Source organism: Sorex araneus, chromosome 2, assembly GCF_027595985.1.
Source record: "Sorex araneus isolate mSorAra2 chromosome 2, mSorAra2.pri, whole genome shotgun sequence".
NCBI lineage: Eukaryota > Metazoa > Chordata > Mammalia > Eulipotyphla > Soricidae > Sorex > Sorex araneus.
In genome coordinates this window covers 133553288-133625376 of record NC_073303.1, presented here as the reverse complement: position 1 = coordinate 133625376, position 72089 = coordinate 133553288, and the positions used below count along the sequence as shown (strand labels likewise).

Below are 72089 nucleotides of genomic sequence, written 5' to 3'. Positions count from 1 at the left end.
GGGTGGAGCAGATCTCTGCCCACAGGAGGCTCGGAGGAACAGGCCGAGACAACTCTTTCTGCAACAGCAAGGGGATTTATTCAGACCAGCATGCTGGGGCTCTCACTCAGCTCTCCCTCCTACGCAGAGGAGGGTTAGAGAGAGAGAAAGAGAGCCCCATATACAGAGTTCAGGCTCTTTTCATACACCTTAGTAAATAAGATTACTTTGATCATTATTCTCATTTTTCTCATTTTTCCAAGGTTACTTTGATCAACATCTTCATTTTTCCCAGGTCACTTAGATCAACATCCTCATTTTTCATGACCAAGGGGGGTCATCAGTGACATTCTGCTTTGCTAGAGTAAATTTCGCCATATGTCCGTGCCTTTCCTGGACATTACCAGGCGTCTGGACAGTTTTATTTCCTGAAACAGGTCCTTATTTTGTGTAGCTTAGATCATACTGCAAGGTATTGTTTTACAGAGATTGATCAAGCAAGTTAGCAAGTTACAGAAAGCAATCAAGCAAGTTAGCAAAACATTAACCCTATCCTTTGCTGCTACATGGCCCAAACCATTCACCAGGAGTTAAGACCTGGGCACTCCTGGGTGAGGTCCCCCAAAACAAACAAACAAAAATCACAAAGGTGAAATGAAGTAATAAAGTACACTTTGGGGCAGCCCAGGGCACTGAAAGGGCCAGGTTGGAGGTAGAGTTCCACCCACTGCACACGTGGTCCACTGAGCACTGCCAAGAACAACCCCAGCAAGGAACTTTTCCCACAGGATACAATCCACCCAGCTCCCCTACAGGAGAAAAACCACTTTATTTTCCTTCTCATGAAAATCTCATTTTCCAATGAGAAGTTTTACAAGCTGAAAACATGGAGTGGAGTAAAGATAGCCCTTCAACATATGGTGCTGGGAAAACTGGATAACTGCATGTAAGAAATTAAAGTTGGATGCTGTTGGGGCTGACTAGACTGTCAGTATGAGCCCATGTAGACTGATCCACAAATGGGCAGGTACAAGGGCCCTATGAAAATGGGCTAGATTACTCATGTGCCCTGACTTGTTTGGATGAGGTTGAGTATCTTTTTCTTTAGGCTGCTTTCAGTAAATAACACTAAGTGTCAGTATACCTAGAGTCAGTTTTCCTTTTCTCACAGAAGCTTGGACTCAGCTTGTCTTTGACATGCAAATTTCAGGTGCCAGCCCAGTCTGGTCTTTGACATGCAGATCCCAGATACTGTCTTTGATATGCAAAACTTGGTGCTTTCTGGTTTGTTTCTCTTTCCTGAGGCCTAAACCCACTGACTTGCAGACACAAGGAAACAATACATGCCCATTGCTGCCTCAATATTCTTCCTTTAACTTCTTTGGGTGACATCACTGTATTGAGCTCTTTAGAGGTATGTATGGTTGGATGATAATAAAAAGGAGATCACAGGACACTCTACCTTTTGTCACAGGATCTGAGCGAGTCCAGTGATCCTCCACGAAATATAATTTCTCTCGTGTTTTTTGTCTCAGTGCCACTGACTGAATGAATATTCACACAACAGGATCCATAGCTCACATCTTACACAAAAGCCAATTCGAAGTGGATCAAAGACCATGAGATTCAGTCAGAAACTATAAAGTGCACTGAGAAAAATATTGGCAGAATATTCCAATATTTGGACCTCAATGTCATCTTCAATGATCTGATACCACTGGCAAATGCAACAGAATCAAAAACAAACAAATGTGACTACTTCAAATTAAAATTTTTTTTCACAGCAAAAGAAAATGACCTAAAACTAAAAGACATCTATCTGAATGGGAAAAATTTTCACATTCAACACATCAGGTAAAAGAATGATATCCAGAATATATAAAACTTCACAAGGATCAACCAAAAAATTTCTAAAGCCCTATCAAAAAGAGGAAAAGATAGTGAAGACACCACTCTAAGAAAGACAGGTGATTGTCCAACAGGTACACAAAATCGGCTATTCATCTGCCTAAATAGGTTCATCATCACTTACCTTTAGGGAAACCCATACAGGACAATGAAACATCCTCTCACACCAGTGAGAGTGGAACAAACCAAAAAATAGTGGAAACAACTTCTGTTTGCAAAAATGTGGTGAAAAAAGAACTATCATCCATTGCTGGTGGGGATGTTTTCTGGTTAAGGTCCCATGGATAGCAGTCTGGAGAGTCCTCAGCAAACTTGGAATTGAGCTGCCATATGACTCAGAAATTCCACTTTGGGCATCTGCCCCCCAGGAAGAAGTATCATTCATTCACAAGGACATATGCATACCATTATTCATTGCTGCTCTCGGTAAAATAGTTAAGAAATGGAATCAGCCTAGGTGTTCAATAACAGATGAATAGATCAAAAACGTGTTGTATGTACAAACAACAGAATATTACACAGCTGCAAGGAACAATGAAATCATGAGATTTGCTGCAACATGGTTGAAACTGAAAAATATCCTGTTGAGTGAAGTAAGCCAGAATAAGAAACACAAACAAGGATGAACTCAGTTATCTGTCATATGTAGAATAACTGGATTAGGAAATGCAGGAAAAGTGGGGAGACCAGGATCACCCCTGACCCCAGAGCTTAGGAAGCAGAAAGTCAGAGAAGGAAAGAAATCAAGGGTGAAGTAAGATGAGAAAGGGAAGCAATGGGGGAACAGTGGTGGGGCTCCCAACACACAGTGATGTGGGAGAGTGGTCTCACTATACATGCAAAGTACAGACTCAGTAACACTGAGAGCATGAGATCTAAGCTGCAACCACTGGACTTTGGAATGGGCCTGTCAAGATGGCAGGTGGGGCAGAGATCAAAGGTGCATTGGGAGACAATAGAGACAAATTTCAAATGACAAATTATTTTGTTTAAGCAAAATAATTTGTTTTTTTCTGAGAGAGGGGAGGAGTCACACTTATCTGTACCCAGAGTATACTCCTGACTCTACACTCAGGAATTACCCTGGGTAGGTCTTATGGACGACTGAACAAGGTAGGGGAGGGCAAGAAAAATATTTGCCTTGCAAGAGCCTGTGTTCGATCCCTAGTGCTGAAAATTAGAAGAGAAGGTGTGGGTGGGGTTTGGGGTGCCACTTATTCTTAGACAATGTAGGTTTCATACTAAAAAAAATTAAGACTGGAAAATGAATATAATATAATAATGAAAAGATTAGTAGATCTTTTAGTAGACTTTTCAGAGTACTAAAACTCCTGAAAAGTCATGCACAAAAGTAAGGGGCATAAAACATATAAAACAAATACTAACAGACTTGAAAATAGACATAAAGAACAACTCAACAGTATTAGGAAATTTTAATACCCCACTCTTGCCATTAGATAGATCAACCAGACAGAAAATCAAAAATAAGTAGAGCGCTATAGAGATTTCTGGGACTTTCCAGACCCCAGAAGCCAAATTCACATTATTCTCCTGTGCATTTTCTGTGATAGATCAATCCTATGCTGGGACACAAAACAAAGGTCAATTAATTCAAGAAGATTAAATTTTTATCCATATTTTCAGATCAGAATGATAAATGAAGTTTCCACCAAATGAATGCTATGGAAAGGTCAAGCATCTGGAGTCTAACCAATATGCTATTGGTAAACCATGAGGTTAATGAGGAAATTCAAGAAAAAAATAAAGAATTCCAGGAAATAGATGATAATGAAGACATGAGCTCTCAGTCTACCTGGAATATAAACCATGATAGCGGCAAAGTTCATAGGCATATAATACCAGATTAAGCAATCATTCCTGGAAACAAATGAGAATGAGACATAAGCTATCAGAATATATAGGAAACAGGAAGCATAGTAGTACTAAAAGGGAATTTCATGGCAGTAGAAGTTTATATCAGGAACTGAGAAAGGTTCAAATAAAGAGTCCAACCTGATATGGTAAGGATCTATGAAAAGAAAATAATGAAACCTATTCAGTAGAAAGAAGTAAGTGAAAAATTAGAGTGAAATAAAATGTGAATTTTAAAAATACAAAAGATCGATGAAACCAAAAGTTGTTTCTTGAAAAAAATAATAACCAAGGACTAGAGACCTGTTAGATGCGTTAAGCACTTGCCTTGCACGTTGCCAGCCCAATTCAATCAGTAGCACCAAGCTTCTCTAGGACTGACACCTGAGCCCTGAGACCCAGAAATAGCCTGTGAGCACCACTGTGTGTGGTCTAAACACCTCTCCCAAATAAATAAATTAAAATCAGATTAATAAAAATAAGCTAGACTCACAAAATAAAAAGACAAAATTATCAAATCTGAAGAAGCTGGAGAAATAGCCATAGAGTCCCTTGCATGTTCAAGGCACTGAGTTTTATTGTTGTACCACGCAGTCCCCCAGTCATCACCGAACATAGCCACAGCAGCCCTGGGTCACAGCAGGGGTGGCTGTGATGACTCCCAGCACAGCTGGGTCTTGAACAGTGACACATCACTGGTCTGAGTGATGTTGCCCATACTACTGGGCTGAGCATCACTAGCAGTGGCCCCAGAACTGCTGAGATAGCCAGGGAAATGCCCTCCCAATGCAGAGCAGTAAAAATAGGAAACCAACGGGATGGGTCGGGCATTTGGCAGCAGCTGACTGACTTGGGTTCAGTCCGGTATCCCAGATATTACCCAAGAACTATCAGAAGTGATTGCTGAGTAAAGGTCCAGGAGTAACCCCTGACCACTGCCAGATGTTCCCCCTTCCCCCCAAAACTCATTATGATCAGAAATGAAAAGGAAGTGATTAAATATATGACACAGAAAGTCATGGTATCATAGAAGACTAGATTTTATACTAATAAACCAGAGAAATTTAGTCACATAGGAGCATCAAAGAGGACATTAGTATTAATGAAGGAGTAAAATCATTGACCGAGCTCATCCAGAATTCTTCTTGCAGCAAGAGGAGGGCATTGATAGCGAACTGTAAAAATGTCCGGATCCACCTCCGGACTTTTTCAGCAACATGAGGAAGCAGCGCAGATCCACAACACGAGGACTGGTTGAAGGAAAGAGCCCAAAAGCCTCAATTGGGAATACCCACATAACAATACCTTCAAAAAAGATTTCAGAGATTAAATGTTGAGGGTGTTCAATGAGCTCCAAGAAACAGTGGAACAGACATCCAGTATATTAAAGAAGGGTATGAAGAGAGAGTTGAATGCGTAGCCAACAAAATACAGGAAGAAATGAGAGCATAAATAAAAAAGCTATAAACAGAAGTGTCACCAATAATGCATTTGGTAGAGGAGATTAAAAACTTAGTGGATGCCCTCAACAGAATGACAACAGCTAAAGTAAGAATCAGTGGGCTTGAAGATGAGCTACAGAAAACATATAGGCAACAACAGACAATGGAAAAGGACCTTAAAATAGGTCCAGAGTAAATGAGAGACTTAGGATATGAATTCAAAAGAGACAGCATAAAAATAATTGTAGCACAAAGAAGGACAGGAGGTAACCTCAGTAAAGTAATAACAGTTAAAGATATGCTGAGAAGTTCCTGGAGCTGTAGAACACAGGCATCCAGATTCCAGTAGCTAAAAGGGAACCAGCTAAAAGAGACCCTAATAAAAAGACTCCAAGACATATCATAATCAAAATGACAAATACTCCAATACTAAAGGCAGCAAAGTCAAAGAGGAATTTATATACAAAGGAGCATCCCTTATATTTACAGCATTCTTAGCCAGAAGACAATGGTGGGATATAGTGAAAAAACTTAAGGAAATGAATGCCTCACCAGGTATACTCCTTTTCTGGTTAGACTCTCACTCAAATTCTAAGGAACCATACACCATTTCATGGATAAACAGCAGCTCAGAAACTTCATAGACTCAAAACCAACATTAAAAGAAGGACTGAAGAGGCAACTTTAAGGCAAGACAAACCCCACAAACACAACAAACCTCTACTGAAAGATGTCACCACCTTGTCACCTCTGGATAGATCAACAAAACTAAAACTGAACTAAAACTGAACTAAAACTGAACACAGACACTGAGAGGTCATATTGTTTGTCCCATTATCTACTTTTGGCATGCATCTCCCATCTTAACTGGTTCCTCCAGCCATTATTTTCTTAGTGATCCCTTCTCTATTCCATCTGCCTTCTCTCCTTCACTCATGAAGCAGTCTTCCAGCTATGGAGCAATCCCCCTGGCCGTCTTTGGGACAAACACTCTCTCTCTCTCTCTCTCTCTCTCTCTCTCTCTCTCTGTGTCTCTTCCATTTCTTCCTTCAAAATAAATATTTCCTTACTGAGTTTAATCTGACAGATTTATTTCCTTATTTCCATTTCTTCCTTCAAAATAAATATTTCCTTACTGAGTTTAATCTGACAAATCTCCAGTGTTGAAGTGCTGTTTGCTATCAATGTCTTCCTTTAAGTCTATTAGATGCTGGTTTAAGTATTTTGCTCATCTCTTATTAGATACATACATGTTTAGGAATGTGAGTTAATTTTTATGTACATATCCCTTAATCATGCATAAATAACTCTCTTTGTCTTTAATAATAGTTTTGAACCTGTAGTCTATATCACCTGATATTAGTATGGCGATCCTGGGGTTGTTTGCTTGAAGAATTGCCTTCCAATCTTTGACTTTGAGTCTATATCTGCTCTAACTTTTCAAATACTTTTCCAGCATGCACCAGAATATTTGGTTTAATTTTCTAATCCATCCCAGCACTCTGTATCTCTTAGTTAGTGCATTTAGATCATTAACATTGACAGAGATTATTGTCATGGAGTTTTGTGCCATTTTTCTATGAACGTCTGCTACCTATAGAAGTTTGGCTTGCTTGTGGCATTTGTCTTATCTTAAAGTAGACACTTTATTTCTTTATGTAAAGATGGTTTTGAGTCTATAACATTCCTGAGCTGCTGGTTATCTGTGAAGTTTTATATATATATATATATATATATATATATATATATATATATATAATTCCTTCAAATCTGAGAGTTGCTGTGTAAAGTATTCTTGGTGAGGCATTCATTTCATTGATGTAGTTTTGTTTGTTTGTTTGCTTGTTTGTTTTGGTTGTTTTTGTTTATGAAGACATAAGCCATTTTCTTCAGGCTTGCATGGTCTCCTGTGGCAAATCTATTAAATCTTAAAGATGATTCTTTATATGCGATTTCCTCCTTTGATCTTGCTACTTTCAATATTCTATCTCTACCTTTGGTTTTCTTCATTCTGATTAGGATGTGTCTTGGAGTATTTTTATTTGGATCCCTTTTAAGTGGCACCCTTAGGCCTCTCGGATCTGGGTGTGTGCACTCTCCAGCTCTGGGAGCTTCTCAGCGATGATGGCTTTAACTGTTGCTGCTTTATAAGGTGTCTTCCTGGCCCTCTGGGACCCTGACGATTCCTATGTTGTTCTGCTGGAACTCATTCTAAAGTTTTTTGGTTCATTGTTCATTTATTTTGAGACTTTATTCCATTTTCTGATTTTGTATGGTGATTTCCTGCAACCATCTTCAAGCTCACTGTTTCTCCTGTCCTCCGCTGCTCTGCTGCTGAGGCCTTTTAAGTGAGTTTTTAATTTTGTCTATCAAGTTGAGACCAGGATCAGACCACCATTGCATACATACGGAATTCTACTTCACAGAGTATAGAGAAAGGGCTGCAAAGTTTAAGAAGAGAAATCCCAGAATGACCACCAAGTGAGAGCTCTTTGGCACTATTGTGGCAATATGGGAAGATGCCGTCATTGACAACATCAACAGGAATGATTGACTGGTTCAGCACCTGCATGATTGTGCGAGGAATGCTCAGAATAAGAAAGTCACAAAAAGATGACTGCCTTTGGAAACTCTCAAGCTCATTCGCCAATATGGTCTGGAATGAGCTTCATGCAATCTTACAAGCTAAAGTCGGAGCACACAAAGCTGTGCAGAGAAGCAATAAAGGAGGACCTCAAAGAGAGAAGAGCAGCACTGTTGCCCGATGTGGCAAAAGCCGGGAACAAGTTTTCGCAACGCTTGCCCGTCCTTCACAACTATAAGACGAAGATGACTGCCCTCTGACGTCCTGATGGATCTATCACATCTTCCAGAAGGGCAATGGAAAAGGTTATCCACGACTTCTACTCGGATCTCTTCGATAACCACATCCACCTGCCCACCTACCATATTCCGTAGGATGGATATGTCGTCCCCAGCGTCCCCTCCTGCGAAATCTGACACGTCAGTTTGGTGGTAAAGAAGTGTACAGCACTTGGTTCATGCCAATCTGGCTCTGTAGTCAGCACTGGTGAAGCAGGACATGCTTGTCTCTTGGCATTGGGCTCTGGCTGGCATGACCTGTTCTACCAACTAACAAGTGTCCTTCACAGAGCCCTCTATGGAGCACATGGACCGGTGTGAACACGGTCTCTTAGGGGAAGACAGTGAGGATGTGTGGAGGTGCACCCTGAGAATGATCACCTCTCCCTTTATTTGTGTATGTGGGGCAGACCTGGAGGTTCTCAAGGACTACTCCCAGCTTGGAGCTTGGCTTTGGTACAGAGTTGGGACCATTGCATGCAGTATGATTTAGGCAGGTAGACAGGGAAAGGCCGTCCTCAATGAAACTTAGGTCAACAAAACTTCTGGGAGAAAAATTCTAAGACTAATTCACTCTGTGGATATAAAAAACAGATACTTGATAAGAACTTCATCAGCAGACCCTGAGGAGATTGGACCCCTCTTCACGAAGTTCCTCAAACCTTCGGACCTGTCCCTTAATCTGATTAACTTTAGTGATTCAGCCCTGAGAAGAGTCCAGAATTTAGGGATCAAGACAACCCAAAAGGGGCCTATAAAAGCCACCTTGAGCAAAGGAAGGGCACGCATATGCTGCCTGAGCCTGTGTTCTGCTTGTGCCCGTGTATCTGAGTACATATGGTGTCTGAGCACATGTCTAGCCCACATACCCCCTCCTGAGATGTGTAGGTTCATGCTTTTGTGTCTAATACTGGGATGTATGTAGGGACTTACTCTCTGTCCTTGGAGAAGCCCGCATTCTCTCTTGAGCATGTTTCTCTCTCTCTCTCTCTCTCTCTCTCTGTGTGTGTGTGTGTGTGTGTCTTCTCTCTCTCTCTCCCATTCTCTCCCTCACCACCCTTTCAATAACCCTCCAAATAAAATCTGTTTTACTTCACGGCTTGTCTACTGCTGAAATTCTTTTCTGCGAGCGAGACAAGAACCCAGTAATCCGGACACCCATGAGGCCATCTACATCAAGAACAGGTGCTCAGTCCACTGGCTTCTCTCTCCATCCTGATGGAGTCTTCCAATGTCATTCCCAGCTCCCTCACCTATCTACTCTTCTTATTTAATCATGGGAAACAGTAGAATCTTTGCTCTTTGGGCTCCAACCTCCTTCCTTCTTTGATAGTTTCCTCCTCCCCCATTTTCAGGGAACTCGTGAGACCTCTTCCACACTTTCAGACTCAAGAAGTAAAAGAGGATGTGGCAGTGCCCACCAGAACTTCCTCCTAGGCCCAATTAACCAGACCCAGCAGCCTTCGGAGACTACAGTAACCTTTAGCCAACTCAGAGGTGGGCCCAACAGCCTTGGCTCACCTGAGAGCTCAGGCCTCAGCCTCTGCCCAATAGCTTAGCTGCTGGAGTGCAGTACTGACAATTCCCAGGATGGTAGTCAATTTTTTATACTCGCTCCATAGAACTAGTTTCTCAGTCTCCACAGAGACAAGCACAGGTTTTTGTTTGGGGGTCACAGCTGGCTGTGCCCAGAGCTTACTTCTGACTCTGTGCTCAGGCATCTCTCCTGCCAGGCTCTGAGGTGTCTATGCAATGCTGGGAGATAGAACCTGGGTTGGTCTCTTGCAAGGTAAGTGCACTTTTTGCTATTTCTATTGCCTGATAAGCACAGTTTGATAAGGACAGTTCTAAAGATTAAACCTTAGCGATGCAGGGGCCGGAGCGATAGCACAGCAGGTAAGGCGTTTGCCTTGCACGCGGCCGACCCAGGTTCATTCCCCGGCATCCCATATGGTCCCCCAAGCACTGCCAGGAGTAATTTCTGAGTGCAAAGCCATGAGTAACCCCTGAGCATTGCTGGATGTGACCCAAAAAAGAAAAAAAAAACAAAAACCTTAGCGATGCAAAGATGCTTCCACTATTCGCAGATGATATGATACTATACCTAGAGAACCCTAAAACCTCTACCAAGAAACTCCTAGAAACAATAGACTCATATAGTAAAGTTGCAGGCTATAGAATCAATACCCAGAAGTCCATGGCTTTCCTATATGCAAATAATGAGAGAGAAGAAAGTGACCTGAGAAAAGCAATCCCGTTCACAATTGCGCCTCAAAAAATCAAGTACCTCGGAATCAGCTTAACAAAGGAGGTAAAGGACTTGTACAGTGAAAACTCTAAAACACTACTTCAGGAAATAAAAGAGGAAGCGAGGAAATGGAAAGACATCCCCTGCTCATGGATTGGAAGAATTAATATTGTCAAAATGGCAATTCTCCCCAAAGCATTGTAAAAGTTCAATGCGATCCCTATAGGTATACCCTTGACATTCTTCAAAGAAATGGAGCAAGCGCTCCTGAAATTCATATGGAACAATAAGCCCCCACGAATAGCTAAAGCAAACCTTGGGAAAAAGAAAATGGGAGGAATCAACCTCCCCAACTTCCAACTCTACTACAAAGCGGTAGTCATTAAAACAGCATGGTACTGGAACAAAGGCAGAGCTTCAGACAAATGGAACAGGGTTGAATACTCTGACATACACCCCCAAATATATGATCATCTAATCTTTGATAAGGGAGCAAGAAATGTGAAGTGGAGCAAGGAAAGCATGTTTAACAAATTGTGCTGGCAAAACTGGACGGCTACATGCAAAAAAATGGGCTTAGACCTCCATCTATCACCATGTACAAAAATCAGATCAAAATGGATTAAAGACCTCAACATCAGACCAGAATCCCTAAGGTACATTGAATATAAGGTCTGCAAAACCCTCCACAACATTGCAGCCAAAGGTATCTTCAAAGCTGACACGCCACTGGCCAAGCAAGTGAAAACAAAGATAAATAAATGGGACTATCTCAAACTAAGAAGCTTCTGCAACTCAAAAGAAACAGTGACCAAAATACAAAGACAATCCACAGAATAGGAAAAGATATTTATGCAGTACCCATCCGATAAAGGGTTGATAACAAGGATATACAATGCACTGGTTGAACTCCACAAGAAGAAAACTGCCAACCCGATCAAAAAATGGGGTGATTAAATGAACAGAAAGTTTTCCAAAGAAGAAATCCGAATGGCTGAGAGGCACATGAGAAAATGTTCAACATTACTAATCATCAGGGAGATGCAGATTAAAACAACAATGAGATATCATCTCACACCACAGAGATTGGCCCACATCCCAAAAAACAAAAGCAACCAGTGTTGGCGTGGATGTGGGGAGAAAGGGGCTCTCCTTCACTGCTGGTGGGAATGCCGACTGGTTCAGCCCTTTTGGAAAACAATATGGACGATTCTCAAAAAGCTAGAAATTGAGCTCCCATTTGACCCAGCAATACCACTCCTGGGAATATTTCCCGGAGAGGCAAAAAGGTATAGTAGAGATGACATCTGCATTTCCATGTTCATTGCCGCTCTGTTTACAATAGCCACAATATGGAAAAAACCAGAGTGCCCGAAAACAGATGATTGGCTAAAGAAACCCTGGTATATTTACACAATGGAATACTACGTAGCTGTCAGAAAACATGAAGTCATGAAATTTGCATATAAGTGGATCAACATGGAAAGTATCATGCTGAGTGAAATGAGTCAGAAAGAAAGAGACAGACATAGGAAGATCGCACTCATATGTGGAATATAAAGTAGCTGAGAGGTACAAGCTTACAATGTTGTGATTCCTGGCAGACATTTCTCTGGACTTAGTTACTAAAATACTAAAATACAGAAATCCAAAACTATGCTGCTGGTAGTGCGGCCTCCTGACCTCATATCTCTTCATTCTCAGCAATGGAAAACAAATTACCAAATGCTTTCTTTTCAGCAGATCGACTTTAGGGGGGAGAAACTCCAAATCAATAATAGTGAATTTTTTTGTTGAAATATTGAATGTAATCAAATTAAAGTGAAAGTAAAGTGAAATTTACCAGTTACACATGCGGGGTGGGGGGCTGGGAAGGTGGGGGGAAGGGGGGAGGTATATCGTGATTCTTGGTGGTGGAATATGTGCGCTGGTGAAGGGATGGGTGTTTGAGCATTGTATAACTGAGACTTAAACCTGAAAGCTTTGTAACTTTCCACATGGTAAATCAATAAAAGAATTAAAAAAATAAAAAAAAATAAAAACCCTAAAAAAAAAACAACAAAGATGCTTCCACCAAGGGTTCTTGTGGTTCATCCAAATCAACATCATCACTCACTCACACCCCACATGGACTCCAGATTTTGAAGCAGTAAGTGATGAATCCAAGAGCTCCTCACTGCTATACCCCCTGTTCTATTAGCACTCTGCTACCTCATCAGTGGTGTGGTTAATTTGGGGGGTTGGGTCAGACTCAGCTGTGTTCAAGGGCTACTGCCTATTCTATGCTCAGTGGTCACTAATGACACTGCTTTGTGGACCATACATGGTGGTGGGGAGAGAGCGAGGATGAGCCTGTTCAGCACCTTCACCTCTGCATTATCTCTCTGGCTCGACTCAGTACTGTCTCTCAGCTGCCTGTCTTGGGTAAAATTTCTGATCTTCACCATGTCTGCAACATAATCTTAACATAACCTGAGTAGATTTTAAAGCAATATAACACCTGTATATTTTCTAAAATGTAGTATCATCTTATGAAAATGGGAGATTTCACAAAAATAAGAATATTTTGGACTCAACAGTGACTCTTAATTAGTTTCTTCTTGTCGTTGTTTTGTTGTTATGGACTTCTTGCTAGTGCCTGATTTGTAAGTAGAGCATGTTAAAAAGTGTGTGTTAGGGCTAGAGCTATAATACAGCAGTTAGGGAATTTGCCTTGCACGCGGCCAACCCGGGTTTGATTCCCAGCATCTCATATTGTCCCCCGAGTACCGCCAGGATTAATTCCTGAGTGCAGAGCCAGGAGTAACCCCTGTGCTTCGCAGGGTGTAGATACTCTTGATAGCTTGCCTGGCTCTCCAATAGGGATGGAGGAATCAAACCTGGGTTGGCCATGTGGAAGGTAAACGCCCTACCAGCTGTGCTATCGCTCCAGTCCCACTGAATATTTATAGGTGTTAAGGTCAAAGAGACCTCGAGCAGATCTCTACCCGGGGAGGCACAAAGAGAGGAATGAGATTGAGGCAACTCTTTCTGCAAATGCACGGGGTTTATTCAAGCCAACATGCTCGGACCCTTCAACTACAGAGCCGAGAGTCCCGAACCCAAAAACCAAACAGTTTTTGTACCTTTTTGGGAAAAAAAAGGGGAAATCACACATATTGGATCAAAGGGAATCACACATATTGGATCAAAGGAAATCACACATATTGGATCAAAGGAAATCACACCCATTGGATCAAAGGGAATTACACCTATGTCACTTAATTTGCTAATCTCAACATTTGTTGACTGTTAACTGTTTCCTCACAAATGTTTGCTTACAGTTCCTAGGGCAGTTTGTTGTCCCATTTGGTGACAGTTTCCTGCCCAGTGGTAGGTCTTGAAAACGTCTTTCAAAGCAGTCAAGCAGTTACAAAGGGCAAATTCAGCGGTTAGCAGAAGTTTTTAACCCTTAACCTGCCCTCCAGTTTTTAACCCTTAACCTACCCTCCTCTTCAATCCCCACTTCTTGTTGTGAACATCTCTAATCTTAGAGATTGTGAAGGGGGTCGTCCTGGTTTAGGGTCTAATATTGCTGCCTAATAATCATGAGTTTTATTTGTCCAACCCGTTCCTGCACAAACATAACTAATCTATTCAGATTACAGGGTCCAATGGTAAGAAGTAGTACCAGGATTATTAGTGGACCTGCCAAGGCTGATAGGAGGGTGGTAAGCCAGGGAGACTGGGCGTACCAGGACTCAAACCATCCTTTCTGGGCATCACGCTCACGTTGCCGATCTGCAAGGCGCTGGCGGAGAGCCGCCATAGACTCTTGTACTACCCCATAGTGGTCTGCATAGAAACAGCATTCCTCACCTAGAGCGTTACACAAACCTCCTTCTTTAAGAAAAAGGAGGTCTAGGCCACACCTGTTTTGTAGTACCACCTCAGCCAGGGAGCTCAGAGATTCCTGTAAGGCTGACACAGAGGTCTCTAATGCCTTCAGGTCTTGATCTACTGCCGCTTGCATCTTAGACAGCTGAATGGAGGTATGAATTAGAGAACCAACTCCAGCACCTACCCCAGCGGCTACTCCAAGTCCCATCAGTATGGCAATAGAAATGGAAATGGGCTCCCTCTTGAACCGTGCATGAGGCAAAAATCGGCCCTCAAATTCTTCTGGTCTGCGGTACAGGATGCGTGGATAGAGCTGGACCATTACTCAAAAATGGGATGAGGTGTCAAAGAGGGCAGTGGAAACGCACGGAGTTAAACCAGTGTCACAGGCCCACCAAAACTCGTTGCTAGGGGCAGCATAAGGAGCTGAAGAGGCAAGAGGCAGGGTGCGAGAACAGAGGCCTTGGAGCCCACTGGGGGCAGTCCCTATACAGGTACCTTTTCCTAGGGTTCCGGGGAGAGTGAGCCGAGGGCTGGAGTCCCAAGAGCAAGAATCAACAGAGGTGATGTTTCCATTTGTGGCAACACCCTCATAGTAGGGGGAGATGGTGGATAGGCAAAGCCAGCAGGCACTTGTAAGGTTTGTCTGTGTAGAGTTGAGGGCTGAGTAGGCGCCTTGAACTAGGGTAAATAATTCAGGAGGTTCGGAAGGGGGGTGAGTTGGGTCTACCACGAGAGTGAAATCAGGACCGATAGTTGAGTTCCTAAAGACAGGCAGAATAGGCCTGGGGTTCAGAACTGCCTGAGGTCTGGGTCTTAGTCCCCTGTTGGGACCAACAGAGAGGGGACGTTCTGAGATGCGAAGTCGTATAGAGAACCAAAATCCGGGGTCTGGGTGCGAGATATCAGGTACATAAATACGGATCCCCCAGGTGCATCCCTTCAGCCATTGGGGAACATTTCGAGGGTCCTTCCCGGAGGGGGTGAAAGAGATATGTAGGGTGTTTTGGTAGTCTTTCTGGGGGCGATAGCACTCCCCCAGGCTACGAGATCCTTCCCATCACCATCTAGCCTGTATCCAGTCCCAAGAGGAGGAGGGGCCCCAGTAGGCTTGTTCCTTGGTCTCACATCCCCAGGCTTTACAGTAGAATTAGTCAATTCCCCCGCAGGCCTTCCTCTGGGATGCAGTGCGTCCATCCTTTGGACACAGATAAAATTGGTGCCTTCCTAGATGGCATCACCTCCTGCGGTTGACACACCCCATAGTCATTCCTCCGCTTCCTTGTGGCCCGCAGGCCCGATGGGGGTTACCAAAGACCCCGTTATCAGGCAGAATGTCATAATCCTCAAGATCCCATGTCCCCAATCCTAGGAGTAGTTGACAGGCATCGGGAAAAAGATTTGGCCACCAGGTGCCAGGAGTGTAGCGTCCTTGGGTTGACCATACCACGTGCCCATCATGCCTGATGACCTCCCAAGTTAGGTCCCAGGAGCTGTGGGGATTGGACAGGCTAGCAGGAGGGTGGCCTGATCCCACAATAAGGAGGAGCAGGAGGATCCTCATCCTGGGTTGGGGTTTCAGGTGAGCCTGACCCGGAGAGGGTTACCGGGGTGTCGGGTGGCAGTCCACTGGTCAGCAGGGAGCAGAGTTCGTCCAGGAGCGGCTAAAGTTCCGGGCTGGAGAAGGTCGCTCCTGTGTCGATGATCAGCGGGGACTGGAGCAGGTTTGAGGTAACTGGCGTGGACCCAGGTGGTGATCCCATCCACTTTGACTGCAGTTGGGATTGTCAAAAGGATGACGTACGGTCCTTTCCACCTGGGCTCCAAGTTCCGGGCTTGGTGGTGACGGACATACACCCAGTCACCTATAGAATAAGAATGGGGGGACACAGGGCCAGGGCGGTAGGTCTCAGAGAGCCCTTTCCAGATATGTTTCTGGATGGCCTCCAGCGACTTTAGCCACGGCATCAGTAAGGCTGAAGGCACAGTAGTGACCCCCAACCCATGCTCAGTCATAAGTCTGAGGGGGGGAGGTCCCCCATAAAGGATCTCAAATGGGGTAAGGCTTCTTCTAGAAGAAGAAGGGGTGTTCCGAACACGGAAGAGAGCAAAAGGGAGGAACACCATCCAATCCTTTAAGCCAGTCTCTAATGCCAATTTGGTTAGAGTCTCCTTGATTGTCCTATTCATCTACAAAAGCTAGCAAATACCTGTTCCCAAATAGGGCGGGGTGACTTCCGTGAAATCCACTCCCCAATAGGTGTCTGGGTGATCTCGGCTCCGTGTGCCATGGGCATCTTCAGCCTGCCTTGCATTTACCATGGTGCAGGCTTCACAGGAGGTGACAATGTCCTGGGCAAGCTCCCTTGCCCGCCCAGGCGGAAGGACAGGCAGATTCTGGTCCTTAAGCAGTTCCAGGAGCACTCTGGTACCTAGATGAGTCAAACGGTGGGTAAAGAGAAGAAACTCGCTTACCTTGGCCTCCAGTTCCTCCTCAGAGGTATATTCCAGAGTCGTCAGGATGTTGGCGGGGGACGCAGGGGGTCCTGAAGTGCTGCTGCGCGAGCCTCCAAGTCTGCCCACCGATTGCCTCCAGCGACTGGGTTGTCACCTTTCTGATGTCCGGGGCAGTGAATAATTGACAGCTCCTTGGGTAGGTGAATAGCATCCAGTAAAGCTAGGATTTCTGATTTATGCTTGATCTCCTTGCCTGCGGACGTCAAAAGTCCCCTTTGCTGGTAGATGGCGCCATGTACATGAGCTGTGGCAAAGGCATAGCGGCTATCAGTGTAGATGTTGGCCCGTTTCCCTTTGGCCAAGCGGAGCGCCTGAGTCAGGGCTATTAATTCTGTTTTTTTGGGTAGAAGTTCCGGCAGGAAGGGAGGCAGACCAGACGGTGGTCTTAGGCCTTACCACTGCCGCCCCAGCTCTCCGCTCCCCCTCTTGCAGGAAGCTACTTCCGTCGGTAAAGAGAGTGAGGTCGGCTTGAGGCAGGGGCTCGTACTGTAAGTCCGGTCGAGGCCCGGTTTCCTCTGCCAGGATATCCTAGCAAGAATGCGCTATGGGCTCGTTGGTCTATTCAGGTAGCAAGGTGGCAGGGTTAAGGAGAGTTGGGCTGCCAAAGTAGACCCAGTCCTTGTCCAATAGCAGGCTCTGGTAGTGAGTGATGTGGGCGTTCGAGAGCCAGTGGTCGAGGGTTGCCTGATCACACTTCCCAGTGTGTGGGTGGCTATCAGGGTAATTTTTTGCCCCAGAGTCAGTTTGTCTGCATCCTTTGTTAAGAGGGCTGCAGCAGCAATCACTTTTAAGCAGTGAGGCCACCCGGCTGCTACAGAGTCTAATCTTTTTGACAGGTAGGCAACAGGCCGCTTCCATGGGCCCAAGCATTGAGTTAGCACTCCCCTGGCCGTCCCATTTCTCTCTTCCAGATATAGGGTAAAAGGTTTCTCTACATCTGGTAGGGCTAAGGCTGGGGAACTGAGTAGGGCTTGCTTAATCTTATCAAAGGCTTCCTGCTGGGGTTCCTCCCATTTGAAGGGCGTTTCTCCCTTGGTGAGAGGATTGAGGGGGGTGGCCAGGTTGGCAAAGCCGGGTATCCAAAGGCGACAGAACCCCACAGTCCCCAAAAACTCACGTAGCTGTCTCTTAGATCGGGAGGGTATCTAAGTCAGTTTTCTTTCTAGTCAGCCACCTCTTCCCTTCCTTAATCTTATACCCCAGGAAAGTTACCTCAGTTTTGCAGAGCTGTGCCTTTTTAGCAGAGGCATGGTAGCCTAACGATGCTAGAGTCTTAAGCAATGCTTTGGTTCCCGCCTCACATTCAAGCTGAGTTTCGGCAGCGAGTAGGAGATCATCAACATATTGCAAAAGAGTAAGAGAAGAATGAGTGGCTTTGAATACCCTTAGGTCCTTATGCAGGGCTTTATCAAAGAGAGTGGGGGAGTTCCTAAAGCCCTGAGGTATTCTTGTCCAGGTAAGCTTCCCTGAGATACCCTCTGCAAGGTCTGTCCACTTAAAGGCAAAGGGGTTGGCTGTCAGGGTGCAAGTGGAGACAAAAGAAGGCATCCTTCAAATCTAGAACAGTATACCATGTCCAGGAAGGGTTAAGGGTGCTCAGGAGATTGTAGGGATTGGGCACAGTTGGGTGGATTACTTCCACTCTAGCATTGACTTCCCTGAGGTCCTGCATGGGTCATTGGTCCCAGGTTTTCTGACGGGAAGGAGGAGAGTATTCCAGGCAGATTGTCAGGGAACTAAGCCTCCCTGCTGTATCAGCTTAATTATGTGAGGCTTGATCCCTTCTTTCGCTTCCCTGCTCCTGGGGTACTGCTTGATTTGAATTGGAGTGGTGGAGGTCTTTAAGGACACCACAATAGGATGCTGGGCGACTGCTAGCCCCAGACCAGCAGTTTCTGCCCAAGCCTCTGGGAAATCCCTGGTCCAGGATTCCAAACTGGTGATAGAGTCAGTCAATGTAGGATTCTCATAGAATTTGTACTCGTCCTCCAAAGATAGAGTCAGAGTATTTATTCCTGGTGGTGTCAATCCAACTTTAGTTTGGTCTACTATGGGGTTTAAAAATTGAATAAAAAACCTGATTCCGTGAAGGTAATGCGGGCCCTTAGTTTGGTGAGCAGGTCTCTTCCCATCAAAGGAGCTGGGCAGTCGGGCAGGACCAGGAAGGAGTCATGCACCTGGCCATTTCCTAAATTCACTGTCCTTTTGGTGGTCCAAGGGCGGTAGTGACTCCCATTTGCGCCTCTGACTAGGGCTCATTTAGGGGAGAGGGGGCCCAGCGGCTGCTGGAGGACTGAATAAACGGTGCCTGTATCCACTTCAAAATTTATAGGGTCCCCTCCACTTGAAAGTTTATCCTGAGCTTGGGGAGGGGATCCAAGCCCCATCCCCCCCAGTCATCATCTTCCAGTGCCAGCAGTTCAGTGGCTTGCGCTGGTGGGCCTGGTTGCCGAGTTGACAGAGGTGGCTTGCCTTTTTTCTTGGGGCAGTCCCACGCACAGTGGCCTCTTTCTTTGCAGTATGCACACTGGTAAGGGGCCAGGTTGGGACGACGTATAGCTGGTTGTGAGCCCAGGTTTCCTGTTCTACCTTCCTGGCGGGCACCCGCAGCCCTACCTGTGTTTACTACCACGGCCAAGATCTTAGTCAGTTCTCTGTTTTCCTATCTCTCTCTTGTTCCTTTTTATCCTGCTTTTTCTCTCTTTCTTTTTCTCTTTCCTGTCTTTCCCTCTCCTCTCTTTCCCTTTCTCTTCTCTCCTCTTTTTCTTCCAGGGTCTCCCTTTTATTGAATATCTTGTTAGCCTTTTTCAGTAGATCTCTAAGGGACATCTCCTGTAAACCCTCCATCCTTTGCAGCTTCCTTCTTATATCTACAGCAGACTGGCCTATAAAGGCTATGGTCACAGAGGCCTGTTGTTCCTCTGAGGTAGGATCGAACGGTGTGCATCTATAAGCTTCAAATAGTCTTTCTAAAAATACAGAGGGACTCTCTTCCGGTCCCTGCACCACACTCCTTACTTGGCGTAAGCCCACCCAAACTGGTGGGCTTACGCCCAGAGTCCTGGAGATTGGCCGCTAGAGTCTGGCGATAGATTTGGAGGTGTCTCCTACCTTCAGGTGTATTCGGGACCCATTCCGATGGGTCAGAGGGGAGAATTCATCAATTAGGTTCGGCAGGATGGTAGGGTGTCCGTTCAGTCCTGGAACATGCTTACGGGCGTTAGTTAAGATGCTTTCTTTCTCAGCCGAGGTCAGGAGGACAGAAAGAAGTTGCTGACAGTCATCCCAGGTAGGATTATGAGAATTCATAAGAGGAATAATAAGATCAGCAAGGCGGGAAGGATACTCCGAGAATGAAGAATTATTATTCTTCCAATTATAAAGATCGGAGGAGGAAAAAGGCCAATATTGAAGAGTTGGCATTCGCCCGCCTGCCCCGTCGGGGATGTCTGGGCCAAAAGGGCGTAAGGGGAGAACAAAAGCCTCTGCCTCATTTCGATCATCAGGGGATCAGATGGCCCGTCCACGGGTCCCGTAAGCTGGTCCTGATGGGGAAACAGAGGAATCGGGAGGCGGTGCAGAGGCAGAGAAAGGGGGATCTGTTGGAATGGGAAGAATGGGAATCAGCGGGGGCAGAGGTTGAGGTCCAGGTACCGGAGGATATGGAGGCGGCTCCTCAAAGAGGAGGAGGTCCTGAGACTCCGGCAGAGGGAGATTTAGTTTAGGATATAGAGGTTGCTGTGGAGGCTGTAGAGCGATCAATGTCAGAATCGGGGTAGAGGCAGAAGTGGGTATGGGAGTCAATATGACAGAGGGGGGTAAGAAAGGTTTAATCCAAGATGGCGGATTTTCCCAGAGTTCCTGCCAGACCAGGATATAGGGTTCCTGGTCTGGATGCCCATCTGGGCGAGGTTTATAAATGACTCCTTTCACCTGCAAAATAAGGGAGAGGTGAAAAGACCCCTCGGGGGGCGAGTTAACCTTAAAAGAAGGCCATTCTGAAGAACAAAAAGTTTGCCATTTACTTTTCTTAACTATGAGAGAGATCCTGAGCCCTTGAGCGAATTTCAGACCAGTGAGAGAGATTCAGAGGCAGCGGGGTGGAAGATGACTGTCCCATCCTCAGGAGATCTCTGTAGAGACGGAGTCCGATGGTGATCCAACCTAAAACAAAACCAAACGCAAGCGCTTGTCCCTTAGGGGACTTCAGAAGGAGAGAGAAATAGTAAAGCGGCCGATGTTCAGATTTCCTGGGATAGACCAGACGTAGATCCACCGGACCTACCAGATAGGAGGCAAGCCAGGCATCCCTGGGCCCCCCATTACCCTCTGGGGCGTCCCCCAGGGCTGTAGCTAGTGTCACCACCGGACACGTCTGTCAGACACAAAGCTACTTCAGATCCCAGGAACGGTATACCACAGATACAGAATAATTGTGCACATAAAGTCGGTACCGAAAAAAAAAAAATAGGCACCAGTACTTACCCCAAAGAGAAGCTCAGGACTGTCCTTTCCGGCGTCCCTCAGGCAGAGTCATATCTTGGTGGGACCTCCAAATGTTAAGGTCGAAGAGACCTCGAGCAGATCTCTACCTGGGGAGGTGCGATGAGAGGAACGAGATTGAGGCAACTCTTTCTCCAAACGCACAGGGTTTATTCAAGCCAACGTGCCCGGACCCTTCAACTACAGAGCCGAGAGTCCCAAACCCAAAAACCAAACAGTTTTTGTACCCTTTTGGGAAAAAAAGGGGAAATCACACATATTGGATCAAAGGGAATCACACATATTGGATCAAAGGAAATCATACCTATTGGATCAAAGGGAATTACACCTATGTCACTGTTATTGAACACCTAGGTTGATATGGAATCAACCTAGGTGTTCAATAACAGATGAATAGATCAAAAACGTGTTGTAGGTACAAACAACAGAATATTAAGCAGCTGCAAGAAACAATGAAGTCATGAGATTTGCTGCAACATAGTTGGAACTGAAAAATATCCTGTAAGCCAGAATAAGAAACACTAAAAAGGACAAACTCAGTTATCTGTGGTATGTAGAATAACTGGGTGAGAAAATGTAGTAAAAGTGGGGAAACCAGGATCACTCTGAGATTAGGAAGCAGAAATATAGAGAAGGAAATAAATCAAGGGTGAAGTAAGATGAGAAAGGGAAGCAATGGGGGAACAGTGGTGGAGGTCCCAACACACAGTGATGTGGGAGAGTGGTCTCATCATACATGCAAATACAGACTCAGTAACACTGAGAGCATGAGATCTAAGCTGCAACCACTGGACTTTGGAATGGGCCTGTCAATATGGCAGGTGGGGCAGAGATCAAAGGTGCATTGGAGATAATAGAGACAATCAACATGAAGAAGCTGGAGAAATAGCCAAAAAGGCTTGAGTGGATCCCTTGCATGTTCAAGGCCCTGAGTTATATTGTTGCACCACACAGTGCCCCAGTCATCACTGAACATAGCTCCAGTGGCCCCGGGTCACAGCAAGGGTGGTTGTGGTGACTCCCAGCACAGCTGTGTCCTGAACAGTGACACATCACCGGTCTGAGTGATGTGGCCCATACTACTGAGTTGAGCATCACTAGCAGTGGCCCCAGAGCTGCTGAGATAGCTGGGGAAACACCCTCCCAATACAGAGCAGTAAAAATAGAAAAACACGGGGATGGAGGGATAGTTTACAGGGTCAGGCATTTGCCAGCACCTGGCTTACTTGGGTTCAGTCCGGACACCAGATAGTACCCAAGAACTATCAGGAGTGATTGCTAAGTAAAGGTCCAGGAGTAACCCCTGACCACTGCCAGATGTTCCCCCTTCCCCCCAAAATATCATGATCAGAAATAAAAGGGGAAGATTAAATATATGAAACAGAAAATCATGGTATCATAGAAGACTAGATTTTATGCTAATAAACCAGATAAATTTGGAAAATAGATATTTTTACAATCTTAAAAGTCTCCAGTGGTGAGGCGGCATGGCCTCCAGGGTGACATGCCCAGCAAGCAGCCACAGTGAACTAGGAGACCCCTTCTCAGCTAAGGTACCCACAGAGCACCTAGATCTGAGGGGACCCTGTGGTTCTAGAAGAGTGCCAGAAATAGAATTCTAACCTAAGAGTGGCATCATGTGGCCCCTTCCCCACAGGTACAGTAGCATTGGGGGGCATGGCCTCTGGAATATTGGCCACAGTTATTTTCCCCTTTCATAGTGCTTTTCATTTCTCATCCTCCATTACCTGATTCTTACAAGGACAGCCTTGCTATTCCAAACACATAAAGCCAATAGTCCACTAGCCTATTCCATTCAAAATACTCCACAAACTCAACAAAACAGCAGTGAGCACAAGAATCGCAACAGGTATAATGTAAAACAACAACAACAACAAGAAACTGAAACTGCATGAAAAGCCCCACATAAGTCACATAGGAGCATCAAAGAGGACATTAGTATTAATGAAGGAGTAAAATCATTGACCGAGCTCATCCAGAATTCTCCTTGCAGCAAGAGGAGGGCACTGATAGCGAACTGTAGGGATCCACCTCTGGACTTTTTCAGCAACATGAGGAAGCAGCGCAGATCCACAACACGAGGACTGGTTGAAGGAAAGAGCCCAAAAGCCTCAATTGGGAATACCCACATAACAATACCTTCAAAAAAGATTTCAGAGATTAAATGTTGAGGGTGTTCAATGAGCTCCAAGAAACAGTGGAACATAAATCCAGTGTATTAAAGAAGGATATGAAGAGACAGTGAATGGATAGCCAATAAAATGCAGGAAGAAATGAGAGCATAATTAAAACAGCTACTAACAGAAGCATCACCAATAAAGCATTCAGTAGAGGAGATTGAAAACTCAGTGGATGCCCTCAACAGAATGACAAAGCCAAAGTAGGAATCAGTGGGCTTGAAGATGAGCTACAGAAAGCATACAGGGAACAACAGAAAATGGAAAAAGACCTTAAAATGGGTCAAAAATTGAAAGAGAGTCTTAGGAGAAGAATTCAAAAAGGAAAGCATAAAAATATTCGTAGCACAAGAAGGACTATTATTCCACAGTAAAGGAATAACAGTCAAAGATATGCTGAGTAGTTCCTAGAACTGAAGAACACAGGCATCCAGATCCAAGAATCTAAAAGAGAATCAGCTAAAAGAGACCCTAATAAAAAGACTCTAAGATATATCATAATCAAAATTATGAATGCCACATACTGCAGGCAGAAAAGTCAAAGAGGAATTCGTATACAAAGGAGCACTCCTTGGGTTTAGAGCAGACTTATCTGAGGAAAAATTCTGAGCCAGAAGACAGTGGTGGGATATAGTAAAAAAACTCAAAGAAATGAATCCTCACCAGGTGTACTTTATCTGGCTAGATTCTCACTCAAACTCTAAGGAAACATACACTGTTTCATGGATAAACAGCCACTCAGGAATGTCACACACTCAAAACCAACATTAAAAGAAGGACTGAAGGAGCAACTGTAAGTCAAGGCTAACTCCACAAAGACAACAAACCTCTACAGAAAGATGTCACAAAACCCCATGACAATAATCTCTCTCAATGTAAATAGGATAAGCGCACCAATTAAGAGACAAAGAGTGGCAAAACAGATTTTAAAAATGTACCCAACATTCTGCTGTCTACAAGAAACACATCTGATCAGACAGAACAAACACAGACTCAAAAGTCAATAGATGAAAAACATTCCTTCAAGCAAACCACACCTTGAAAAAAGCTGGGGTGGCCAGTCTTGTATCCGACAACATAGATTTTGGTTGAAAAAGATTAGAGTGAACAGCGAAGGCCATTTTTTAATAGTCAAGGTATATGTACATCAAGAATAAATTACACTCCAAAACAGATACACACTCAAAAGAGACCAGCAAAATACTCTAAACAATGGCTAATAGATTTCAAGGAGCACATTGATAGCAATAATAGCAGTCAGAGACTTCAACACAATCTTGTCACCTCTGGATAGATCAACAAAACTAAACTTCTGCAGGGAATTACTGGCTCTGTAGGAAAAATTGAGAGAGAGAGAGGGATAATTGGTGTATACAGGGATTTTTATCCTCCAAAACCTGAATACACATTCTTTTCCAGTGCACATGAAGCATTTTATAAGATTGACCATAAGCAGAGCTTCAAAGCATACCTTAATGAATCAGGAAGAAGGAAATTGTAACAACTATCTTTTCAGTTGATGATACACTGAAGATAGAAGTTAATTGCATACATAAACAGAGAATGAAAAGGGGGACATCACAACAGAAATCAAGAAATTCATAAGTTCATCTAAGACTGCTTTGAAAGTCTGTATGTCACGAAACAAGACAACCTAGAAGAAACAGATAAACTTCCTGATTTTTATACTCTCCCATGAATGAACAAAGAAGATTTAGAGTACCTGAATAGACCTATCACTATCAAGGAAATTGAAACAGTAATCAAAAGGCTTCCCCAAAACAAAAGACCAGGTCCTGACGGATCACTAGCGAATTCTTCCAAACATTTAAAAAGGACCTATTGCCAGTTCTTCTCAAGCTTTTCCAGGAAATTAAAGAAACAGAAACTCTCCCAAACAGTTTCTTTGAGGCAAATATCTCCATAATACCAAAAGCAAAATAAGACACCACTAAAAGAATGAAAACTACAGGTTGATATCTCTGATAAATATGGATGCAAAGATCCTCAACAAAATATTAGCAAATAGAATCCAAAAACTGATCAAAAAGATTACATACCACGACCAAGTGAGATTCATCCCAGGGATGCAAGGATGGTTTAACATTAGGAAATCAATCAACATAATTCATCATATCAAAAAAGAAATGATAAAATTTATATGATCATATAAATGGATGCATAGAAAGCATTTGAAAGGATCCAGCATCTGTTTATGATAAAAACTCTCAAAAATGGGCATTGAAGAAATCTTCCTCAATATAGTCAAAGCTATCACCACAAACCTATGGCAAGCATTATTCTCAATGGGGAAAAGCTTAAACACTTCCCTCTAAGATCAGGAACAAGACAAAAATGCCAACTCTCACCACTCCTGTTCAATTTATTGCTGGAAGAACTTGCAATAGCCGTTAGGCAAGAAAAGGATATTAATAACATACAGATAGGAAGGGAAGAAATCAAGCTCTTACTATTCGCGGATGATATGATACTATATATATATAAAGAACCCAAAAGTCTCTCTCAAGAACCTCCTCAAAACTATACACTTGTGTAGTAAAGTCGAAGCTACAAAATCAATGCCCACAAGTCCATTGCTTTCCTATACGCGAATAATGAGAGAGAGGAAAGCGACATGAAAAAAATCAATCCCATTCACAATCATGCCCCAGAATATCAAGTACTTCAGTATCAGCTTACCTAAGGAGGTAAAGGACCTCTACAGTGAAAACTAAAAAATGCTATTTCACGAAATAAAAAAAGGCACGAGAAAATGCAAACATATCCCCTGTTCATGGATTGGGAGAATTAACATTGTCAAAATGGCAATACTCTCCAAAGCATTACACAGATTCAATGCAAAGCAATTCTTGGGAACAAGAAGATGGGAGGCATCACCTTCCCCAACCTCAAACTCTATTACAAAAAATTAATAATTAAAACAGCATGATACTGGAGAAATGGCAAGAGTAGCAGACTGATGGAACAGGGTGGAATGTCCTTACACACGCCCTCAAATATATGATCATCAAATCTTTGTTAAGGGAGCAAGAAATGTGAAGTGGAGTAAGGAAAGCCTCTTTAACAAATGGTGTTGGCAAAACTGGATAGCTATATGTAAAAAAAATGGGCTCAGACCTTTACCTAACACCATGAACAAAAGTCAGATCAAAATGGATTAAAGACCTCAACATCAGACCAGAATCCATAAGATACATTGAAGAGAAGGTCGAAAAAACCCTCCACGACATTGAAGCTAAAGGTATCTTCAAAGATGACACACCACTGACCAAGCAAGTCGAAACAGAGATAAACAAATGGAAACATCTTAAACTAAGAAGCTACTGTACCTCACAAGAAACGGTGATCAAAATACAAAGACAATATAGAGAATGGGAAAGGATTTTCATCCAATACCTGTCTGATAAGGAGTCAATATCAAGGAAATACGAGGCACTGGTTGAATTCTACAAGAAGAAAAATCCAACCCCATCAGAAAATGGGGTGATGAAATGAACAAAATTCTCTCAAAGAAGAAATCCGAATGACCAAAAGGCATATAAAAAAACCCTCTTCATCACTAATTATCAGGGAGATGCAAATCAAAACAACAATGAGATATCATTTCCCATCACAGAGACTGTCACGTATCCAAAAGAACAAAAGCAACCAGTGTTGGCGTGAATGTGGGGATAAAGGGACTCTCCTTCACTGCTGGTGGTAATGCCAACTGGGTCAGCCTTTTTGGAAAACAGTAATGGATACTTCTCAAAAAATTAGAAATTGAGCTCCCATTTGAACCAGTAATACAACTTCTTGGAGTATACCCCGGAGATGCAAAAAGTACAGTAGAAATGAGATCTGCACTTTTATGTTCATTGCAGAACTGTTTACAATAGCCAGGATCTGGAAAAAATCTGAGTGCCTGAGAACAGGTGACTGGTTAAAGAAACTTTGGTACATCTACACAATGGAATATAATGCAGCTGTTAGAAAAGATGAAGTCATGAAATTTGCATATAAGTGGATCAACATGGAAAGTATCATGTTAAGTGAAATGGGTCAGAGAGGGACAGACATAGAAAGATTGCATTCATTTGTGGGATATAAAGGAACAGAATGGGAGACTTACCCCGAAGGATATTAGAGATGAGTACCAAGAGTATTTTTTCATGGCGTGGAAGCGGGACTCATATGCTGGGGGAAAAGGCAGCTCAGATAGAGAAGGGACCATCATGCAAAGGGTGCTTGCAGGGCCCAGTCGAGATGGGAGATGCGGGCTGAAAGCAGACTATAGACTGAACATGGTGGCCACTCAATACCTATATTGCAAACAACAACACCTAAAAGGAGAAAAAGAGAGCAAAAGGGAATGCTCTGCCACAGAGGTGAGGTGGGGGGGTGGGATGGGGTGAGGTGGTGGAAGGGATACTGGGATCATTGGTGGTGCTGAATGGGCACTGGTGGAGGGATGAGTACTCAATCATTGTATGATTGAACCATAAGCATGAAAGTTTGTAAACTTGTATTTGTACCTCATGGTGATTCATAAATTTTTTTTAAAAAATTTAAAAACAAAACCACCAAAAAACCAAAAACAAAATCTAGAAATAGAATGTACATTTGACCCTGCAATTCCACTTCTGGGAATATATCCCGAGGACACAAAAAGGCGCAGTAGAAATGACACCTGTATCTATTTGATCATTGTAGCACTGTTCACAATAGCTAAAATCTGGAAACAACCTGAGTGCCCGAGAACAGACAACTCGATAAAGAAACTTTGGTACATCTGGAATACTGGTACACAACATTTTGGTACACAATGGAATACTATGCAGCTGTTAGGAAAGGTCAAGTCATGAAATTTGCTTATAAATGTATTGACATGGAGAGTTTCGTGCTAAGTGAATTGAGTCAGAAATACTGGGATGGAGAGAGAAGTACTGTACTCATTTGTGGAGTATAAAAAAACATAATATGAGACTAACACCCCAGGACAGTAGAGAGAAAGGCCAGGAAGATTGCTCATTACTTAGAAGCCTGCCTCATGAGTGGGGGAGAAGGCAACTGGAATAGAGAAGGAACCACTAGGACGATGATGGTTGGAGAGATCGCTTGGGACAGGCTATGTGTGCTGAAAGTAGATAAGGAACCAAACATGATAACCTATCAGTATCTTTTTTGCAAACCATAATGCCCAAAAGTAGAGAGTGTGAGTGAAATTGTCTGCCATAGAGGCTGGGGGAGGGGTGAGGGTGGTTGGGGAGGATACAGGGGACATTGGTGACAGAAAATATGCACTGGTGGAGTGATGGGTATCTGATCATTGTATGACTGAAACTCAATCATGAAAGCTTTGTAACTATCTCAACACAATTCAATAAAAAAAAAGAAAAAACAATTCATAGGGAGAACAATTCTGGGATAATCTTATTAATATGTGGTATGTATAGAAACAAAGCAAGGGAATGGACAGAGTTCAAGTGCAAATGAAGCCTTGGATCTCTGACAACAGAACTGAAGTGACTAAGTGGAGGGAGGCAGAGACTGGGCCGGGGATCTATCGAACAAATGAGAAGGAAACTAGGTTTAGTGGGGAGGGCTCTGGTGGTTATTGTGAAGTAAAGGATAAACATGTTATCTTAATAATAACAAAAATAATCAGTTTTAAAACAAAGGTAAAACAGAAAAAGTGCTGTGGATGTAGAGAAAAATATATCCTCATGAATTATTGGTGGGAATAGGAATCGGGTGGGTCAGCCTCTATGGAAACAGCATTGTGATTACTAAAAAAGAAAACAAAAAGGAAAAAGAAAAGAAAGGGAAAAGAACTATAAAAGGGCCAGGACTTCTCTTCCTATGTTATTTGTGTATCCAAAGAACATGTAACACCTACACTAATTGTAGCACTATTTATAAGAACCTGTATCCAGAAACAGTTCAAGTGACCAAAAATATATGAGTGAATAAGATCATTGCTATATATATATCTTTATATATACATGTATTTATATGATGGACTACTACTCAGCTATTAGAAGAAATGAACTCTTACTTTTTGCTACAACAAATGCTTGAATGGAACTCGAGGGTGTCATACAAAGCGAAATGAAAAGAGAAAGAACTGATCACCTCACTCATAGGTGGTATATAAAACTATAAGGCAAGGGAACAGTGTTCACTGAATCGAAACCTTTACAACTGAGATAACTTAGAGGAAAATGAAAGAGAAACCTGCTCATTTCTACTCTGAAAGCCTTTTGCCTTGGATACAGAGTTTTCTAAGGGACAAACATTGCATAGAACCCGCGAGAGCAAGGGATGAGCTGTGCCACAAGAGAAATGGAAGCTTCTCAGGCCACAGAGCTTCAAGCACTCAAACATGCCTGTGACTTTTCATAGAAGCAAGGACATCACTTGAACTTGTCCCTGGTTGCTTTTCCCTAGGTCTGAGAGATCATTACCTCCCCCAATACAGAAAACGCACAAAATCCTGGAGCTGGGAGGGAGGAATCATCAACTTCTCTGCACCGTGCATTCCTGCCAGGGGGCAGGAGGACAGCGCCTCACACAATCACTGTCTGAGAGACAGTCAAAATTACTCTGTCTTCCTTTCTGAAGGAAACCCCTAAACCCCTTCCCTGTCTATCTTTTCCCTGAAATGTTCTGCAGCCCTAAACTCACACAAATTTATTCAGGGTTGCTTTTATGTATCTGCCATCATGGGAGAGAAAAATCTAGCTAAAAATCTTCAGAGGATAACAACAACTCTGTTATTCGCCTCTGAGAACAATATCTATAAGGAAAGCATAGGAAAGGATTCACAGGTCATGTCTACTGAGCTTGCATCGACATGGATCTAGTGAGACAGAGCATCTGTGAGGCGAGAGAGAGTAGTGGGGTCTGGGGCAGCCAAGTGTCAGGTATGAGCCCTGCTTTAGCAGGACTTGCAGTTTTCCAGTAAAATTTGGATATCCTAGTTATTCTTGGTGAAATTTTTGAAAGTTTCTATTCAATATTATTATCATGATAGTGGATAAGGCAGGCAACTCCCTATATGCCACATGGGTGGTGCTTATAAAAGGTAAGCTATAGGGAGGAGAAGGGCAGAGAAGGAAAGATATTGAGAGACAGACGGGAAGCAATGGGAAGCAGGGGCCAAAGAGATCCAAGGACATGCGCAGTGTAAAAGCGTAAAGCTAAATATCCAAACATTGACTCAAGAGCACTGAACCAAGTGATCCAAACTTTAACAACCAAAAAGAAAAACGTGCCTGTCAAGGTGGCAGGAAGGGGCTGAGGGTAGTGGTGATGGGAGGGTGCCTGGGAACCTTGGTGCAGGGAAAAAGATGCTGGAACATAGTATGTCAAATACCCAACTATGAATAACTTTGTTAATCATGGTGCTTTTAAATAATATTGATTATTTAATTTTAAAGGGTAATCTGATTGGTCTTTATTTAGGTGATTTGATGATCATTCTGTGCAACCAATTAGGTGGATGGTTTTTTAAACCCTCAGGGCTTTTTGGTATTGTTTCATTAGGGAGCCATACCCAGTGGTGCTCAGGGCTTACTCCTGGCTCTATGCTCAGAGATCGCACTGATGGGGTCAGGGGACCATATGGTACAATGGGGTGAACCCCGGATGGCCATATCCAAGGAAAACTCCCCACCTGTTATAATATCACTCTGATCCCTTTTAAATCCTCATTAATCTCAGGCATAATTAATCAGAAACAGAAACAGGGACACAAGAAATATATAAGCACAGGTCATGAGTTTCTGGCTGCTATGGTCTGGAAGAGAAAGAAGATACTATGATAAGCTGCTAGACAGGAAAAGAGCTGCTGTGGAACAGAAGGCGGGAGAGATGCTACAGAGAAGCTACTATTGCCTGGCACTCCTGGGTGGTGGGGACTCTGGAGGGGCTGCTAGGCCCCCTTCTGAGCAGAGGCTGCTGTTGGCCTCCCAAGAGCTGTGAGTAAAGACCCGTAGCCCTGAAGATACCCAGTGGCTGCAGTGTCCCTGACTCACCATCCCAAGCTCCCAGAAGCTGCTGTTTCAGGTCCTTTCCTCTGCTGACTGCACTAAACCCTAGGAGAGGTGAACACAGAGTGTGCAGATGCTAGCAACCCAGGATTAGCCTGTGAGCAGCTAGAGCCGCAGGGAAGTTTACTGGAGACCCAGGACACTGTACCCACAGATGGAGCCTGCACCTGGGGACACTAATCCCTGCCATCCCACAGAACAAACAGTGACACTGGGATGAATTGCCTGACTCAGAAAAGAGATTTGCATAACACAACCCTGACATTTCCTTTGAAACTCCCACTCTTCACTGGATGCCCTGTCTTGAAAGCAGTTTTTCAGTATATCATGTGCTCACTTGTCAAGACTTTGATCTTCTGCAATCAGGGTTTAGAGAAGTTGCTAAGAATAAGGAATATGTGTAACCCTCAATATTCAAGCACTAAAGACACAGCCCAATGAGCTGGGTATAAGTAGCCCAAAAAAGAAACAAAGTATTCAAACACTGTGTCCCCAGAGTTAGTCGTTCAGCCTCTGCAACTTATACTCTTGCATCTAGTATCTGTTAGTGGACAGTCCAGCAAAGAATGAGTGAAGAAGACACTACTCTGATTCTAGAATTGAAATAGTATTAGCAAAGTTACCAAGACGCTGCTTTCCTCTATCAGCTGAAGAGGGCCTTCACTCTGGGGCCAAGCTGACAGTAATGCTACTCGTAGCAGGAGCAAGCTAAATCCTGCCAGTGACATCCTCAAGTGCTCAGGAATTTAGAATTTCATTTGTATTAAAAGTGTCATCCACTACTTCTCCTATCACTGTGTCAGCTCCTGTGTCCTGGGGATGAGCAAACTTTTCTCCTAGGAGAGGCACATGAGGCAAGAAAGGAATTCCGAGAGCAGACACCGCCAGCCTAAGCACTCCCCAGACTGGCAGCAGCAGAGGCTGCAGAAGAGCTTTGGGGCTGGACAGATCCTGGGACTCACACATCTCTTGTCCCTGAGTGGCACCCAAGGAGACCATGACCACAAACGACATTACAGGATGAAAGGAGCTCGCATGCCTGCCCATGGCATGCACAAGCACTGCCAAAGAAAGCAGCTCAGTGCTCGTCAGGTTTGTACCAGGAGATGAAGCTTTCATTGTGTTGAACAAGTACTAAGTACGAGGATGGTGTGTGATATTCAGTAACACTGAAATCTCCTTACCTAGAAGGGAGTGTGGGGGAACTTAGGTCTCAAAGCTTAACTAATGCTGACTGTAGGGATGAGGAGAGAACAAGTGACCACTAATAGAAATAACATGCATAATCTTGGCAGTGAAAGGGATGCTTGCAGGTTACACAGAACAAACCAGCCTCACCCGGGTTGTATCAGGGGAGCTGGGGACTTTGACACCCATGCTCCACACACACCATGGCAGAAGCCAGGCACTACCTGTGCCCTCCTCTACCCGGGAACAGCTGGCCCAGGTTCCAGCCTCCTTGGTAGTCTCAGTGCTGTCTCAGGACAGGGAGAGAGAGCACCTCACACCAGGCCCTCACCATCCTCCTGTGACCCAGCTTTCAGGCACCAAAAGCTATAAATGTCTTAACTGTCATGTGTAGAAGCTGGGAGGTGTGGGATCAAGACTGTTTCTTGGATATGAAGTTGAACACTTAAGCCCAATCCCCGCTTTAGCTTTCACCCTTGCCATTTCTTTGGGCCTCATTTTTTTTTTTGCTTCACAATCCCTCCAGTGCTAGTGAGCTTCCTCATTTCCTCTGCAAGCTTGGTACCCAGGTTCTGGATGCTGTCCAGGTTATTCTTCATGAACAGGGAGAGGTCCATCAGATAGTCCAAGTCCACGGGTTAATCTTCCACCTGTCAACTTGAAGCTGGAGTTTAATCTTGTCCCCTGTGCATTGTGAAGTATGAAGTGTGTTTGTGAGCGCCTGACCTATGTGTGGAGGTGGGTCTCATGGATTTCATCAGGGACTCGGCCTCTCAGAATAAATAATTTTCATGGAAACAAAATGGCTGAAGGGATTAAGAGTGATATGGATGGAGCTATAGGTTCTCCTTCTGCATACTTGCCTTAAGCATACTTTTAAGGAAACCTGTTAACAACCAGTCACATTCATATGGTTCTGTATTCTCAGCACAAAGAACTTAGGGTTAAGGGTGAAGTCAGACAAATGGTGGAGACTTTTGTGTCAAAGATCTAGACATAAGTTGAGTGAGAGAGGTTAACAATCATACACCAACTTCAGAGAAAGAACCACTCAAGACAGGGTAGTGGCCCAGATGAGGAGTGTGTCATGGTGTTTGTGAAATAGAAGACAGGAAACAGAAGAAAAGAAGGAAACAAAAGAAGGAAAAAGGTTTCCCTTATGGTAGGTATAACACAAAGGGGCATAGAAATGTGTAGGGAGCTGCTTTACAAGCCTGGCTCTTATTTCCTAGTAAAACAGAGCCTGGCTCTTATCTTCTGATCAAACAGAGGCTTGTAACAAGGTTGCCACTATGGTCGCCATTTGTTTCTCAATAGCCTCCCAGCAGAGAGGTATAAGTATTGTAACTGCCAGTAGAATAAACTCTCTTCCTCCTTCTTGCTGCTTTCTGGCTCTTCGTCTGTTCATTCGGCTGCATCCCCTCCTCAGCCCCACAAAGGGTCCTCCCTGCTGGACAGGACGGGACCCCCACAGATATGCACAGGGCAAGGGAGAGTGGGGGCAGGGGGTGAGCAGAAAACTGCATTTTGGCAACTATTTTAAGCTCCAAAAGAGCCCCAGAGAGAGTTCATTGGCTAAGTATCTGCCTTGCAGGTGTGCAACTATTAAGGTCAATCCCCAGCATACTCCCTACATGCACTGAGCATCATCTGATGTCACTGCCATTTGGGATTCCTGGGCCCACAACAAAGACACCACAACCAAGTGTGTAGCACAGCACAACCAAGTGTGCAAGCACAACTCAAGTGAGTACCCCCCCTCCCCACCACAACCAAATGTAATCATGTTATGTCAAATGTCAACATGACATTGTTGTAATCCAGTCATCATGAGAACATTGAAGGGATGGAGAACTAAAATGAAATACTGTTTCATGGCTGGAGAGATAGTAGGGCCTAAGGCATTTGCCTTACATGCTGCACCCCCTTTTGATCTCTGGCACTACATATGGTCCCTCAAGCCCACTAGAAGTTATCCTTGAGCACAGAGTCAGGAGAAAGTCCTGGGTACCTAAGTATGGTCAAGAAACACCCTCCAACATGCATACACAGATTCTGGAGAAATAGTACAGTAGGTATGGTGTTTACATTGCATATGAATAGACTTAGGTTCAATTCCCAGTGGGCCACATGTTTCACAAACCTGCCAGGAGTAATCACTGAGCACCAAGTCACTCAGAAGATAGCCTTGTGCACACCTGGGTGTGTCCCCAAAACAAAAAGTAGCAGAAATTTTAAATAAATACATATCAATGGTAAAACGTCATTAACACTATTTTAAACCACAGAACCTCAATTTTCAAAAATGTTTTAAAAAGAAAAAATACCAAAAACAGATCAATTGAATAAAATATCCCCCAAACACAAAATTGCCTGTCTGCCACGGCTCATGTTTCTACCCATCTATCAAACCACAGAAGTCAGATTTTAGGCTCATCTGACACTTTGGGGCAACACATACAATTCACATTCACTGAAAATTCTAAGTATGGAAAGGTTGATGCCAACTATTAGCTGCATAACACACCACAAAACTTTTTTTTATCAAGTACAGAAATTAAAAATTAATTTTGCAGGGACAAAGGAAATAGAACAGAGGAAACTTGAGATTAGGTCCTCAAGACTATCCCTATATATGTCTCCTGAGTACCATCAGGATTGATGCCTGAACATAGATACAAGAGTAAACCTGCACACCGCTAGGGGTGGCCCATAAAACAAACCAAACAAATTTAATTTTGTTTTTCCCCTGAAAAATAGGATAGCCAGCAGATAAGAAAGGGTGTTTAACTCTGAGAAGAACTTGAGAGACCAAGGTGGGAGATAGAGCCCCGCACCCAGGTGGGCAGAGTGACCCATGTCCGGCCATTGAGGGCAAAGTCAGGTCAGGATAATCATCCCATATTCATGGCAAGTCTCTAAAACACATGGCTTAGGATCAACCTCAAGTTGCAAGTCATACCAGGTAACTGTTTGTACTTGGGCTTCTGAGCTTCACAGAGGTTCCAAGACAAGTGCTCACCCTCTGGGGAAGACCTGCCCTTTCAGATGTGCTTTTGGGACCTGATCTTTGCTTTTTGTGGACACTTGATTATCATTTTAATATCTTCAAAAGTGATCTATATTGGTGTTCCATATTTTCTTGGTTCAGCCTGGAAGGTAATAGGAATCGAGGAATTCATCCATTTCTTCTAGGTTCTCTTTGTGGCATAAACATTCTCAAAGTAGTCTGATGATCCTTTGAATTTCTATGGTATCTGTTGTGATTTTTCCCTCTTTTATTTCTAATTTAGTTAATAAACCTAATACATGATCTTTCTTCCTCTCCCTCTTGCTCTTGCTCTCTCTAGAGTTTTGCTAGTGGTTTATCAATCTTGTTTAGTTTTTCAAAGAACCAGTTCTTGGTTTCTTTTATTGTAGGATAAAAATGGCTTGTCCTTTCTCCCTTGCTGTAGGGAGCTTAGGTTTATTGGGTCCCATCCATCACAGTGCTCCCGAGGCACTCCCATTCCTCTGTGTTTATCTTTAATATATCTGTGCTCTCTCCCCTACCGGATAATTTCTATTTCCCCTAAGCAGTACCTGTGACTTGTAAAGTCAAATTACTCTGAAATCTCTGGATATTTATTTGTAAATGAACTGTTGCTTTTCTTTTTCCCTTATGTCCTTTGCATAGTTTATTTTAGAGAGATGTCCTTTTTGTATAGACACAGGGAGACGATTAATGCTATATTTTTGTAACTTGGATTTAATGACTCTGAATAATATTTACCCCTGGGCATTTCTCATATTTTCTCGACTGCTCCAGTTGCCCTTACTTCCTAGCACCCCAAAAGAAGGGTCCTGACAAAGGGACTGTATAGACCCAGGGCAAGCTCTGAGCTACTCTGGTCTCAAAATGGGATGGGCCAAGCACCATAATATTTAACTATAAGTTAAGATCAGGGTCATGGACAAATTCTGTCATGATCCAAAGAAAAACAACTGGAAAAGGCCCCTGCTTAGGGTTAGGAAGGGCTCATCTGGCCTGAGCACTGTAGTCTGAGACCTATAGTGAGATGACCCCATTAGAGCCACCCTACAAGCTTAATGTATCTCTTACTATGTCCATACAAAATAGCTAATATTATTAAGAAGTAGAACTAAGATGAATGTTTAAATGGTTGTTGGACTAAAGAAAGGAGAAATACCCCTGTGGTATTTCATCCTTAGGGCGGTCATCTTGCTGGATGAGTGTTCATTCTAGAAAAAGCTTCCCCTAAAGGAAGGAATTTACATCTGTTGATAGTATAACCACACCTATGTGTAATTGCTACCCCAACTCTTCTTGATTTGGGGATATAACTAAGGCTGTAAGAAGAAGAATAGAGAGGGCTGGAGTGATAGCACTGTGGGTAAGAAGTTTGCCTTGCACATGGTCAACCTGGGTTCAACATTCAGCATCCCATATGGTCCCCCAGCACTGCAGGAGTAATTCCTGAGTGCAGAGCCATGAATAACCCCTGTGCATCGCTGGGTGTGACCTGATAACCAAAAAAAAAGAGCAGGAATAGGGAGGAATATGGGAGTGGGTGAGATAGAAGGAGGCAGAGAGAGATGAGATTGGAATAAACTACAACTGTCTGTCCCCTTTCTGTCCTTCATGTGTCTGTTGATGTTGGCGGCTGCAGGTGAGGGTGGGAAGTGACTCATGGTCCACCGAAAGCACGTGGTGGGAGAGAGATCATGTTTCTCACTTATTTTGTGATTACACAATTGATGTTTTGGATTGTGTTTTTGGAATTCAATAATTTCTGCTTTAAATTTTATTATTTTCTGCCTCTTTGGACTCCTTTTGTTGTTCATATTCCAGATTTTTAATATGTGCAGTCAATTTATTTATTTTCTTTTTATGTATCCTTGCTGGAGCAAGCGGGTAGGGCGATGCCTTGCATGCGGCCGACCTGGGTTCGATTCCTCTGTCCCTCTCAGAGAGACCGGCAAACTACCGAGAGTATCCTGCCTGCACGACAAAGCCTGGCAAGCTACCCATGGCGTATTCAATATGCCAAAAACAGAAAAAAACAAGTCTCACAATGGAGACGTTACTGGTGCCTGCTTGAGTAAATCAATGAACAACAGGACTACCGTTCTTATGTATGCTTGCATAGCTATGAATGAATTTTCTTTTCAATATCACTTTTGCTGCATCCCACAAATTTGGTAGGCAGTGTCCTCATTCTCACTTGTTTCCAGGGATCTTTTTGATTTCCTCTGATTTCCTCCCTAATCCACTGTCTTTATAGTAATGAGCTGTTTAATTTCCAGGTATTTAAGTTATTTTTCTGTTTCGTTTGTAACTTCTGTTTTCAGTGTCTCATAGTCTGAGAAGATAGCTGGCTTAACTTCTATTGTTTTGATTTTGTGGAGCTGTATTTTGTAGCCCAGCATGTGTGGGGATGAACAGACACACAAACACACACACACACACTCTTTTATTTCTTCCTTCAAAACAAATATTTTCTTACTGAGTTTAATCTGACAGAGCAGTATATGTTCCAGTGTTGAAGTGTTGTTTGCTATTTTTGCTGATCCCCTATTAGGTGCATATATGTTTAGGAATGTGAGTTATTTTTTGCGTACATATCTCTTCATCATCATCCCACCTTCTCCAGAGCCATGGGGGAAAGCACATCTATGAGCTGGCTTCAGGATACCACTACTGGCTTCGGAACTTCTATCTATTATTACTGACTTGATCCTTAACTTTTTGTTTCTCTTCTTGTCATAGCTCAGGGGGCAATAGTTATGAATGCACGTAGGTTGGAATCAAGTTGGTTTTCTACCAGGCACTCGGTGATGTTTCAATATACACAAATTTATCAGTAGGTTATCCAGGTTAATGTGTTGCTGTAATGAACATCCTGCTATGCTACTGCTGATTTTTAGAAAGGGCACCTACTGCTGATAGATAGACTCACTTTGTGGACCTCTCTGACACTCAGGGAGCTGCTTGTGCCACCGGGCCTTTTACCAGCCTTGCTGCCAAAGAAAACAGTCTTTCATCAGAGATTTAAGTCAGAGTGATCCCATCCCAGTGATAGTGGTTGAGAGGGAATCAATGATCCTTGTCGGAATGCAAGCAGGCCTCACACCAACTCCAGTGTGCAGAGTGAACACTCTGTTGCAGTTCTGTGCTGGCCACTCCTGTCCAGACCAGCTTTTGTGCTGTCCCTGACCTCAGAAGCTCTGAATAGTGACCTGAGCGGGCATGAATGTAGGAGCTGTGCTTCTCTCTGCGCCATGCTCAGACACCTCAGTGGCTGGGGTTGGCTCACCTATGGCACGTGGGCCTGGACATGTCCGAGGTCAGGAGACAGCCCTGGTCTTGGGACACGACCACTCTCAGTGAAGGGTCTCCAAGGTCCCCTGCAACTTAGAAAATTTTTGTTTCTAACCGTAAGGCTTAGGCCCCAAAGAAAAGCTGCTGGATTCCTTTAAACGCCCCCTTTGGGCACTAGTAAAGCTATCACAAATGGTTATTCTTTGTCTAGATTTCTTCTACCCTCTAAGAGGTGAATGAGCTTGAGAATTTCCAAAGACAGTCATCTTTTTGTGACTTTCTTACTCTCAGCATTCCTCGCACAATCATGGAGGTGCTGAACCTCATGCACAATCATGTTCCTTGTTGATGTTGTCAACGACGGCATCTTCCCATATTGCCTCAATAGTGCTAAACAGCTCCCAGTTGGTGGTCGTTCTGGGACCACCAAAACTCCAAAATTTAAGGAGTTCTCTTATTAAATTTTGCAGCCCTTTCTCCTCACTCTGAAGTAGAATTTCGCATGTATGCAATGGGGGTCTGAGCCCGTTTGGAATTTTGGGACAACAGTGACAGCGGTTAGGCAAAACTGTCAATTGAATATGATGTGGTCAATTTTGTTGTGAAACTGTCAACCGGGAGACTCCCATGTCAAATGTTTAGATTCGACCTTCTGGAACTGCGAGTTACCATGGATGGTCTTGGTCAACATGATGAACTCACAGTCTCTCACTCTGTTCATTCTATTCTAGGCCGGAGGTCCTGATGTGGAGTTTTTTGGGCTACCATCTTGGTCCTATCTTGGCATTAAAATCACAGACAATGGCCTCGTAAAGGTGTGGTCTTCTTTCTAGAACTTCTCAATTTTTTCTTCATCGTACTTGGATATTGGTACATAGGTGATAAACTGCCAGCAATGAGCCACATCTATTCAGACGTAACTGTCCTATTCGGTTTGTTAGGCATTCGAATGAATCAATGTTCTGACCAAGTTCGTGTTGACAAGGACAGACACCACCTATGCCTCTACTGTCATATGTTCCGAGGAACAGTTCTTCTCCAGCATTGAAAACGGCATGATGTGATCTATGCCTTCTCACCTCAGTGAATCAAATGATGTTCTACTTGATCTTCTTCGCTTGTATCATCAGGTCCTCGATGGATGCTTCTGATGCCAGCACATGTACGCTAAAAGTGCAGATGGTCATTTTTTAAAATTCTTTTTATTTATTTTTAAAAATTTATTGAATCACTGCGAGATAGTTATAAGCTTTCATGTTTGGGTTACAATCACACAATGATCAAACGCCCATCCCTCCACCAGTGCACATACTCCACCACCAATATCCTGGGTATACCCCTCTTTCACCCTACACAGGGGCCTCCATGGCAGACAATATTCCCCATACTATCTCTCTAATTTTGGGCATTATGGCTTGCAACACAGACACTGAGAGGTCATCATGTTTGGTCCATTATCTACTTCAGCATGCATCTCCCATTCCGATTGATTCCTCCAGTCATAATTTTCTTAGTGATCCCTTCTCTATTCCAGCTGTTTTCTTCCCTCCGTTTATAAAGCAGGCTTTCAGCTATGGGGAAATCCTCCTGGCCCTTGTATCTACTGTCCTTGTATGTCACCCTCATGTGATGTTCTTCTATACTCCACAAATGAGTGCAGTCCTTCTATGTCTGTCCCTCTATTTCTGACTCATTTCACTTAGCATGGTACTCTCCATGTCTGCCCATTTATAAGCAAATTTCATGACTTCATCTCTCCTAACAGCTGCATAGTATGCCATTGTGTAGAAGTACCAGTTTCTTTAACCAGTCATCTTTTCTAGGGCACTTGGGTTGTTTCCAGATTTTGGCTATTGAGGACAGTGCTGCAATGAACATATATATACAGATGTTTTATTGTTTGTTTTTTTGCATCTTCAGGATATATTCCTAGAAGTAGTATTGCAGGGTCATATTAAAGCTCAATTTCTAGTTTTTGAAAGACTGTCCATATTGTTTTCCAGAAAGGCTGTACCAGGCAGGCAGTAATTTTAGTACTTTGTTTTGGAAGCATAGGTTAGCCCTGAGATTTTAGGAGCCTCTCCTTTCTCAACGCTGCCATATTGGGGGCTCTTCCAGTGTTAGAGAAATTAGGCTCATTTTGGTTACATTTTTTGGCATATCAAATACACCACAGTAGCTTTCCAGCTCTTACAGTATACTGGAAAAAACCTCCTACTACTTTTGCACTAACCATGCAAGTGGAAGCAAACATAAACAAATGGGACTACATCAAACTAAGAAGCTTCTGCACTTCAAAAGAAACAGGGACCAAAATACAAAAAGAGCCCACAGAATGGGAAAGAATATTTACCCAATACCCATCTGATAAGGAATTAATATCAAGGATATACAATTGTATAAGAAAAAAAACCTCTAACCCCATCAAAAAATGGGAAGAAGAAATGAACAGGAGTTTCCTCAAAAAAGAAATACAAATGGCCCAAAGGCACATGAAAAAATGCTCCACATTGCTAATCATCAGGAAGATGCAAATTAAAACAACAATGAGATATCATCTAACACCACAGAGACTGGTACAATTCAAAAGACCAAAAGCAACCAGTGCTGGCGTGGAAGTGGGGGAAAAGGGTCGCTCCTTCACTGTTGGTGGGAATGCCGACTGGCTCAGCCTTTCTGGGAAACAATATGGACAGTCCTTCAAACACTAGGAATTGAGCTTCCATATTACCCCGCAATACCACTTCTGGGAATGTATCCCGAGGATGCAAAAAAGCACAGTAGAAATTACATCTGTACCTATATATTCATTGTAGCACTGTTCACAATGACCAAAATCTGGAAAAACAACCTGAGTTCCCTAAAACAGATGACTGGTTAAAGAAACTTTGGGTACATCTGCACAATGAAATACTATGCAGCTGTTAGGAGAGATGAAGTCATGATATTTGCTTATAAATGGATATACATAGAGAGTACCATGCTAAGTGAAATGACTCAGAAAGAGAAGGACAGACATAGAGGGACTGCACTCATTTGTGGAGTAAAAATAACATCACATGAGGCTGACACCCAAAGGCAGTAGATACAAGGGACAGGGGGATTGCCCATAGCTGGAAGACTGCTTCATGAGCACAGGGGAGAAGTCAGATAGAATAGAGAAAGGATCAGTAAGAAAATGATGGCTGGAGGCACCAGCTGGGATGGGAGATGCATGCCAAAAGTAGATATTGGACCAAACATGATGACCTCTCAGTGTCTGTGTTGCAAGACATAATGCCCAAAAGTAGAGAGAGAGTATGGGGAATATTGTCTCCACAGAAGCAGGGGGAAGGTGGGAAAGGGGGGTATACCTGGGATATTTGTGGTGGGGAATGCGCAATGGTGGAGGGTTGGGTGTTTGATCATTGTGAGATTGTAACCCAAACATGAAAGCTCGTAACTATCTCATGGTGATTCAATAAAATTAAAATTAAAAATAATTTTAAAAACTCCTAATGCTTTTGCATTACGAGTTAGTATTTCTGTCTTGCCATTGGAGAACCTACAGTCCTGGGGTTAATCGTGCATCTTTCTACTTCACTGTCATCTCCCCTAACTTCTACTGTTGTGACATCTCTGGGGAACTCTATGGAGGGAGGGAGACTGACTTCTGGCCTGTGGGCAGAGTCAGGTTTCCTGTGGTCAGGTGTGGTCATGACGGATTCTCCCATCTTACCCAGGGCTATGGGGGAAAGCACATCCATGAGCCAGCTTCAGGAAACCACTACTGTTTTGGGGACTTCTTTTTCACTTATCATTGACTTGCACCTTTTTTTTTAATTAAAAAACAATTTATAAACCTGTGATTTACTGGGTTATCCATAATACAGTTGTTTTAGGCATTAAATCTTCAACACCAATCCCACCACCAGTGTGCCCTTCCCTCCCCCAATGGCACCACTTTCCCACTTACCAATCCAGCCTGCCCCCTTGCAGGCGCAATCAAATTTACTTCATATTGTTTGTTACAGCACAAAGGCAAATGGAACTATCAAACTTTACATCAATAAGAGTCTAATTTGTGGTCATTGTTATATCTTGCCTTATCTGAGGATCTACTGTGCTGGTTGGTGGTAGTTGAGCCTTCTGTATCATTGTTTAGGCTCATTGAGCGTGGCGGTCTTCTGCGCGACTTTCCAATCAGACTTGTTGTGTTCCTATTAGGCTAATAGAAGTATGAGCATTTGAGGTATAGATCTGGGGCAATTTTATGACTTGGCAGTTTGATGAGGTTCCATTGTGGATCTGGGCCATTTCTACATCGGAACTTGTCAGGTATAGCTGCCATGTTTTCCTCTGTGTGTGTGTGTGTGTGTGTGTGTGTGTGTGTGTGTGGCAGGGAGTGGGGAGTGTGGGGCGGGGGCTGATTCAGCTGCTCCCATCTCCCATTCATGGAATACCCCAGAGGTTTCAGCCTGTAGGCCAGTCCCACCTGGAAAGATTCAGCTGCTCATCGTTTTTTGGAAATCAGATGTGAAGCTGAACTGTTTCTGAATGGGAGGGTGTCTAGTCTGGCTGCTGGCTGCTGGGCCTTCAGGGAGAAGTGGAATCTGCCTGCTCCTAATTGGAAAAGGCCCAATTTAATAGTCCAGACAAGTTTACACGGGGCCATGCAGCAGTATAAAGTTCTCTTGGACCTGTCAATAAAATCTTGTTGCTTACTGCATTCCTTGGCCCACGGTAGGTCTAAATCAATATTGAATGAAATACTTTATTTAAGAGAAGGAGAGGCTATCTGAAGGAAGCAGAATCAGGGTGAAAATCAGTCTGCAATAGTGTAAGATTTGGGAGCTGCACATTTTCATGAACACAAGCCACTGAGAGCCAGAAGGGCCTGGTCCGGCCACAGGGTACTTGTGTCTGTGCTTTGCATCTGGCAGCCTCCTCTTGCAGCTAGAAGGAAGTGTCTAACACTGGTGTGTCTAACAGAATTAAAACCATCACACAAGGAAGCCAGACTTCCCTAGGTGACCTAGACACAATGTCAGATTTCTATACAGCTAAATTCAGAGACTCCAGTTATAGTCTATGAAGAAGGTGTTACTGTAAGTCAACAGACCATCTCTCTGCCAATGGACAAGAGACCCTTGAACAGAATTCAGGCAGGTTACAGACTTGGGGAGGGAGAAGCCATATCTGTGTTTTCACTATTTCCTAGCTGAAAGATAACATGACTTCAGTTATGAATGAAGGCAATAAAGCACATCTTATTAACAATTCCTATGGCTTTGCTTCCAATAAAAATCAAAGATATTTTTGTACCACATAATGGCTACTGCAGATCTCTTAAAATATTTTTATAATCAACACAATTTTCCAATTAAAATAGTTATTAAAACAGCTACCAGATGTTTTTATTTTATGTGTCAATAAAAAAGCTGTTTTATTATTACATTATGCTTTTTAAAATGTTTTGATAATTATATTTCATCATCATTTGCTTCCTTGGAATTCAGTGTGTTTTATTTTATTCACTCAAACACACATTTTGTGGAAGAATCCATTGATTTCACCAGATTACTAAAGGGGTTCAGAGCTCAGAGACAGACTTTTATTTCTGGTTGGTAGTGGAAGTGGGTTTGACCATACCTGATGGTTCTTGTCGCCTATTTCTGACTCTGTACTTAGGAGTCAGTGGCCCCAAGCATGGAAATAGGATTGTCTGCATGCAACACAAGTGCCTTAACAGCTATACTATCTCTCCAACCCCTAGTTAGGATAACCTAAGCTAACCACTTTGCAATTTTATATCCTGAATCCAAATCTCGGTGACCCTCTGTCTATACATCAATAATTCAGAACCATTAATACCTACTTTGCAAAACAATTGTAATATTTATGTATAATAAATATGTTGTCTAATCTGATGTTTAATATATAGAGGAATATAAAGAAAAAAGTAAATAAAGAATCCCCGTTGCTCATCGATTTGTTAGAACGGGCACCAGTAAAGTCTCTCATTGAGAGACTTATTGTTACTGTTTTTGGCATATCCAATACGCACAGGTAGCTTGCCAGGCTCTGCCGTGAGGATAGAGGAATATATCTGTACATAATTATTTCTTGTCCTTCATTATTTTTTCAAAGAAAACAGGCTTTGCCTTCACCACCGTTTTCATTTTTTTAATTAATGTTATTTATAATATGAGACTATGGACTGGAGAGATAGCATAGCCGGAAGGGCGTTTGACTTGCACGTTGCTGACCCGGATTCTATTCCTCCATTCCTCTCAAAGAGCTTACTGAGAGTATCCCGCCCGCACGCCAGAGCCTGGCAAGCTACCCATGGCATATTCAATACTCCAAAAACAGTAACAAGTCTCACAATGGCGACGTCATTGGTGCCCGCTCAAGCAAATTGATGAACAATGGGACTACAGTGCTATGATAAGAGACTAACATCCAAGGACAGTAGATTTCTTCCTTGATTTCCTTCCTGACCCACTCATTGTTCAACATCAAGCCATTTAATTTCCAGGTGTTTGATTTGGTTTTCTGCATCTGTCCATGATTAACTTCTATCTTCAGTGCAACATGGTGTGAAAAGATAGCTGGTGCAATGTCTATCTTGATTCTGTTGAGGTATGTTTTGTGGCCCAGCACATGGTCTATTCTGGAAAATGTTCCATGTGCACTGGAAAAGAATGTGTATTTCTGTTTTGGGGGGGATACAAAGCCCTGTATAGATCTATTAGCCCTCTCTCTCTTCTATTTCTTCCTTCAAAGCCAGTATTTCCTTGGTGAGTTTTAATCTTCCTGATCTGCACAGAGGTGATACGGCAGTGTTGAAGTCTCCAACTACTATTGTGTTTATCACAATGTCCTTCTTAAGGTCTGTTAGGAGCTGTTGTAGGTATTTAGCTGGTCCCACATTGGGTGCATACACGTTTAGGAGTGTGATTTGTTCCTGCTGTACATATTCTTTGATTAATAAAAAATGGCCTTCACTATGCCTTCTAATCTTTTTCAACCTGAAGTCTATGTTGTCCGATACTAGTAAAACCACCCCAGCTCTTTTGACGAAGTTGTTTGCTTGCAGGATTGTTTTCCATCCTTTGACTTTTAGTCTGTGTTTGTTCTGGCTGTTCAGATGTGTTTCCTGCAGGCAGCAGATATTGGGTTCAGTCTCTGAATCCATTTCTCTTAATTTGTGAATTAAGACCATTGACATTGAGAGAGATTTTTGTCATGGGGTTTCGTGCCATCTTTCTGTAAGGGTTTGTTGTGCTTTTAGGGGTTTTTCCTGTCTTACAGTAGCCACTTTAGTCCTTTTTGGTTTGGTTTAGAGTCTATGAAGTTCCTAAGTTGTTTATCCGCAAAATAGTGTATCGTTCCTTCAAGTTTGAATGAGAGTTTGGCAGGATAAAGTATTCTTGGTGAAGCATTCATTTCATTAAGTTTTTTCACTATATCCTGTAGGGAGCCATTTTACCTTACTGATCTTATCCTATCACCATTTGTTTATCACTAGCTAACGCCCATGCCACACCCTGCATTTCTATTGGGGGTCCCTCCCAGCATGCATACTATACTACCTCATCCCAGCAGGGAGCTATAAATACTGTAACTGCCATATGGTCATTGATTCTCTCTCAACCCCCAGCGCTGTGCTAGGTGTTGGTATACAACATCCCATAATCTCAGGCCTAGCTAGTCATGGATGTAAACAGTTGAAATCTCAGGCCTGGGTGTAAACGGTTTATGTTTTGGTTACTGTAACTTTAAATGACAGTTACTGTTTCCGTTGGTTGATTTGCATATTTGCCTATGTGGCTGAATGTGATTGGTTTGTATGTTAATTTTATAAATAAAAGGAGGTTGAACAGGCTGCTCTGGGGCAGGCCATAACACAAACCCTCCTCGGATGCAAGCAGGCCTCGCACCAACTCCAAAGTTCTGCTGCAGCTCTGTGCTGGCCAATCCTGTGTGGAGCAGCTCTGTGTTGACAGTTCTTGTCCAGAGAAGCTCTGTGCTTTCCCTGTCCTCTGAAGCTCCCAATAGTGACCTGAGTGGGCATGAGTCTAGGCGTGGTGCTGCTCTGTGGGCCATGCTTAGCCATCTCGTGGGATCCTGGGGTTGGCTTACCTGGGGTGGCACATGGGACTATCATGTCCAAGGTCAGGGGACAGCCCTAGTCTTGGGACACGGCCACTCTCAGTGAAAGGCCTCAAAAGATCCCCCAGAGCTCAGAAAATTTTTCTTTCTAATCATAAGACTTACCTCCCAAAGAGAAGCTGCTAGATTCCTTTAAATGACCCTTTGGGCACTAGTAAAGCTATGACAACTGGTTATACATTTTTTAGTTTTCTTCTACCCACTAAAAGGCACATATTCTCTTCCAGTTGTAATGTTAAAAAAGTACAATGTGTCACTACAATATGCACTTGCACGTGTGATAATGATGCTTTCTTTTTCATTAATCATGCCTGGAAAATTCTTGGCTGTCAAAGGAACGAATCCACCAAGTAGGTCCTAGTATATGAAGCCTGGAGAGAAATGTCCCAGAGAAGCATGATGTGACAGAGAGCTATGAGAATCCAGAATAGCCAGGCAGGAAAGAGATGAGAGGGCTGAGCAAGCCCTGAAGGACACAGAGATATAGGGAATCCGAGGCGGCTTTCTGCACCCTGTCCCCCGCCCCGCACCATGTTCTTACACCCTCACCCTGTACTCTGTTTGCTTCTGGCTTGTCTCCTCTCTCTGCCTTATCTTACATATGTCTATCACTCTATTTAGTTATTTGATGTTTCAACCAGCTGTGCTCAGTGGTCACTTCTGGTGATGCTCAGGGGACCAAAGAAAAATTGGGTTGTCAATATGCAAGGCAAACAACCTACCACTGTACTAACGCTCCAGCCCATGTCTATGATTCTAAAAGAATGCTTAGCTAGAAGTTCTGCATCCTTTTGACTGGTTGGGTAGGAGTCATTCTTCCCCTGTCTTGGGGTTTGGAAGATAAACTGAGGGATGGAGGCTGAGCAGCTGCTCAAAGCTTAAATTTTCAAGAAGCCAGTCAGTCCTACACCGTTCTCTGTCCAGTGCATCATCTCACTCCACATCCACATCTGCTCCTAACCTCCCCACCCCCCTTCATTCCTGACCTCCTAAGCTGAGGAAATCAATGTGGAGTGCCTCGGCGCTAAAAGAGCATGAAATAGCCTTAATAGGGTGGGCAGGAAGAGTGTATTAGCACTCATCCTGTTCTGAATATGCTCCATCTTGTGCTATTGAAATGAGCTGAGACGGATTGTGAGTGCAACAGGCCCATGTGATGGTAGACTCGGAGTGTGAGAGTGTGTTAGAGATCCTCAGTAACTCTTGTGTGGATTGCATGTTCCTGATCATAATGCAGACACAGTGGGTAAAAAATAATGCTATTAAAATGAAATCTCCTTTTTCTCTCTACTTTCTACATTTTATTTATTTTTTTTAATTATTTTATTGAATCACCATGTGGAAAGTTACAAAGCTTTCAGGTTTAAGTCTCAGTTATACAATGCTCAAACACCCATCCCTTCACCAGTGCACATATTCCACCACCAAGAATCACAGTATACCTTCCCCCTTCCCCCCACCTCCCCAGCCCCCCACCCCGCATGTGTAACTGGTAAATTTCACTTTACTTTCACTTTACTTTGATTACATTCAATATTTCAATAAAAAATTCACTATTTCACTATTATTGATTTGGAGTTTCTCCCCCCTAAAGTCGATCTGCTGAAAAGAAAGCATTTGGTGATTTGTTTTCCATTGTTGAAAATGAAGAGATATGAGGTCAGGAGGCCGCACTAGCAGCAGCACAGTTTTGGATTTCTGTATTTTAGTATCTTAGTAACTAAGTCCAGAGAAATGTCTGTAAGGAATCGCAACATTGTAAGCTTGTACCTCTCAGCTACTTTATATTCCACATATGAGTGCGATCTTTCTATATCTGTCTTTTTCTTTCTGACGAGACAAGGATGCCCACTCTCTCCACTTCTGTTCAATATAGTACTGGAAGTACTTCCAATAGCGATTAGGCAAGAAAAAGATATTAAGGGCATTCAGGTAGGAAAGGAAGAAATCAAGCTCTCACTATTCGCAGATGATATGATATTATACCTAGAGAACCCTAAAATCTCTACCAAGAAACTCCTAGAAACAATAGACTCGTATAGTAAAGTTGCAGGCTATAGAATCAATACCCAAAAGTCCATGGCTTTCCTATATGCAAATAATGAGAGAGAAGAAAGTGACCTGAGAAAAGCAATCACGTTCACAATTGCACCTCAAAAAATCAAGTACCTCGGAATCAGCTTAACAAAGGAGGTAAAGGACTTGTATAATGAAAACTCTAAAACGCTACTTCAGGAAATAAAAGAGGATGCGAGGAAATGGAAAGACATCCCCTGCTCATGGATTGGAAGAATTAATATTGTCAAAATGGAAATTCTCCCCAAAGCATTGTACAAATTCAATGCGATCCCTATAGGGATACCCTTGACATTCTTCAAAGAATTGGAACAAGCGCTCCTGAAATTCATATGGAACAATAAGCCCCCACGAATAGCTAAAGCAATCCTTGGGAAAAAGAAAATGGGAGGAATCAACCTCCCCAACTTCCAACTCTACTACAAAGCGGTAGTCATTAGTTTGCCTTGCATGTGGCCAACCTGGGTTCGATTCCCAGCGTCCCATATGGTACTCTAAGCACCGCCAAGAGTAATTCCTGAGTTCAGAGCCAGGAGTAACCCCTGCACATCTCCAGGTGTGACCCACAAAGCAAAAATAAATAAATAAATAAATAAAGCATGCAGCTTAAATTATACTTCAATTAGTCAGTGCTAGTGTGGATACTTTGTCTCTTTCTGCTGGTTACCACTGTCTGTTACCTCAAACCTGCATTCTTGAGGCTTTGAGTCTAGCAAAGACTCCAAAGGTCACACAGTCTAAAGCTTGCTCTCTCTTTGTGTGGATGGGGCTCACAACTCATAGTGCTGAAGGTTAGTCCCAGGGGCTACTCCCTAAGTGTTCAGGGAAACTTTGACTACTGGGGATAAAGCCTGGGGCTCCTGCATGCAAATAAAGCACAGCAGTCCATTGAAACATCTCCCTGGTCCCAAATCTCTCACTTTTAGCCATGAATATTAACAACACAGAAGCAAGAAAGATTTAACAAATACAGCCTTGCCTGAGAGAGCATTCAAAGGGACTGAGCTTTGCATGCAGGAGCCCTGGGCTGGATCCCCAGAACTACATAGTGCCCCAAGCAAAGGTGGAGAGGGGCTCCCCACACCCCAGATTTCAACAAAATTCAGCATTGTAAGAAATTAAGTCAACATTGTTTCTTTTTCTTATTTTTGCGTGTGGAGAGAGGTTTCATCTGGATGGGCTCAAGATTTACTCCTGGCTCTGTACTCCAGGATCATTCTTGTTGGGGCTTAAGGGACCATTTGTGGTGGCAGGAATTGAGCATTGGTTGGCTGTGTGCAAGGCAAGCACCTTAGCTACTGTACTATCTCTCCGATCCCAAACAAATATTTATCATCATTAGCCTTCTGGTTGTCTTGGAAGCAAATAATAATGTTTCCTTTATGTGGAATTAGTGACTTTTCTTAAATATGTAAATATTCAAACCTAATAATCCAAAATATAAGGTCAGAATTTTCTAGGTCTGGCGGGTGTGGGTCTAAGAAGGAATGAAGTAAGAGCATTTGTAATGCCACATATGAAAGTATGAAAGAACCGTAGATAAAGGCAGATGGAGGGGGCTGGAGTGATATAATAGGTTTCATCTGGATGGGCTCAAGATTTACTCCTGACTCTGTACTCCAGGATCATTTTTGGTGGGGCTTAAGGGCCATTTATGGTGGCAGGAATTGAGCATCGGTTAGCTATGTGCAAGGCAAGCACCTTACCCACTATACTATCTCTCTGACCCCAAACGAATATTTATCATCATTGGCATTGTGATTGTCTTGGAAGCAAATAGTAACGTTCCCTTCATGCTGAATTGGTGACTTTTCTTAATTATGTAAATTGTAAAACCTATTAATCCAAAATATAAGGTCAGAATTTTCCAGGTCTGCTGGATGTTGGTCTAGGAAGGAATGAAGTAAGAGCATTTGTAATGCCACATCTGAAATTATGAAAGAACTGGAGATAAAGGCAGATGGAATATCTAAATATGTGGTTCTGCCATTACTCTCTCAATCATTTTTGGGATACACTGGTCCATTGTTCTGTCTAAGGCAGAGAATTAACTGCTAATTGATACTGGAGGACATAAATAGCATGTCAGGACACTCTTGCCTGTGAGAGACATGCCAGTGGCATTAGGCAGCCTCAGCACTGAGCTCAGCTCCTTCTGGTAGCAGAAGCTCTGCTGCCTGTTACCTGAAGGGGGCAAGGGTGGCCTGACCCCAAAGACACAGTGTCAATTTTCTCTTTCTTTGGGGAGTGAACTAAAACTCCAAGATTTGACTCATTTCTAAAAGTGTCCAATGTCTGTTTCTCAAAGGCTCGACCAAGCCAGTTTCATACTCACTCTCTTGACAGTTCACTCCACTGTAGCCAAATGCACACCTGAAACAGAGTAAGGAATTGGGCTCCACGGTCAAGATCGAGGGCCTCTGAGGTGGGCGTGGGAGTCCCACTACTGCTTCACTGCCTCTTTTCACCTCCCACTCCCCGCTTCTCCCTCTTTCCATCTCTTCCCCCTTCCTTCTTTCCACTCCCTTCTCTGGGGTGAGCATGCACAATGGAATTGCAGAGGGCGCTACACAAGTAAGCCACATTTGCTCCTGACTCTTCAGGGAACTCTGCTGGTCTCTGAGGTCCAGGAAGATTCAGTCACTCAGGTGAAGCTGAACACAGGAGCCTAGGTCATGTGACCCCCAGTCCTCATATTATGGCTGACACCATGCCGCCCGACGAGAAAAAAAGATATATCTCCCGTCCTCCCGGCATGGGGCTATGGCTTAGTTCACAGTCTAGAGACATGGCTGCAAGCAGTTTCTGGAACTAAAAGTAGTTCCTCCGGATTCTGGTTGATCTGCAGCAACGTGGCCACACAAGAGTGTGGCCTCCTGGGTCAAATCTCGGCTGAGCATGCGCTGGTATCAGCCTGAGACTGCCCAAGTGTCCCGCTGCTCCAAGTACATAATTTTTTCCCCCTCCCATTCCCGCGCCTCTAAGTTCATGCCTGCTTAATAGACCTCATAATATGGCGGATGCCACACCGCGTTTCTCCCAGATAAGGGAAAACAACCGAGAAAGGAGAATATTTTCTCTCCTCAGCCAGCGTGGGGTTATGGCTTAGTTCACAGTCTAGAGAAGTAGCTGCTACTTTGACTACCTTTAATATTTCAACAAAAAACTCAGTATTATTGTTTGGAGTTTCCCCCCACAGTCAGACCTGCTAAAAAGGAACTGTTTCACAATCCTGACAATTAATAGATATTAGGTCACGCGGCTGCAAGAGCGGCTGCGCGGTTTTGGTTTTTTTGTATGAAGTCCAGGGAAAATTCTGCCAGTAATTGCATCCCTGCAAGCTTTTACTTCCCTTTTGTGGTGCTCATATGATGGAGAAGCCTGGAGAGCATGGATCAGGGGCTCCAATCACAGTCTGGAGGCCTCTCCCGGAGCTGCTCCTGTCCAAATTAGTTCAATTGCCTCCCGGGTTGAGCTCATGCAGCTGCAGAAAGGGTATCTGTTTCTTTAAAGGCAGATCAGCTGCTTTTGTTAGAGATATCAAAGTGTCAACATAGGCATCCTGCTGAGAAGTTACAGAATTACCCATTGTCCCTTTTTCCTTTTCTTCCTTTATGTATTCTTTATTTCTTTTCTCCCTTTTTTTCTCTTTTCTTCTTTCTTCCTTCCTTCCTTCCTTATCTCCTTATCTATATTTCTTTTCTGTCCCTTTCTTTCTCTTTTTCTTCTTCCTTCCTTTCTATTTCTTTATTTCCTTCCTTCCCTTCTTTCTATCTACATTTCTTTTTTCTCCCTTTCTTTCTCTTTTTTTCTTCCTTCCTTATCTATATTTTTTTCTCCCTTTCTTTCTCCTTTTCTTCTTCCTTTCTTATTTCTTTTCTTTTTTTCTTTCTTTCTTTCTTTCTTTCTTTCTTTCTTTCTTTCTTTCTTTCTTTCATTTATATTTCTCTATTCCCTTTCTCTTTTTCTTCTTTCCTTCCTTTCTTTCTATCTCTATTTCTTTATTCCCTTTCTTTTTCTTCTTCTTTCCTTTCTTTCTATTTCTTTATTCATTTTCTTTTTCTTCTTTTTTCTTTTCTTTCCTTCTATCTTTCTTAATTCCCTTTCTTTATCTCTCCCCTTTCTATTTCTTCCGCCCCGAGCGGAACTTGGGGCGCCCAACATGGGGGCTCTTTACCTTGGAGCCCCCAAGTTGGGCGCCATATGTTGCAACAATGTTGCAGTTTTACTTGATAGTCCAAGGCATTTCACTCTCAGAAGAAATATACATTTTTGGGCAGGACCACATGACTGTCTCCAGAGGTTTTTGTTATGGCCTTTCGGAGAGCAGCCTGTTCAACCCCCTTTATATTTAGTAGGTTGATGTACTAACCAATGGTATTCAGCCACATAGGCCGAATATGCAAATTAGCTTAGCCAACGGAAACAGTAACAAAGTCAGTTAAAGTAACAGTAACAATAACAGAAAACAACGTTTACATCCAGGCCTAGTTAGGCCTGAGATTATGGGATGTTGTATACCAACAAATAAGAGTATTTTGGACTCAACGTGACTCTTAATTAATCTCTTCTTGTCGTTGTTTTGTTGTCATGAACTTCTTTTGAGCGCCTGATTTGTAAATTGAGCATGTTAAAAAGTGTGTGCTGGGGCTAGAGCTATAATACAGCAGGTTGGGAGTTTGCCTTGCACACGGACAACCCGGGTTCGATTCCCAGCATCTCATATTGTCCCCCAAGCACCACCAGGAGTAATTCCTGAGTGCAGAGCCAGGAGTAACCCCTGTGCTTAGCAGGGTGTAGACACCCCCCCGCCAAAAACTGTGTGTTGTTGGCACTTGGCGTCTATGTGAGGGTCTGGTAATGCGTTCCCTTCTGGTTCCCACTCACCCCGTCACGGATACAGGGGTCCTGCTGTCCAGTTGCTCGGTCCAGGCTGGGCAGAGAGGGGGAAGGGATGCAGGGGGGCGTGGTGCTTTTTGTAAAATTTAGTGCCCAGTGCGGAGTGGTGTTTGTGTCTTTGGCCATGCTGTGCAGCCCCCTCTAAAAGCCATTTGAAGAGTTTGATGGCTGTCCTGTTTGATCAGACCTTTATGATGATCTGTGGACTTGCATTAGAACTCCGATGTATGGAGCACTAGACTTGCTACAAAGCTAGGCTGCTTTCATCTTTGAATCGCTCAAGTCCTTTTGGGACGTTACCCCCACCCCGCAATGGTGGCATTTAAGAGTTTCTGAATATGGGTTGGTAGACTGAGCTTTTTTCCAATCTCACTTCTTAAACTAGATTTTTTTCAAGTAGGTAAAGGGGCCAGAGTCACAGTCCTGCAGGTAGAGCACTTACCTTGCACGCAGCTGGCTCGGATTCGATCCCCTGCATCCCGTGTGGTATCCCGAGCACCACCAGGAGTGATCCCTGAGCACAGAGACAAGAGTAAGCTCTGAGCGCCGCCGGGCATGCAAGGCCTAAAACCCGGGGTGGGGGACGGGAAAGAAATACCTTTGGTGTGTTCATTTCTGCTTTAGGTGTGCAACTGACTGTATGTTGTATGAGGGAAGGAGATAGTACTGAGGAACAAAGATGGCTGTGAAATGGAACTGCCTATTCAGAGAATCAGGATATTTTGGCTCTTTGTCACATAGATTAGGGGAAAACGTTTCAGTTTTTCTGAAGAGTGACCTGGATATATAGTGAATATATATTATCACTCATCCCCTCAAGGGCTGGTCCCAGCCCTGGCAGTCGACCTCCACTACCCAACTGCCACCATGCTCCAGTCCACTTTCCACATGCTCGGGAGGAACCTCACGCATGAGTGAACATATTTCTGGACCACACGGCTGCAAAGTGGCTGCATGGCACATCATCATAGAGGGAAATAAATATACATGCCTCTTGGACAGCCCAGCAAGCCATCGAGTACCCCGCCTGCACAGCAGAGTCTGACAAGCTCCCCTGTGTATTTGATATGCAAAAAAACAGTAACAATAACAGGTCTTGTTCCCCTGACCCTGAAAGAAGCCTCCAATCTTTGGGAAAGATGAGTAAGGAGAAGATGAGTAAAGATGAGTAAAATCTCAGGGCTGGGACAAATGGAGACGTTACTGGAGCCATCGAGTAAATCGATGAACAATGGGCTGACAATAATGATGACAATATCATCTTATAGATGGCCTTATTTAAATGATTCCTGAATATATGTGCAAGCTACTTAGCAGGTCCTGCTGGAAACAGGAGGCACACAGCAGTCACTCAGGAATGAAATCTGGCCAGAGCAAGAGTACAGCAGACAGGAACACTGGCCTTGCATGCAGCCAACCTAGGTTTGATCCCCAGCACTACATATGATCCTGCGCCCACCACCAGGAATGACACCTGAGTACAGAAGAGTAAGTCCTGAGCACTGCCAGGTGTGGCCTTAAAAAATAATGATAAGAAAAAAGTCTCTCGTGTATTTGCCAATTGGGATGTGAACCCAAATGACTTCTTAGTTTCTCAAGATACATGACCCAGGTGTCCCCCCTCCCAGGTTTCGCAGGCCTTCACTCCTGGGCTACATGCTTTATAGGTGTCCTTCCCACTTCCATCCTCACACTGCGATTAAATCATCTGACAGCCAGCACAGGCCTCTGGCCCTCAGCTCACAGGCCAGCACAGGGAGCCAGGGGAATTTATGTTCCCACACCAGGTCCCTAGAGCACGGTCTCCTGAGGCAGCTGATGGGACAGAGCCCAGGCAGACCAGGCAGGCAGCCGGGTCCATGGTCCAGCGGGCAGGGCAACTTCCTTCAGGCAAGCCCACAGTGGCCTCTGAGCTGCTCTTCACCCCAAGACAGCACCTGAGCCAGAGTCAGACCCTACTGCTCGGCCTCCTCTCCTCCAGAGACGTTCCAAGAGGCGTTTTATCTCTGAGCCGCGCAGCGCTGAGTTTAACAAGTAAACAAGTGTGTCATAAATCATACAGGGAGTTTTAACTGCAGCTCACTGCGACTTGGCCCTTCCTGTGCTCCCTAAAAATGGTTCCACACTATCTATCAAAACTGATAGGATCATTTGCCCATGAAATAAATTCAAATTTCAAGAAAAGGAATTTAGGACTAAAGTTTATATCCAGTATAAGTCACTGAGAGGGTGGAAGCACTTTCCCAGTCTCCAGCCCAGAAACTGGGGCTCCAGGGCCCCCCATGGGGAGTGGGAGTGAGAGAGACAGGGGCTAGGCCTTCTTGTGGGCCCCGGCAGAGCAGAGGCTGACCCCAGAGCTCAGGTTTTTCTTATGGTTTGGGTTCCATATCTGATCTTCCACTGGGTAACTGATGCCTCAGCCATCCTGGGACCATGCCTGTCTACCCTCCTGGCTGTTGATGCAGGAAAGAGTCAACCAATGGGGGACAGAGGACGAAAGCCTGCACACCCCAGGCTCTACCCTGCAGCCCAGTGGCTGATCACCATAGGGGGTGCCCAGTCCTGCTGTGGCCCCATGCAGGGTTACATGACGCTGTGTGTGGGACAGGCAGGTGCTGTCTCTGGTCAGCCTGCACTCAGAGTTCTGGTCAGAGAAGAGGCAGGGCTATGCTGGGAGATTCTGAAGTGCTGAACTTTGCTGTGTGCAGGAACCCTGGATGCCATCCACACCTCCTTATGGCACTACAGCACAGCACAGACCATACCACTATGAGTTCTGGGTGGGTGCCCTAAACCAAACCATAAAAGCAGGGAAGTTACACACTTGCCGGACCTGAGAGACCTGCCCAGGACTCTGGTGCAGCACCAGCCCTTCCTCATAGCCCAACTCCTGCTCTCTTCACAGACTCATTCCCACAACCCTGACCCATCGCTTCTCCACACAGAGCCAACCCTGCCCACCCTGTCCCCTCTACTAGTAAACTTGGACTCATCCTTCCACACTAGCCCAACCTTCCACAACTGATGCTCACGAATGCTTTCCTTCATGTGCTCAGAGGCTTTGGTCCTTGCTCCCTCAGAGAGTCGTGGTTCGAGTTCCTGGTTCAGAACCGACTCTCTGGAACCCAATTGCAGCTCCCTGGGTATGAGCACTGAGAGTGGGTGAAATGACTCCTTTCTGCCAAAACGTTTATTGGGGGTATGCTAACTGACAGCTGAGGAACAGAAAGGCAAAGCTTGTGCAGAGGTTGAAGGCTGAGAAAATGTTGCCAGGAGAAGGGGGAGGAGCAGGCGGGTCAGCTGTCCCCAGAGTGCATGCTGTGGGTCCCTGATGTGTAGCTCTGCTGATTCCTTGACCCCTACCCTTGTCCTGTTAGGTGTGACTGTGTGGCTGGGTTCTAAAGCACGTGATTGGGTGAGATGGCCTCTGTGAAGACCTGGCTTGACGCATAACTATCTCTCCTCAGGATGCTCCATACTCTTCTGCATTGTAATAGATTGTAATATATTGCAGGAGAGAATAGGGCAACCTTGAGAGCCCTGATAAATACAGGTAGGGCCACAGGGATGGTTCTTGCTTGCACAAAGAAGACCCTGGTTTGATCCTACCACCATATATTGATGCCCCGAGCTCTGCCTGGAGTGGTTACTGAGCAGCGTAAGGAATAAGCTCTTAACATCAACAGGTACGACTCCCAAATATTTTTAAACACTTTTAGTAAATAAATTATCATGGTGCCCTAAGCACCACTTAGAGAGAAAGGGTGTCTCAGCAGGCACACCCAGGAGCAGGCATAGGTGTCTCTGGATCCTAATGTTTAGTGGGGCTCACAGTCTTAATGACTTCATATTGAGTATGAATATTTTCATGATTCACTTCAAACCCTCAAAACACAGAGACGTTTTGAAGATTTTCTTAACCTTGAGAATTAGAACAACAGGAAATGAAAAACAGTAGCTTACTAGGATTAATACTAAATTACAGGAAGAGGGTTATCACTGTGTAGAGGATACTGTGAACATTTCTTCTTCTTACGAAGGAAGTGGTAATGATTCTTAGTAAGACTGCGGGAAGCATCCTGGCCTAATGGGAACTTTTCTTCTGTATTGACTTACTTCCATGTTCCAGAATGTTCCTTGCTCTAGGATGATAGTTCTCTGACATGAGGTGATTGTTTTTCTCTGTATGTTTGGGTGGGGAGACCCCATACTGTGCCCCAGAGTTCTCTCAAGACTCATTCCCTTCAAAGCACAGTCCAAGCTGCAGGCTGACAAAAGAAACCTCCCACTACTGTTGTTTTTAATTTAACTCTTTAAAGCACAATGATTTACAAAGATATTCATAGTTGAGTTTTAGACATCTAATTGTGACACCAATCCCACCACCAGGATCAACTTCCCTTCATCAGTGTTCCAAGGTTCCCTCCCATATCCCTCACCCACCCACCTCCAGCCTGCCTTCTTTAGCAACCCTTTCTAAGTTAGGTTGCTAAAGTTTGGGTCTCTTGATTTCCGTGTTGTTGACTCTGTTTGAATATTTGACTTATTCCTTAACACTACCTTTGTATATTAAAACCCTATACCTTAAAACCCTGGCCCCTGTTGCTTCTCATCTGTCTCTTCTTCCCCTCCTCTCCTCTCTTTCATATATTCTGGGGCTAAGGTTGATATGGGCATCCCCCCTTTACACCATTGAATTTCCTGATCTTTATAAATACTACATATAAGTGATATCATCCTGAGTTTATCCTTCTTCTGACTTACTTCATTTAACATGATATCTTCCTGTTTCATCTATGTTTCCTCAAGTTGCATGCTTTCATCATTCCTTACAGCTGAGTAGTATTCATTTTGTGTATACATAACACTCCATCCACCCACATCTTCATGATTCATTTATCTGTCATTGGATATCTTGGTTGAGTCCATATCTTCACTGCAATGTACTAAATGTTGCAATGAATAATAGTGTGCATATGTTCTTTTGAATGAATATTTTTCTGTCCTGGGGATAGATACCCAAAGTGGAATTGCTGGGTCATATGAGAGCTCAATTCTGAGTTTACTGAGTACCTTCCGTAGTGTTTTCCACAAGGGTTGGACCAGACAACATTCCCACCAGCAGTGGGTGAGGGTTCCTTTTTCACCACATCCCCAACAACACAGATTGTTCCCAGTATTTTTTTAATTTTAATTTTTTATTGAATCACATGAGGCAGAGCATTACAAAATAATTCATGATTGTGTTTCAGTCACACAATGTTCCAACACCCATCCCTCCACCAGAGTAATTTCCCAGCTCTAGTGTCCCCAGTCTCCCTTCCACCCCTTCAAGCCACCCCCATCCCAGCCTTCATCTATGGGAGCCAACTCTCTTCTCTCTCTCTCTCTCTCTGTCTTTCACTATCTCTCATTTAAGGAATTATGGTTTGTGATACAGATGCTAACAGGTTATTTTCTATATCCCTTAACTTTCTTCCAACACTCAATTCTTGTCCAGAGTGATCATTGACAACTAGTATTATTATACTGGACCTTCCTCTATCTTAACTACCCTCCATTTATCACACCATTGAGCAACCACTGACCAATATTCCTGACATATTTTCTCTGGCCTTGAATATTAGTTTCATACTGTTTTTATATCCCATAAATGAATGCAGTCGTTCTATATCTGTCCTTCTCCTTCTGATTCATTTCACTCAGCATGATACTCTCCATGTACACCCATTTATAGGTAAATTTCATGCCCCCATTTTTCCTGACAGCTGTGTAGTATTCCATTGTGTAGATGTGCCATATTTTCTTTATCCAGACATCTATTCTTAGGCACTCAGGTTGTTTCCAGATTTGGCTATTGTGAATAGTGCTGCAATCAACATAAAGGTGCAGATGATGTTTCTGTTGTATGTTTGGGGCTCCCAAGGTATATTCCCAGAAGTGGTATTGCTGGGTCAAATGGGAGATCAATTTTTAGTTTTCTGAGAAATATCCATATTATTATCCAAATGGATAAGTCTGCATTCCCATCAACAAAAAATGATAGTACCTTTCTCCCCATGTCCTCACCAGTATTGGTTGTTCTAGTTTGTTTGTATGTGTACCAGTTTCCATGGTGTGAGATGAAATCTCTGCTGTGTGAACATTCATTCAGTCCAAGGCGCTGAGACAAGGAGTTCAAAAGAAATTTATGTCATGAGGACCCAGGTTCTCTCAAGCCTGTGACAAAGGTAGAGAACTCTGACAGCTCCTTTTATTGATCATGGTACCTCTAAAGGAAGCAATACAGTTATGCCATCAAAAAGTTACAGAAAGAACATTGAGGTAGGCATGATACGTATTGTTTCCTTGCATCGGCAAGTCAGTAATTTTGGACTCAGGAAAGAAGATACAAAACCAAAACCAAAACATTTCTTGGGCTACAAGTCCAAGACAAGGCTGGGCTGCAACCTGAAATTTATAAGCCAAAGACAAACTGGGCTGACACCTAAAATCTGCATCCTAAGAACTAGGCTGAACCAGAGCCCAGAATCTACAATGTCAAAGATCCAAGTGGGCTTCTGTGAGAAAAGGAAAAACTGACTCTTTCAATATACTGAATTTTATGAAATTATTTACTGAAGGCCACTTAAAGAAAAAAGATGTTCAGCCTCATCCAAACCAGTCAGGACACACGAGAAATCTCACCCATTTTCATGGGTCCCTATGTTCCTGCCTGTTGTACAGTACAGTCTACATGGGCTCACCATGATAGCTCAGTCCAGCCCAAACATATTTCATTGTTGTTTTGATTTTCATCTCCTTGATGATTAGTGTACATCACTAATGTAATAAGTGCAGTACACTTATCACTAATGTAATAAGTGTAAAATGTAGAGCATTTTATCATGTGTCTTTTGGTAATTCACATTCCTTCTTTGAGGAAGTTTGTTTTAATTTCTTCTCCCATTTTCAGTTTTTGATTGGGTCCTGTAAGTGTGTGTGTGTGTGTGTGTGTGTGTGTGTGTGTGCGTGCTCGAGCGTGCGTGTGTGTTTGTAAAGTGCTACCACTTCCTTGTATATTCTTGATATTAGCTCCTTATCAGATATGTATTGGGTAAACAATCTTTCCTATTCCGTGGGCTCTCTCTGTATTTTGGTCACTGTTTCTTTTGAGGTGTAGAAGCTTCTTAGTTTAATGTAGTCCCATTTGTTAACATTTGCTTCTACTTGCTTGGTAAAGGGTGTTTCATCTTTGAAGATGACTTGAGGTCAAATGTCATGCGGGGTTTTGCCTAAATTTTCTTCCATGTATCTTATGAATTCTGGTCTGATGTTGAGGTCTTCAATACATTTTGATCTGAATTTTGTGTATGTGTGTATGCCATTAGGTAGAGGTCTGAGCCCATAATTTTACACGTGGCTGTCCAGTTTTCCCAGCACCAATAGTTAAGGAGTCTTTCCTTGCTCCACTTCATATTTCTTTCTCCCTTATCAAAGATTAAGTGATCGTATATTTTAGGGTCTGTGCCAGTATATTCAACTTTATTCATTAGTCTGCAGGTATGTCTTTTTTCCAATAAACACCATGCTGTTTTAATTGTTATTGCTTTGTAGTAGAGTTTGAGGTTGAGGAAGGTGAGTTCTCTCATTTTCTTTTTTCCCAAGAATTGCTTTTGATATTCCGGGGAGTTTGTTGTTCCATATGAATTTCAGGAGTGTTTGAACAATTGCTTTGAAATATGTCATGGATATCCTTATAAAGATGCATTGAATCTGCATAATGCTTTGTGGGTCTTGGGTCTTGGCTGTCATGCCCACGATCTGCATCTGGGCTCCATCTCTGCGCCTCAACAACCTTGATCCAGAGACTCCCAAATGAATCTCAAAATGGACTAGCTTGCTACAGAGATGTCTCTTAACCCCAATTATTTGCAATTTTAGAATTTCAGGACCTCTCATGATGTTCATAATAAGCAATAGAAAATAAATTATTATTTTTATTTTAATTAAATTATCATTTTCCCACTGGCTTGAATGGTGGTTGGAAATTTTGAAATAATGGTCATAGGAAGGTGTAATAGTGGGGGATTGGTTTTGAAATACTGAATGTAATCAATTAATGTGAACAACCATATAAAAATAAAACTTTAAAAATAATGCTTGCCATGGGCTTGTGGTAGGTGGCTTTGACTATATTGAGGAAAGTTCCTTCAAATCCCATTTTTGTAGAGTGTTTTTTTTTGTTTAACATCTTTATATCTGTGTTCATCAGGTGACGTCTGTCTGCTTTGGGTATTAGGGTGATATTTATTTCATAAAAACTGTTTGGGGAACTTTGCGTTTCTTCATTTTCCTGGAAAATCTTGAAAAGGACTGGCAATAAGTCCTCTTTAAAGGTTTGAAAGAATTCATTGTTGAATCCATCTGGGCCTGGGCTTTTGTTCTGGCAAGACTTTTGATTATCATTTCGATTTCCTCCAAGGTGATAGGTTTGTCCAGGTAGTCCAGATCTTCATGGTTCAGCCTTAAAAGACTTTATCTATTTCTTCAGGGTTCTCTTGTTTCATGCCAAAATAATTGCCAGAGTAATCTCTGATGATTCTATGGATTTCTACAGTTTTTGTTGTGATGTCCCCCTTTACTTTTCTTGGTTTATTAAGTTTCTCTCTCTGTGTTTCTTTGTGAGTCTCACTAGTGGTTTACCTATCTTGTTTATTTTCTCAAAGAAACAGCTCTTGCTTTCCTTGATCTTGTGATCTTTGCGATTCCAGTTCATTGATTTCTGCTCTGTTTTATTATTTCCTTCCTTCTACCTACTTTGGGCTCCTTTTGTGGTCATTTTCTAAGACCTTAGGCTGTAAGATTAAATTATTGATGTTTACGATAAGTTATTTATCCTTTCTTCTTTCCTGATAAACTTTCCCCCTAACATTGCTTTACCTGTGTCCATAAGTTCTGGTAGCTTGAGTCCTCATTCTCATTTGTTTCCAGGAATCTTCCTATTTCTTCTTTGATTTTCTCTTTAACCATTGGTTGTTCAGTAGTGAGCAGTTTAATTTCCAGATGTTTGATTTGATTTTCCATTTCTTTGTGTGATTCAGTTATGTTTTCAGTGCATGGTGTCTGAAAGGAGAGTTGACATCATTTCTACCCTCTTATTTAATGGAGGTATGTTTAGTGACCCAGCATGTAGGCTATCTTGGAAGATGTCCCATGTCCACTAGAGAAGAATGTATATTCAGCCTTATGGGGATGAAAACTCCTGTATATATCTACTAGCCTCCTCTCTTCCATTTCTACCCTCAAATAAACTTCACCATGCTAAGCTTTAGTCTGATTGATCTATCAAGAGGTGACAGAGTGGTGTTAAAGATTAAACTACTTTTTTTGTCTTTCTTTAAGTCTATTTGTAGTTGTTTCAAGTGTTTTCCTGATCCATTATTAAGTGCTTGTACAGTAAGGAGTGTGAGTCCTTCCTGGTGTATTGATCCCTTGATCATTAAGAATTGACTTTCACTGTCTCTTATAACCTTCTTCAGCCTGAAGTCTGTGTGGTCTGATACTAGTATGGCCACCCTGCCATTTTAAAAGGAGTTCTTTGCTTGGAGCATTGTTTTCCAACAATTGATTTGAGCCAGTGTTTGTTTTGTTGTTCAGATGTGTTTCTTGTAGGCAGCAGAATTTTAGGGTCAATTTTCTAATCCATCCTGCCACTCTGTACCAAATACACCTCTTGATTGGTGCACTTAGTTCATTGACATTGAGAGAGATAATTGTGTCATTGATGGGAATTTGTACCATCTGTACTTAGGATTTGTTGTACTTGTGACATTTGTCTTACCTTAAAGTAGCCTGTTTAGTTCTTAAAATATTGGCTTTATTTCTATGAAGTGCCTGTGTTGTTCTTCGTCTATGAAATTGTGTATTGTTCCTTAAAAATCTGAATGAAAGTCTGACTGGATAATGTATTCTTGGTGAGGCATTCATTTTATTGAGTTTTCTTACTATATCCCACCACTATCTTTGGATCCAGAAGGTTTCATCTGATAAATCGGCTGTTAATTTAAGGGATGCTCCACTATAAGCTATTTCCTTCTTTGATGCTGCTTTCAGTATCCTATCTCTATCTATGGTTTTCATCCTCTGATTAGGATGTGTCTTGGGGTATTTTTATTTGTAATTATTTTAGCTGGTTCCCTCTGGGTCTTCTAGATCTAGGTGCACGCACTCTCAGATGTGGGAACTTCTCAGCAATGATGGCTTGAACGGTTGCTTCTTCATCAGGGTTTTCTTCTTGTCCCTGTAGTATTCTAATCATTCTTTTGTTGTTCTTCTTTGGATCTTCCATTTATCTCTTGTCATCTGTTGGTTTATTTTGAGGGTCTTTTCCATCTTCTGCTGTAGACTGGGGATTCTTTGTACCTCATCATTGAAGCTCACTGATCCTGTCCTCATCAGCTGTTACTCTGCTGGTGAGACCTTACAGTGAGTTTTTCATTTCACTGTTTTTCAGACCTGCCATTTCTGTTTCTATTTTTGTTTGCATTTTCCTCGATTCTGCTCTCATATGCTCCTGTATTTTATTGGTGGTGTGTTCCATGGTTTCTTTGAGCTCCTCATGCATCCTTAACAGTTCCATTCTAAATTCTTTATCAGATATGTTATATAGCTTGTTATTACTGGTTGGGCCATCTCTTCACTCACTAAGTCTAGTGGGTTTCTGCGTTCTTTACTGTTGTGACCTTTGCCATTTAGAGTTGTGATCTGTGTGTTTTTGTATGGTTAGGAACTTAAGTTAAGATGCATTTGTATTTGTGACAGAGTGGTGGAGAATGTCCACTCCAATGTCTATCCATGCACCTGCCCTGAAGTCCTAAAGTTGCAGTTCCTGCTTTCTCACTTCTACCGCACTCTGCTCCTAGGAGCGGTCCAGATTGGGGATGTACCTGGAAGCACAAAGAGTGCCCACCAATGTCCATCTGTATGCCTGCCCTGAAGTTCTGAAGCCCCATTTTCCACGTTCTCACCTTTCTCACGTCCTGTTCTTTGGGACAGTCGAGATTGGGGATGTACCTTGTTCCCAGTATTTTTAATATGAACAATTCTCAGTGGTGTAAGATAATATAGCTCATTTTCTCCTTCATTTGGATTTATCTAATAATAAGTGATGATAAGCATTTTTTCACAGTTCTGTTAGCCATTGTGGGTCTTCCTAAGTAAGAAAAGTGTCTGTTCATTTTCCCTCCCATTTTGATGGGATTTTTAGATGTTTTGTTGATGTCCCTGAGTACTTCGTGGATATCAATCCTTTATCTGGTATGTTGAGTGCAAATATTTTCTCCCAGTCATTTAGTTTTAGCCCATTCTTTTGCCACATGCAAACTGTTTAGTTTGATGTAGTCCCATGTGTTTATCATTTTGCTTCTGTAGCCTTTGTCAATGGTATCATATCATTGACAACTCCTTTGAGGGCTGGATCTTGGCTCGCTCTGCCTACATCTTCCTCAATATCTAAAGGACTTTGATTCAGTTTGAGTTGACTTTTGTGTAAGGTCTGAGATATGGATCCAGCTTTAATTTCTTGCATGTGATTATCCAATTCTCAGAACACCGTTTGTTGAAATGGCTGTCTTTATTACATTTCATGCTCTCAGCTCTTTTGTATAAAATTAGCTGACAAGATATATGGTGGTTATCCTTGGATGCCCTATTCTGACCCATAGGTCAGAGAGTCTTTCTTTGTTCCAGTACGACACTGTTTTCATCACTACATCTTTATGTTATAGCTTCAAGTTCGATAGTAAGATGCAAGCCAGTTTCTTGTGTTTCAATATGGTTAGGGCTAGGTGGTGTCTTTTGTGATTCCACAAAATGACCTGTTCTATGTCCTTGAAAAATGTTCTCTGAATTTGGATCACTTGTATCACTTGTCTTCCCATTATTCATCAATTTGTTCGAGCGGACACCAGTAATGTCTTCATTTGTCCCTGTCACTAACTTGTGTAGCCCAATGGCGTCTGCTCATTCCAGGAACACGAAGAGCATCACACCCTCTCCTTACCCGTGCTTCCCAACGCTTCAGGGTCAGGGGAATGAGGCCCATTATTGTTACTGTTTTTGGCATATGAATACGCCATAAATTTGGATAGGGATTGTAGTGAATTTATATATTAGTTTAGGTAAGATGTAATTTTGATAATATTTTTTCTCCAATCCACAAACAGGGAAAAGTTTTTCCATTTCCTGAGATATTCTTTAATTTCTTTCTTGAGTGTTTTGAAGTTTTTATGGTATAAGTCTCTCACCTCTTTTGTTAAGTTGATTTCTAGATACTTGATGTTTTTGAACACTAATTTAAATGGGATAGGCACTGATCTCTTTCTCCTCTGATTCATTATTAGTACATAGGAATGTAAACAACTTTTATGCATTGACTTTGTAGCTGGTCACTTTGTTTTATTCGTGTATTGTTTCCAGGAGCTTTTGTGTGGACTCTTCAGGGTCTTCAATGTATATCATCATGTTACTTGTAAAGAGATCATTTGACTTCCTCTTTTCCAATTTGTATCCATTTGATTTCCTTTTCTTGCCTGATTGGTGTTACTATGACTTCTAATTCAATGTAGAATAAGGACATTGCACATCCTTGTCCTCTGCCTGATTTCAGTGGGAATTTTTTCCATTTTTTTACCATTAAGATTAATATTGATTATGGTATTTTCTACATGTAGCTGTTGCTATCTGAAGGAAGACAACATCCAATCCTATTTTATTGGGGATTTTATTATGAATGGGTACTAGGTCTTGTCAAAAGCTTTCTCTGGGTTAGTTGATACAACCATATGATTTTTATCTTTTCTCTTACTGATTGTTCTTTGACAACAATCAATTATTGTGTTAATTTATTTGCATATATGAACTATCCGTGCATCCATGGGATGAGTCCTACTTGATGATGGTGTATGTTTTTTTTTATGTGCTGTTAGATTCAGTTTGCTATAATTTTGTTGAGGTTAAAACTAAGGGCCTTTCCTCTAAGATCAGGGACAAGACACGGATGCCCACTCTCACCACTTCTATTCAACATAGAGCTGGAAGTACTTGCAATAGCTGTTAGGCAAGAAAAAGAGAGTAAGGGCATCCAGATAGGAAAGGAAGAAATCAAACTCTCACTATTCACAGACGATATGACAGAGAAGCCTAAAACCTCTACTAAGAAACTCTTAGAAACGATAGGCTTGTACAGTAAAGTATCAGGCTATAAAATCAATACCCAAAAATCCATGACCTTTCAATACGCAAACAATGAGACGGAGGAAAGGGACATAAAAAAAGCAATCCCATTCACAATTGTGCCTAGAAAATCAAGTATAACTAAGGAAGTAAATCAGCTTAACTAAGGAAGCAAAGGACCTCTACAAAGAAAACTATAAAACGCTACTCCATGAAATAAAAGAGGACATGAGGAAATGGAATGATATCCCCTGCTCATGGATAGGGAGAATCAACATTGTCAAAATGGCAATACTCCCCAAAGCATTATACAGATTCAACGCGATCCCTATAAAGATAGCCATGAACTTCTTCAAAGAAATGGATCAAGCTATCCTGAAATTCATATGGAACAACAAATGCCTGTGGATAGCTAAAACAATTCTCGGGAAAAAGATGATGGGAAGATTCACCCTCCCCAACCTTAAACTTTACTACAAAGTGGTAACAATTAAAACAGCATGGTACTGGAATAAAATCAGAGCTGCAGATCAATGGAACAGGGTGGAATATCCCTACACACAACCCTAAATTTATGATCATCTAATCTTTTATAAGGGAGCAAGAAATGTGAAGTGGAACAAGGAAGGCCTCTTTAACAAATGGTGCTGGCGCAACTGGAAAACCACATGCAAAAGAATGGGCTTAGACCTTGACCTGACACCTTGCACAAAAGTCAGAACAAAATGGATTAAAGACCTCAGCATCAGACCACAATCCATAAGGTACATTGAAGACAAAGTCGGCAAAACCCTCCACAATATTGAAGCTAAAGTTATCTTCAAAGATGACACGCAACCAATGGAAACAGAGATAAACAAATGGGACTATATTAAACTAAGAAGCTTCTGCACTGCAAAAGATACAGTGACCAGAATACAAAGACAATCTACAGAATGGGAAAGGATATTCATCCAATACCCATCCGATAAGGAGTTGATGTCAAGGGTATATAAGGCATTGGTTGAACTCTACAAGAAGAAAACAACCAACCCCATCAGAAAATGGGCTGAAGAAATTAACAGAAACTTTCCCAAAGAAGAGATATGAATGGCCAAAAGGCACATGAAAAAATGCTCTTCATCACTAATGATCAGGGAGATGCAGATAAAAACAACTATGAGATACCACCTCACACCACAGAGAATGGCACACACCCAATAGAACAAAAGAATCTTCTGTTGGAGGGGATATGTGGAGAAATGGACCCTTCTATACTGTTAGTGGGAATGCCGACTTGTTCAGCCCTTCTGGAAAACAATATGTACGCTCCTCAAAAAATTAGAAATTTGAGCTTCCATTCGACCTAGCAATACCACTGCTGGGAATATATCTCAGAGAAGCAAAAAAGTATAGTTGAAATGACATCTGCACTTATATGTTCATCGCAGCACTGTTTACAGTAGCCAGAACCTGGAAAACACCCGAGTGCCAGAGAACAGATGACTGGTTAAAGAAACTTTGGTATATCTACACAATGGAATACTATGAAGCTGTTAGAAAACATGGAGTCATGAACTTTGCATATAAGTGGATCAACATGGAGAGTATCATGCTAAATGAAATGAGTTAGAAAGAGAGGGACAGAGATATAAAGATTGCGCTCATCTGTGAAATATAAAATAACAGAGTAGGAGACTAACACCCCAAATAGTAGAACCAATTACCAGGAGGTTGCCTCCAAGGCTTGGAAGCTGGCCTCACATGCTGGGGGAAAGGCAGTTCAGATAGAGAAGGGATTATCAAGTAAACTGTGATTGGAGGACCTGCTCGGGAGGGGAGATACGTGCTGAAAGTAGACTAGAGATTGAACACATGGCCACTCAATACCTGTATTACAAACCACAACACCCAAAAGGAGAGAGAGAACAAAAGAGAATTCCCTTTCACAGGTGGGGAGGGGATGGGATTGGGGGGTGGGAGAGATACTGGGTTCACTGGTGGTGGAGAATGAATACTAGTGGAGGGATGGGTGCTCGAACATTGTATGAGGAAAACACAAGTATGAGAATGTGTAAATCTGTTACTGTACCCTCATAGTGATTCACTAATTAAAAAGTAAAAAAAAATTAAAACAAAAACCTGTCCCATGTCCAATAGTGGCTGCCCCATTGGGAAGAAAATTTTGAGTGCACAGGGGAAGCAGAGAAATATTTGCCAAGATCTAAAAAGTCATCACACGACATCCAACAGCCCTCGAAGAAGGCAGATGCCAGTTAGTTCAGATTTCTACCCTTCATGTAATAACCAAGGAGAACTGGTTGCACTGAGCCTAGAGGGTCCAATTAAGTAAAATAAATAAACACCTTTAAACTAAAAAGTCCTCAGGCTAGAAGGTATTTGGACTAATGTACAAGGATCACACTTCCTCATGTGAATTCAAAAAATAGCTTATTAAGGTGAGAAAAGTTTATATTTAGAAAAGACAAGATAAGCAGACTGGTGTGTGTAGAATGTATTTACTTCCCTTGTGTATAAAGATGCTCTTAGAAACATTTCATTGTATCTCCCTAAACCTAAACAAAAGATTTCCTGAGTTGTTAGACTTTTGGAGTAAGGGCAGCTAAGGAAAACTTTCTACATTGAAACAAAGAGTTCCCACCCAGAAGAGTTTGCAGGCTGCCTTTAGTGGTGCTTGCTATTATTTTCCTTTGAATCCAGCTCTCAGTTCCTTTGGGGCCACTTTCAGTGGGGGCTACTGGAAAGTGACAAGTAACGGCTCTGCACATGGAAGTCCCCAACACAAACAGAGGACGCCATGGTATCTAAGACACCATATTTAATCCTTCTCAGAAAACAATTGGGATCAAATAATAAACACAAAGGCCAGATACTAGACATAAACAAGGAGACCATTCATGTGCAAGAAGGGTGGTGCTGTGTGGGTGGCCACAAGGAAGACTGTGTCCCCAAGAAAGGCCTCTGCCCCAGGAAAGTTCCCCAAAACCTGAGCAGGGGATTGGACATCTGGGACCCGAGCTCCTGCTCAGTCCATGACTGTTTGCAACCTCAAATTTTCATTGCTCATGTACCAGGGTGTCTTGTATTCACACGTTTTCCCAGGAACTCAGTCTTGGGGGGTGGCCTGGATCAGGGCCCACCTGCCCATGAGGAGAGAGACTGAATGGCTGGTAGGGCTGGTTGCTTCTCTCTCCCTCGTCCTCCCACCCAGCTTCCATTGTCTTTCCTCCCCCACTCCTACTTGGCTCTTTCTCTATGTCTCTGTACCACAAAGGGCAGTTTCCACGCAGGTCTTGGCTTTCCCATAACTGTGCCCAGGGCCCAGAAACACAAGGCAAAAAATGAGTGAGATGTCTTTCCTGTCTTGGTTGTGTGACACCAGACGTTCTAGTCCTGAAAATGCAATAATGGCCCAATCCCCAACGTTTGATGCACAAAATCAGCATTTGCACTGAGCCAAATATGTTATGAGAATTTTAAAAGACTCAAAGAATCTCCTTTCCTCCTGGGGACCCCCACAGCTGTTATATAAGAATCGTCCAGAAGTAAGTCGTGTTTGTTTGAGATAAATCTCCTCAAAGAAATGTTCTCCAACAATGAACAATCTTAGAAGAGTGAGTCTCTAGATTGGAAACAACTATTGTTATCCCACCAGGAAAAAAATAATAAATCTAACTGTTATAAATCTAACTGGAAAAAATTTATTATAAGTATTAATAACATCTTGTGAGTAATTTCATGGGTACTTAGCAATTGAACGTCTTAGCATTGTTCTTAGCATTGCTAAAGTCCACACCTTCATTCAGAAAGGCTGGTTGTGTGCAGGTAAGGAAACAAAAGGCCCGACCTTCATAGCTGCTAACTTCTCCGTCAGACTTTCAACAACTCTCAATAGAAGCTCACACTTGGAGTGGAGAGCAAGGGTGGTGCCTCTTTAATTTCACCATCTAGATAGGATGGAGGAGAGAGGGATATTAGAAACCTATCAAATAATAAACACACCCTTATATTCACAAATTAATATTTTCCAATTTTGAATGTGATTATTTAAATCAGAACCAGTCAATATGCAGGTTATATCTATACCTCTGGAAAAAGATGGAATAAGGACTCAAATTAAATAAACAGCAGATAAGAGAACCATAGGATGAATTCAGAACAACATAAGAATCATTGATGTCCTAGAGGGACAGGAAGGAGCAACTGCCAAAACTATCATTGCTGCCATGTCTCTAGACTGTGAACTAAGCCATTGCCCCATGCTGGCCGAGGAGGGGAAATATCCTTCTTTCTTGATTTTTTTCCCTTTCCGGGGAGAAGCGGCATGGCATCAGCCATATTATGAGGACTATAAGCAGGTATGAACTTGGTGACATGGGAAGAAGAAAAAAAAAGAGAAAGAGAGAGTTATGTATGTGTAACACTGGGATGTCTTGGGCAAGGGCCGATACTGGCTCGCGCTCCACCGAGACTCGACCCAAGCGGCCACACTTTGGTGTGGCTGCTTTGCTGTTGATGTACCACGGTCCTTATTTATTCACTGCTAGTGGGAATGTCTATGGGTCCAGAGCTTTTGGAAGACAATATGAGCATTCCTCTAAAAACTAGGGGTTGAGTTTCCATATGACCCAGCAGGAGAACTGCTCTTCACTAGCAAGTGTGGCACTGGGCAGGGATGGGGAGATAAGGTAGGGGAGGGCGGAGGGGAAAGTGCCTGCCACAAAGGCAGGCTGCAGGGCAGGAGGAACTGGGGACACTGTGAGGGAGTTT

The 72089-nt window shown here is 42.9% G+C and overlaps 1 pseudogene; it reads right to left on the bottom strand.

Moving 5' to 3' along the window:
* Window positions 1-15768: 15768 nt before the first annotated feature.
* Window positions 15769-38990, bottom strand: LOC129401703 (uncharacterized; annotated as a pseudogene).
* Between the last annotated feature and the right edge of the window lie 33099 nt (window positions 38991-72089).